This window comes from Budorcas taxicolor, chromosome 2, assembly GCF_023091745.1.
Source record: "Budorcas taxicolor isolate Tak-1 chromosome 2, Takin1.1, whole genome shotgun sequence".
Lineage (NCBI taxonomy): Eukaryota > Metazoa > Chordata > Mammalia > Artiodactyla > Bovidae > Budorcas > Budorcas taxicolor.
In genome coordinates, this window is record NC_068911.1 from 170,667,113 (window position 1) to 170,736,263 (window position 69,151).

Here is a 69,151-nt window from a genome sequence, read left to right on the forward strand (position 1 = left end):
CAGCTTTGTCCCGTTGTCACATGAGGATTAACTAAGGTAACTGCTGTGAAGGCATCCTGTAAACCAGACAGTGCTGCACAGATGGGAGAGTGCTGTCATGAACTTTTCCTCCCAAAAGCCTTCCAGATTCAAGCTCTTCAGCCCCACTGCTCAAGGTAGCTCTCCCACCCACCCCCTGCCACCTAAGCAGGCATCCTGGCTCCCCTCTTGGAGCTACTGGGAGTGGGGCTGTCTCTCTCTCCTCATCATAGGAGCTCCTGGGACCTCCCTGGTGGTCCAGTGGTTAAGACTCCATGCCTCCACTGTAGGGGGCCTGGGTTTGATCCTGCACAATTGCACTCATCTCACACGCTAGTAAAGTAATGCTCAAAATTCTCCAAGCCAGGTTTCAGCAATACTTGAACCGTGAACTTCCAGATGTTCAAGCTGGTTTTTGAAAAGGCAGAGGAACCAGAGATCAAATTGCCAACATCCGCTGGATCATGGAAAAAGCAAGAGAGTTCCAGAAAAACATCTATTTCTGTTTTATTGACTATGCCAAAGCCTTTGACTGTGTGGATCACAATAAACTGTGGAAAATTCTTCAAGAGATGGGAATACCAGACCACCTGACCTGCCTCTTGAGAAATCTGTATGCAGGTCAGGAAGCAACAGTTAGAACTGGACATGGAACAACAGACTGGTTCCAAATAGGAAAAGGAGTATGTCAAGGCTGTCTATTGTCACCCTGCTTATTTAACTTATATGCAGAGTACATCATGAGAAACGCTGGACTGGAAGAAGCACAAGCTGGAATCTAGATTGCCAGGAGAAATATCAATAACCTCAGATATGCAGATGACACCACCCTTATGGCAGAAAGTGAAGAACTAAAGAGCCTCTTGATGAAAGTGAAAGAGGAGAGTGAAAAAGTTGGCTTAAAGCTCAACATTCAGAAAACGAAGATCATGGCATCCGGTCCCATCACTTCATGGGAAATAGATGGGGAAACAGTGGAAACAGTGGCTGACTTCACTTTTCTGGGCTCCAAAATCACTGCACATGGTGATTGCAGCCATGAAATTAAAAGACATTCCTTGGAAGGAAAGTTATGACCAACCTAGTTTCAAAGTACTTCCCCAACAAATACTGATTCATTACAAAGAGGAAAAGAGTAACTGGTACATGGCAAAGTCTAGCAGAAATCCCCTTAATCAAGTAATCAAAGTGAACCCTGGGACAAATGGAAATGGGTCCTCCCTGATATATCAGGGTGTATCAAGAACACAGCATCACTTCCAGGGACAGTCCCAGTAGGATACTAACCTGAGTCTAATCACAAAAAAGCCACGGACAAAACCCAATAGAAAACCATGCTACAAAATAACAACTCTTCAAAAGTGTCAAGATTGTGAAAGGGGAGGACAGACTGAGGATAAGTTTTCCTGACCAATAGAGGCTGAAGTGGGGCTTCCTCGGTGGCTCAGCGGTAAAGAATCCACCTGCAATGCAGGAGATGCAGGTTCGATCCCTGGGTCAGGAAGATCCCCTGGAGAAGGGCACGGCAACCCACTCCAGTGTTCTTGCCTGGAAATCTAATGGACAGAGGAGCCTGGCAGGCTACAGTCCATGGAGTTGCAAAGAATCAGACACAACTAAGCAGCTAAACAAGAGGCTGAAGTGTCATGGTGAAGAATTGCAACGTGCGATTCTGGACTGAGTCCTTTTACTACATACAGTGATTTCCCTGGAGCATTTGATGAAACTTAAAAGGTAAAACTAGAGATTAGGTATTAATTTCCTGATGTTATTCAATGAAATTAGATGTTAATTTCCTGGCTTTATTCAATGTCTGTTTCCTTATGTTGATTGTTACGTAGTATATGAAAATGTTCTGTTTTTTTTTTTTTTTTTGAAAATGTTCTTGTTTGTAGGAATTGCACACTAAAGTATTTGGGGGTGCTGGGGCTCAGGTTGGCAACTTACTTCCAAATTATTCAAGGTAAGAAAAGTTCCCTGTACTATACTTGCAACCTTTCTGTGTCAGGCAGGATCTTAGTTCCTTGGCAGGGATCAAACTCACGCCCCCTGCAGCGGAAGCAGAGTCTTAACCACTGGACTACCAGGGAAGTCCCAACAACTTTTCTGTGTTTGCATTGGCTTCAAAATAAATATCACTAACATGTGAAGAGATGAGTAAAGAGTGCACGTAAAATATGTTGGCAATTATTGCCAGGCACTTTATCAGTAAAAGAACTTTGGTGTTCTTCTGGGTTTGTGATGTTTGTATTTTTGGTCAGCTTATTTTAGTTTATAAATTGTACTAACTTGTTTTTTCATTTATTAAATGTTCACTTTCACAACTGATTTTTCTACTCTTAAAGAAGGCCCTACAAAATCATATGAGTTTCAGTCCCCATAAAACCAATATTCACGAGTGGCTTTTCTTACTGCCCTTTTAAGGGTAAGGAAGCCGAGGCACAGAAGCATGAAGTGACGTGCCCAGGTCACTCAGCCAAGTGCTGAAGCAGGGTTTAGACCTAGCCCATCTAACTCTAGACTCTCCTTCCAGGGGATGCTGTGAAGACATAGGAAGATATAAGGGCATTAAATGAACTTTATAAGCGCAAGAATTAAGATTACTATGGGATTTCCGAAAAGGTCCACTTTCACAAATTTTATACTATTGTATGACCATGTGAACACATTGCTAGAGCTTCGCCCAGCATCTTAGAGTGGCTTTTTTAATATGTATGTGTGGCCATAAAATTGATGTCCTTAGTTTCACATTAAACCTAGGTGATCAACCTAATTATAATTTATCAAAATCTACTTGTGCTTTTTTTAAAAAAGATTATTATGCGATTTTAATTGCATGAAAGATGCGTGCCTGTCTGTGGGCCTGTTTGCCTTAGTTCCTTAGTCAGGGGAAGGGGGGAGCAAAGTCCTCCTCCAGTATGCCAGAAACTGCTTGGAATTTGACACCACTTTGTCCTCACAGCATAGCCCTGCAGGCAGGCACTATCCTGAGTGAAGCTCTGAGGCCCACAGAGATTTGGGGTTCGGCCCACAGTCACACAACTAGGAAGACAGAGAGCCAGGAGAGGATGTCAGGGGTGCGATAGTTGCCCAACAGTGTGTCAGCAGAAGGCTTGCCAGGCTGGGCTTGCCAAGGTCCACAGACCTGACACAGCCAAGGACCCTGCCACCAGCATTCACTGCCCAGGCCCCAGCATCCGAGACAGCTGCCTGGGAACAGAGGAGCCATGCAGCTGGTGGCCGAGCAACGTTTCTGTCCAGATCGTAAGTGGGCAACGTCTGCAACAGTGAGGTGGGGGCCCAGGTCGTCACCAGCTCTGGCTGCACAACTGGGCCAGTGGGTCCAGGGGTACAAGCAAGGATTTTGGAGTCAGACTGATCTAGGCTCTGTCTCTTTTTAGTGATATGAACTTGGACAAGTCACTTTACCTCTTTGAGTCTCAAAAAGTAAGCATCTTGCCTCAGAAGGAAGCTCTGAATATTAGAGTGGAAAGTGCCTGGCGCATAGTAGGTGCTCAATAAACAGTAGTATTTCATCATCATTCTGCCAGGGCTTCTCAGCAGACAAGGGCCCTTCAAGAGGTCCAGGAATCCAGGCTGGGGAGAAAGAGTTCTTAAGGACCTTATTTTTGCAGGCCTCTCCGCCACCCAGAACTTGGGGTCAGAGGAAGGGGGCCTTCTTCCAGACTGCACAGCCAGGCAAAGTCCTCCCAGCGCCCCCAGGATCCTGGCTCCCTTCCCTACAGCCTGTTCCTTACTGACAACAGGAGCAGGGCCTCAAGGTTAGGCAAACAAGCAAGTGATAAGGCGCTTCCAGGTTGGGCCTTGCGTTCAAGGCTCGTCGGGCTCTGGGGCTGGCTCCCCTGCTGAGCGCGAGTCCTGCAGGCACCAATAGGGACACCTGCCACGGCCACCTGCTGATTGTGCACCTGAGGCCTTGGTGCCCTGGTACAGCCTGGGTTAATGACCCTGTTTATCCACTTGAATCATCTGATAAAGGGCAGCGGGGCCAGCGGGCAGGCGGCCCTGTGCCCTGCACCCGCTGCTTCATTGACTGAAGTGATATTGGGGCCACGTGGAGCTCCCAAGTCTCCCTCCCCCACCACTTCTCCCTGGGTCCTGCCAGGGTCAGTGTGAGTTTCTTTTTTTTTTTTCAATGAACATGACTTTTGGAGTCAAGGTTGTTGGGCGGTTCCCCCCTCCCTCCCCCATTTGGGGATATAAATAGCACCCACGGCACCAAGCCGAGGGTGGGAGAGCCAGCAGGAAGGCAAAGCAGATCCTCGACCATGAGCTCCAGCCAGCCAGGGTCCTGCCCGTGCCAGGGTGCTGCAGGCCGCCCGACCATTCTGTATACACTTCTGAGCCCCAGCGTCAGGCACTGGCCCTCCGTGGCCCCAGCCCGCGGCCGCTGCCTGTGCAGGCAGCACCGGCCTGTCCAGCTGTGTACGCCCCATCGCACCTGCCAGGAGGCCTTGGATGTTCTGGCCAAGACGCTGGCCTTCCTCAGGAACCTGCCGTCTTTCTGCCAGCTGCCCTCCCAGGATCGGCGGCAGCTGCTGCGGGGCTGCTGGGGGCCCCTCTTCCTGCTGGGGTTGGCCCAAGACACTGTGACCTTCCAGGTGGCCGAGGTCCCGATGCCTAGCATACTCAAGAAGATCCTGCTGGAGAAGCCCAGCAGCGGGGCAGGCAGCAGCCAGCGGCCCGATCGGCCCCAGGCCTCGCTAGCTGAGGTGCAGTGGCTACAGTGCTGCCTGGAGTCCTTCTGGAGTCTGGAGCTGGGCCCCAAGGAGTATGCCTACCTGAAAGGGACTGTCCTCTTCAACCCTGGTGAGATCCCAGACACTCCTGGATGAGGGCCAAGGCTGGAGGGGGGCAGGGCTCAGCCAGGGAAAGACGCATTCTAAGGACTTAACAACTGAAATCCCTCTGGGTCCTGATTATCTCCAAATAGCCATCTTGCAAAACAAGCTCAGAGAGGCAAAGTGACTTGCGAAAAGTCACATAGCCAGGTGGGGGAAGAGAAAGAATGGGGACTCAGGTCTACTGATGTCAAAATCTAGTCCTTACTGCTCTGCTAAGAAATTTCCCTGACCCTTAGGGCAGAAGGGGAGGGGAGGGTGGGCAGACTATGCCTCGGTCACGCCTTCATGAGCAGACTGCGTGGAGAAGTTCTGAAGATGAAACTGCGGTTTCAGAAAGACCACGTAGAGAAGAGAAATGAAAATGGGGGTTGGGGGGGGAAGAGGGAGGAGTCTTCGTAAATTTCAGCCAGGACAACAAATAGAGGAAGCCTTCTTTGTGATCTGAAAGGCACTTAGATGAGAAATCATCAAAATGCCCCCAAGGAATGCATGATCAGAGTAATTCATTATAATAATAGCAAACACTCGCATTACATTTACTGTATGTTAGGTCGAGTTCTAAAGGTTTTATATACACTAGCTCATTTAAACCTCATAACAAGCCTAGGAAATAGGTACTATTATTTGTCCCAGTTTTATCAACAAGGAACCCAAGGCAAAGAGATTGAGTAAATTTCCCCAAGGGCACACAGCTAATAAGTGACAGTGTGGGATTCAAAGCCAGGCCCCCCAGGGTCTTACCCATGGCTCTATCCTGCCTCTCCATGAAGGATGGATAAATGAAGTGAAAAATAAATAAATGAAGGAGGTAGTGATGGGGACGCAAAGGTGCCAAGCTGGTGGCCTTGGGTCTTGGGCCAGTCTTGCCCTAAGGTTTATTGGAGTAGGCCACTCACCAGCCATCTTTGCCTTCTCTGCCCGCAGAAGTGCCAGGTCTCTACGCCTCCTCCCACATCGGGCACCTGCAGCAGGAGGCGCACCAGGCGCTGTGGGAGGTCCTGGAGCCCTGGTGCCCAGCAGGCCAAAGCCGCCTGGCGCGTGTCCTCCTCACGGCCTCCACCCTCAAGTCCATTCCACCCAGCCTGCTTGGAGATCTCTTCCTTCGCCCCATCATTGGAGACGTTGACATCGCGGACCTCCTTGAAGACATGCTTCTGCTGAGCTGACCTGCTCCAGCCCAAGCAGGGCCTGGGTGGAGGCTGGCAGCGCTGATTCGGCCTGGCTGTCCCCTGGGTGACCCAGTGCTCCCAGAGGCTTCCCCAGAGCAGCTGGCCCCAGCCCAATCAGGTGGGCCCTCACTCAGCCACACCCCACCTTGACCCTCCTCAGTTTGGACACAGTGCTCCAGCTGTCTGGCCAGCCCTTGGTGGTTCCAGAGCCTCTGGGCCAAGACTCCTCTCCCCTCCTGGGGCAGGGTAGAAGTGTCCGCTGTTGGACCAGGAGTTCTACTGACTTTGTACGGAACTGACTTAAGTTATTGGCTTTTGTAATAAAAGGTGTGACACCCTTGGAACCTGACAGTGTAGTTTGTACACGTGGAAGGGACTGGTTCATCTCCAGAGTCCCCCGGCCCGCCAGAGGAGCCCAAGAGGAAGGAGCTACAAGTGACACAGAAGCCAGAACTCAGGAAACTGGAGCTTTGATTTTTCAGGGTGGGATGGTGATTTCATTTCTGGCAGTGAGATTTATTTTACATGGATCTGATCCAGGAGTTAGTATCAGTTCAGGACCCCACACATCCTTGCCCTTATATCAAGGGGTAGGAGTATCCCTCCCTGTTCCTCAAATCCCCTGCTGATCCCTCCCTCTGCTTCTGCCCCAGCCTCCCTCTCACCTCACTGAGAGTCACCAATAACGAAAACGAAGCAGCCCATTTCCAAATTGAAAGTTTCCGGGAATCTCTGTCGTGTGGGATCATTCACTTCCCCTATGGCATCACCGACTCAATGGACATGAGTTTGAATAAACTCCAGGAGTTGGTGATGGACAGGAGGCCTGGCGTGCTGCAGGCCATGGGGTTACAAAGAGTCGGACACGACTGAGCGACTGAACTGAACTGAACTTTCCCTATTCTTTCAGCAGACAGAGGGGAGTGGTCCCCTGTTCTCCTAATGGGAGAGGGCAAGGGCAGTTAGGGCTGACCTGGGGGCTGCTTAGAAGCCAAGGCAGACCGAGGTTTAGCTGCCGCACCAGCTGTTTAAGTCTGAAACGCACTTCCAAGGCAGCTGGCTCACAGCCACTGCCTGGAGGCCCCCTGCATTCCCTCCCACTGCCCCTCAGTGCTCGCCCTTCTCCTGGTACCCATCCTCCTGTCCAGCACCTAGAGAGGCAACGCTTGGCACAGCTATGGCTTCCAGGGCTGCTCCATTCAGAGCATGGCTTGTGTCTATTCTGATTGGTCAATGTCTGTGCCTCACTGTTCATTAAATATTTTGAACATCACCCAGGTCAGGGTCAATGACCTGCAGGATGGGCAGGAGGGGATGATAGCAAAACACACGCCTATAGGACCCCCCTTTCTGACCTCCCTCTTTCTCCAGCAATGAGGCCTGACCTGACCAGTCGCCACCCCCTCACCACCACAGTCTGGATTCTTCTCACGGGGGGCCAAGTTAATGATTACTCCACAAGAGGTCATTCACTCAGGGACAACAGTCTAGGAGTCATCACTCAGACCTCTCCCTAAGGCCCCAGGGAAAGAGACCACAACCAAATAGGCCATGGACCCATTATGGGCACCCCGTGCTAGCAGCAAGGGTGCCCCGTCCCTTACCCAATCACCCATTCACCACTCAAGACACCGGAATGAGGCCGAAACTCACGGCTCAGACCCCACAGTGAAGACACATGCGAAACTCAGGCCTACATGCACACCAAGTTGAACAACTCAGACGTTGCCTACATTGACCCACAAAACAGACCTTCCATCAGCGCACACACATCACAGAAATGCACAGCCCAGATACACTCACCCAGTGACACACGGCAAACACGTTCAGGGAAAGGAGAGACGTGCCCAAGCCAGATGTTCGCACCTACGCCAATTCTGCAAATGAACGGGGCACACCAGGGCATGCTCACCACCTTCTGTGTCACGGTAAAAAGATCAGCGGCCCCCAGCGTAGGGAGACCGCTCACCTCCAAGGTCTACCCAGAAGCTACAAGTCCAGGTCAAATTGCTCTGAACAGCATTAGGGCCTCAGTCACTCCCTTTTCCCATGGTGACCCCCAACATCCACTGTCAGAAAGGCCATGTCCTGCTCAACAACCACCCCCAGCCAGGACTAATCATAATCCTTAAATAGAGACATCCTCTAGAGACCAGGAGCAAGCCCTACATCGCTCCACCCTCCTCCCCTCCACCAGAACCCCAGACCCAGACCTCAGCCCCAGGCACCCCTCCCAGCCCTGCCCCCCTCCCACCCCTTGGGCTCATCTCACCTGGAAGATGGATGAGGCAACCCTTTCAAGAGCATACACCTTGGGGACTTCCCTGGTTTCCCAGTGGTTAAGATTCTGTGCTTCACTGCAGGGGGCATGGGTTCGCTCCCAGGCTGGGGAACCAAGAGTTCACGTGCCCCAGCTAAGGCTCCTGCACGCCACAGCCAATGAAGAGAGAGGAGAGGCTCGTCTCCCCATGCGAGCCAGTTCCAGCAGGCTCAGGGGTCTGGGGCCATTCTGTCTTTTATGTCCCTTCACTAAGCATCCCCAGTAGTTTACTGTGGCACCTCTCTGAACTCTCAGGCTGAGTTCTTCCTGCCTCTCACCCACCACTGCGCCCACCCCCACCCCCGCCAACTCCAATGCTGAGCAGCCATTAGACAGTGCTCTTCTCTGCTATCCACCCCAGCCATTTCCCTCAATTTACCTAATGTTTCCATCATCCAAATAGCTTTCCTTACTAGCCTACCTTGTACCTTTGCAAATTTCTTTCCTACCCCTCCACATGATTGGGGAGCCACACTTCTGTCTATTTTTTGTCTGTGTCTCTTGAGTCACACTCCCTGTACCTTAACCAAGCCTTCTAGATGAACATAAAGAGAGAGAAAAACTAAAGAAGTAAATTATGATACAGTTTGATAAAGGCAGTAATTCTCTCTCCATGAGACTGCAGGGTTTCCGAAGGTGGGGCACTGTGCCTTCACTATCAATTTCTTAAGAGCAGGAATAATGTCGCATCACTCAGAGAGAGTAGAGGAAGTAACAGGCTTAGACAGGGTCTTCAACTTACTCAGGGTCTGCAGTGATCACCCTCTGTGCTGGGATTTGAACTGTGTGACTGTGGAGGCCAGGCTCCGGCCACCAGCACGGGCTAGAGTGAGTCATGGCCAAGATCAGACTGTCTAGAGCCAGCTCAGCCACTGTTTACTGTCTCTCAGTCTGATTCCTATCCTCGGGCCCAGCCAGGGATGACTCACTAGGAAGCAGGAGAATGGGTATGGCTCTGGGTCAGCCTCAGGTGATTTGATTATCATCATTATTTCTACCTTCATTAGCCAAATCATTATTGCTTATTAAGCAGTCAGGCTGCTGACATGTCCTGTGCCCTGTGCCGACACTCCCTGGCCTTGAAACAGTCACATAGCCTAGAACCTATGATGCCAGCAAAAGCCAGTGCCCACTATCCATCCATCCATTCCTGCCATTTTCAACATCTTTCTCTATGTCCACTTGTACCAGACCCAGTGCTAGATGCTGAGGAGCACAGAATAAATAAGATACAGTCCCTGCCTTCACTGAATATCCTATCTACCGCAGAGAAAGACACACGAGTAATTGCAGCACAGAGTGATCTGAACTGTGATAGAGGGACATCCAACAGGCAGCAGGGGCTTAGAAATGTGCGTGTCAGTGCTCACTGTCATGTCCAACTCTTTACGACTCCATGGACCTCCAGGATTCTCTGTCCATGGAACATTCCAGGCAAGAACACTGGATCAGGTTGTCATTTCCTACTCCAGGGGATCTTCCTGACCCAAGGATCGAACCCGAGTCTCTTGCATCTTCTGCTCTGGAAGGTGGATTCACTGCGCCAATCCGTATGGATTTGGGAAAAATTCTTCAGCCAGGTGGTGACCACTATGACCTAAAGAGATTGAATAGGGCATTGCCAGGCAAGCCAAGGGGGTGGGCATTCTAGACAGATGGAACAACAGGTGCAAAGGCACAGAGGGGTCAGAGCCCAAGAGTGTTCCACTCACTCACTGCCAGTGGTCTGGGGCAACTGGCTCCCAGGAGACCCAAGAGCACCAGAGGATCCTGGAGAGGTGAAAAGCAAGCATGTCACAGAACAAGGCAGCAGAGAAAAGCCATCCAGTGAAACTGGTGGAGGCAACAATGTTAAGGTGTCAGGGAATCAGAGTTAACAAAGGGAGCCCCTCACTCCTGGCAAGTCATTCTGGGAAGCTATTAAACAGTTATGGAGAGCGATGCTCTACACACGTTACATCGATTATGTTATTTAATTCTTACAACTCAATGCTGGAAGTACTATCATTATCTCCATTACACAGATGGAGAAATCGAAGCACCGAGAAGTTAGATAACTTACTGAAGGTTACAGAGTTAATAGCAGTAGGGTCAGGATTTGAACTCAGATGGTTATGATTTAGGTGCTGTGCTCCTTTTTTTAAATTGATTAATTATTTTTGGCTGCGCTGGGTCTTCGTTGCTGCGCGTGGGCTTTCTCGAGTTGTGGAGTTGGCTGCGCTGGGTCTTTGTTGCTGCGCATGGGCTTTCTCGAGTTGTGGAGAGTGGGGGCTACCCTCTAGCTGCGATGCCTGGGCTTCCCATTGCAGTGGCTTCTCTTGTGGAGCCTGGGCTGTAGGTGCTTGGGCTTCAGTGGCTGCAGCACAGGGGCTCATTAGTTGTGGCTCGTGGGCCCTACAGCGTGCACGCTTCAGTAGTTGTGATGCACGGGCTTAGCTGCTCTGAGGCATGAGGGATCTTCCTGGGCCAGGGATCAAACCCATGTTCCCTGCACTGGCATGCGGCTTCTTATCCACTACACCACCAGGGAAATCCACAGGTCCTGTGCCCTTAAACACTATGCTATCATGAGTCTTTAAAAGTCAGAGATGATCAAGTGGAGAATAAATAACAGCACTTTCCTCTCCTCACTTCACTGTAAGGCAGGATGAGAGTGAAAGTACTGTCTTGGTTACTTCTGGGTTTAAGTTTTTGATGAGAAATCTGGCCTGCTTGTTCCCCCAGGGAAGTGGCCAATTTCTCCTGGAAAGAGTCCTCAGCCACACTCAACAGCACATCCCCATGTTAGTGCCAGGAATATTCATTCCATCAATGATGATTTACTGAGAATCTACTACATATTGAGCACCATTCGAGGTCTTGGGAATTTCATCCCACAAATAACAAATGTGTGTAATCATAAGTGCATAACTTCTTGGGTCATCTAACAACTTTTCCAGAGCATACCATCTTTATTTTGGCACACACTGTTTACCGTATAACACTTACTTTTCAATTTTTGGATATTTAAAAAAGATAGTTTTAACTAAACATTTTCTGTGTAATATAAAGTATGCAAATCAGACCTGTATAATTTGGTGAATTATCATGAAATGAATGCAGCCTTGTAATCACCACCCACAGCAGGAAATAAAACACTGGCAATGCCCCAGAAACCCTTCCCGTCACTATCTCTCCCTCCTGCCCAAAGGGTGTCACTAACCCCTGATTTCCAACATGATAAACGAGATTGCTCACCTTAAACTTTAAAAACTTTTTTTTCAATTTACTTATTTCTATTTTTGGCTGCACTGGGTCTTCATTGCTATGCACGGGCTTTCTCTAGTTGAGGCAAGTGGGGGCTGCTCTCTAGCTGTGGTGCTCAGGCTTCTTATTGCAGTGGCTTCTCTTGTTGCAGAGCACAGCCTCTAGGGCGTGCAGGCTTCAGTAGTTGTGGCACTCAGGCTCAGTGGTTGTCGTACATGGGCTTAGTGGCCCCAAGGCACGTGGGATCTTCCCGGACCAGGGATCAAACTGGTGTTCCCTGCACTGCAAGGTGGATTCCTAACCACTGGGCCACCAGGGAAACCCAAATTTTATATAAATGGAATTGTACAGCATGTACTCTTTTGTGTTTGTCTTCTTTTACTTGATATTGTATCTGAGAGCCATTCTATGCTCTATGTAGCAGTAACCTATTCATTTTCATTGTTGTAAAGTATTCCATTACACTACAATTTATTTATCCATTATACTACTGAAGAACATTTGGTCCATCAAATAATACTGCTAGCATTATTCTTGCACACGTTTTGGTACACAGATGTTTGCAGAACTGGTGCTATATAATAGGAATTGGAATTATGGAGTTACAGAATGAGTGCTCAACTTGAGTAGATCATGCTAGTTTTCTAAGAAAGTGAAAGTTGTTCAGTCGTGTCTGACTCTTTGCAACCCCATGGACTATACAGTCCAAGGAATTCTCCAGGTCAGAATACTGGAGTGGGTAGCCCATTCCCTCCTCCAGGGGATCTTTCCAACCCAGGGATCTCCCGCATTGCAGGTGGATTCTTTACCAGCTGAGCCACCAGGGAAGCCCAAGAATACTGGGGTGGGTAGCCTATCCCTTCTCCAGTGGATTTTCCCAACCCAGGAATCAAACTGGGGTATCCTGCATTCCAGGCAGATTCTTTACCAGCTGAGCTGCCAGAAAATCCCAACAATACTGGAGTGGGTTGCCACACCCTCCTTCAGGGGATCTTCCCAACCCAAGGATCAAACCCAGCTATCCCACATTGCAGGATCCCTGGGAGGGATCATTTCTTGATCCCTTCCAAAGGCAGCAAGTCCTCCAACAACCAACCAGCTTTCCCTAAGCATCTACTGTGTGAAAGGCGTACAAAGATGAATACTGAAAATAAGAACAGAAAGCCCTCTCATATCTGCAGCTCCCCATTATCATGAAAATAACAGGTAACTTTTAAGGAGGGCTAAATGTATCCGATATTCTTGTCTGGGAACTCCCATGGCTAGAGGAGCCTGGTGGGCTACAGTCCATGCTGTTGCCAGAGTAGGACACAATTTAGCAACTAACCACCACCACCACTGTATGCTAGGCATTTATGCTAGGCTTGCATGATGACATTACATTCTCACCACAATCCTCCAAGGGGAGGTAGTAATTTTCCTATCCAGGAGATGAGGAAATTTAGGTTCAGAGAAGTTAAGTAACTTGCCCAAAGCCACATAGCTAGCTAAGGATTGAATTTTTGGCCCTACCATGTGGCTTGCAGCATCTCAGATGGAACTCAGGCCCTGGCAGTGAAAGCCCAGAATCCTAACCTACCAGGCCACCAGGAAACTTTCTTTTCTTCATGATCTTAAAGCATACTTATATGTGTACCCTTAAAAAATGTTTTTGACTTGTACTTTTTGAACTTTATATAAGTGGAATATTCTGTGCTTTCTGACTTGCTTATTTTCATTCAATATCATACACCTGAAATTATTAGCACTAAAGGCCAGTTTTTGCTCTTACAAACACTGCAGCTATGAATTCATATATACTGTCAAATAAAAAGAAACCTGGACTAAGGAAGGAGAGATTTTATTTGTAACAGTTATTGCAAGGAAGGAAAAGAACTACTGTAATAGACACAGGGAAGCTATTGCAAAGAGAAGCTCTAACCATAAGATCCACACGTGCCTCAAGGGTCAGGCAAAGAGTTTGTCTCTCATCAGTTCAGTTCAGTCGCTCAGTCGTGTCCGACCCTCTGCGACCCCATGAATCACAGCACGCCAGGCCTCCCTGTCCATCACCATCTCCCGGAGTTCACTCAGATTCACGTCCATCGAGTCAGTGATGCCATCCAGCCATCTCATCCTCTGTCGTCCCCTTCTCCTCCTGCCCCCAATCCCTCCCAGCATCAAAATCTTTTCCAATGAGTCAACTCTTCGCATGAGGTGGCCAAACTACTGGAGTTTCAGCTTTAGCATCATTCCTTCCAAAGAAATCCCACAGCTGATCTCCTTCAGAATGGACTGGTTGGATCTCCTTGCAGTCCAAGGGACTCTCAAGAGTCTTCTCCAACACCACAGTTCAAAAGCATCAATTCTTCAGCGCTCAGCCTTCTTCACAGTCCAACTCTCACATCCATACATGACTACTGGAAAAACCATAGCCTTGACTAGACGGACCTTAGTCGGCAAAGTAATGTCCCTGCTTTTGAATATGCTATCAGGTTGGTCATAACTTTTCTTCCAAGGAGTAAGTGTCTTTTAATTTCATGGCTACAGTCACCATCTGCAGTGATTTTGGAGCCCAGAAAAATAAAGTCTGACTCTGTTTCCACTGTTTCCCCATCTATTTCCCATGAATTGATGGGACCGGATGCCATGATCTTCGTTTTCTGAATGTTGAGCTTTAAGTCAACTTTTTCACTCTCCACTTTCACTTTCATCAGGAGGCTTTTTAGTTCCTCTTCACTTTCTGCCATAAGGGTGGTGTCATCTGCATATCTGCTGCCGCTGCTGCTGCTGCTAAGTTGCTTCAGTCGTGTCCGACTCTGTGCGACCCCATAGACGGAAGCCCACCAGGCTCCCCCATCCCTGGGATTCTCCAGGCAAGAACACTGGAGTAGGTTGCTATTTCCTGGGGTTATTGATATTTCTCCGGGCAATCTTGATTCCAGCTTCTGTTTCTTCCAGCCCAGCATTTCTCATGATGTACTTTGCATATAAGTTAAATAAGCAGGGTGACAATATACAGCCTTGACACACTCCTTTCCCAATTTGGAACCAGTCTGTTGTTCCATGTCCAGTTCTAACTGTTGCTTCCTGACCTGCATACAGATTTCTCAAGAGGCAGGTCAGGTGGTCTGGTATTCTCATCTCTCTCAAGGGAGGAGTAAATAAGGCTAGAAGGAACTTAGTAATGACGAAGCGGGATGACTGGGAATGACATATGGGACAGTAGATCAGAAAATGCTTTACTCTGAACCCAGACTATTCTTCGGGGGCAAGGGGGCTGTTAAGGAGGAATTGCACGCAGCTCAAGCTGGGGGAGAGGAACACAGTGTGAAGTTCATGGACCTGGAGGAAGGAGAGAAGCTAAACTAAACTTTAGTTAACAAGCATTTTGTTTTTATTGATCTGTGGGGAAATGCAGTTCATCTAAGCATTTATGAGGCAAAGAATTGAAATTTGTTAGTCTGTATCCAGCCTTGCCATAGGTAAACAAGAAGGCACTCGAGAGTTTTATTTAAGTCGTAAAAGGAAGGTTGTCTCTTTGCAGTAAGTTGGTTCCAGAACACAAAAGGGTGGAGGGGGTTTCTTAACTTTCACTGTTTTCCAGGATCACAGGGCTTGAGCAAGGTTCAACATTGTCACTACATCTCCTGATAAACACACGCAAGAATTTCTTTAAAATGTATAACTAGAGGACTTCCCTGGTGGTACAGGGCATATGAATCTGCCTGCCAAAGCAGGGGACAGAGGTTTAATTCCTGGCCTGGGAAGATTCCACATGCTTCAGAGCAGCTGGGCCCAGGCAACTCAACTACTGAAGCCCACGCACCTAGAGCCTGTGCTCCACAAACAAAGCCACTGTGATGAGAAGCCCGCACACCACAACCAGAGAAAGACTGCACATGGCAGTGATGACCCAGGGCAACCAAATGAATGAATAATTTTTAAAAAACAAAACATATAACTAGCAGTGGAATTTCTGAGTCAAAAGATATGTGGAATTCCACTTTTACAGAGTAATGGCAAACTGTTTTCCAAAGCAGTGGTACCAGTTTACACTTCTAACAGCGTAAGGAAGCTCCAGTTGCTCTACATCTTCAGGATTTAAGAGAGGATTTGAGGATTTTAAAATGTTTGCCAATCTGCTGGCTATGAAGTGGGTCTCATTACATTTCCTTGATGAAATGAAATTGAGTGTCTTTCATTATTAATTAGATGTTTCTCTTCTGTGAAAGGTCTCCCGCCCACTTTTCAACTGGATTGCCTTTAGTTGCTTCAGTCGTGTCTGACTCTGTGCGACCCGATGGACTGCAGCCCGCCAGGCTTCTCTGGCGATGGGATGGATTCTCCAGGCAAGAGTACTGCAGTGGGTTGCCATGACCTCCTCCAGGTGATCTTCCCGACCCAGGGATAGAACCTAGGTCTCCTGCATTGCAGGCAGATTCTTTACCATCTGAATCACCAGGGGAGCCCAATACTGAAGTGGGTAGCCATTCCCTTCTCCCAGGGATCTTCCCAACCCAGGGATCAAACCCAGGTCTCCCTGGGAAGGATTATTTCTTAATCCTTTCCAATAGCAGCGAGGCCTCCAACAACCAACCAGCTTTCCCTAAGCATCTACTATGTGAAAGATGTACAAAGATGAATAATGAAAATAAGAACAGAAAGGCCTCTCATATTCGCAGCTCCCCATTATCATGAAAATGACAGGGAACTGAGCCACCAGGGAAGCCCCAGATTCTCTTTTTCTAAGTGCTTTTTCCAAATCATTTTCTAAATGTGGGAGTTCACCAATACATTTTGGAAGAATGAATGGATTAACGAGGGAAAACACTCTAAACTGATAATTACAATTAGGTTGGGGAAATCTTAAACACTGTCCCTCCCTCAGACTTCTGATTTGATCCTCACTAATACGTGAACCATGAACTTCCTGATGTTCAAGCTGGTTTTAGAAAAGGCAGAGGAACCAGAGATCAAATTGCCAACATCTGCTGGATCATGGAAAAAGCAAGAGAGTTCCAGAAAAACATCTATTTCTGCTTTATTGACTATGCCAAAGCCTTTGACTGTGTGGATCACAATAAACTGTGGAAAATTCTTCAAGAGATGGGAATACCAGACCACCTGACCTGCCTCTTGAAAAACCTGTATGCAGGTCAGGGGGCAACAGTTAGAACTGGACATGGAACAACAGACTGGTTCCAAATAGGAAAAGGAGTACGTCAAGGCTGTATACTGTCACCCTGCTTATTTAACTTATATGCAGAGTACATCATGAGAAACGCTGGGCTGGAAGAAACACAAGCTGGAATCAAGACTGCCGGGAGAAATATCAATAACCTCAGATATGCAGATGACACCACCCTTATGGCAGAAAGTGAAGAGGAACTAAAAAGCCTCTTGATGAAGGTGAAAGTAGAGAGTGAAAAACTTAGCTTAAGGCTCAACATTCAGAAAACGAAGATCATGGCATCCGGTCCCATCACTTCATGGGAAATGGATGGGGAAACAGTGGAAACAGAGTCAGACTTTATTTTTCTGGGCTCCAAAATCACTGCAGATGGTGACTGCAGCCATGAAATTAAAAGACGCTTACTCCTTGGAAGAAAAGTTATGACCAACCTGATAGCATATTCAAAAACAGAGACATTACTTTGCCGACTAAGGTCCGTCTAGTCAAGGCTATGGTTTTTCCAGTAGTCATGTATGGATGTGACAGTTGGGCTGTGAAGAAGGCTGCGCGCCGAAGAACTGATGCTTTTGAATTGTGGTGTTGGAGAAGACCCAAGAGTCCCTTGGATTGCAAGGAGATCCAACCAGTCCATTCTGAAGATCAGCCCTGGGATTTCTTTGGAAGGAATGATGCTAAAGCTGAAACTCCAGTAGTTTGGCCACCTCATGCGAAGAGTTGACTCATTGGAAAAGATTTTGATGCTGGGAGGGATTGGGGGCGTGAATCTGAGTGAACTCCGGGAGCTGGTGATGGACAGGGAGGCCTGGCGTGCTGCGATTCATGGGGTCGCAAAGAGTCGGACACGACTGAGCGACTGAACTGAACTGACTGACATGCACTGGAGAAGGAAATGGCAACCCACTCCAGTGTTCTTGCCTGGAGAATCCCAGGGACGGGGGAGCCTGGTGGGCTGCCACCCATGGGGTCGCACAGAGTCGGACACGACTGAAGTGCCTTAGCAGCGGCAAAAGGAACGCTGTAACACCACTTCTCGGGAGACTTTTTTCATCACCACTTGCCTGTCTGTGGGAAAAGCACAGAACGACTTCGTTCGAACGATCCCAGCTCTGGGTTCCATAGCCACAACCCCGGCTGACTCATCACCGGATACGCAATATAGCTACGTCTCAGCGCCAGCTCGCGACGTTCTCGCGAGAGTTGGTTCCAGCCGATCATGTGACAGCCAAGATGGCGGTGTCCAGTGAGGCAGAAGAGGAGGCGGTAGTTTATTTAGTCGTGAGCGGTATACCCTCGGAGTTGCGGTCAGCCCAGCTTCGGAGCTACTTTAGCCAGTTCCGGGAACAGCGCGACTGTGGCTTCCTCTGTTTCCATTACCGGCATCGGCCTGAGCGGGCCCCTCCCCAGGCTGCTCCCGACTCTACCCCAACTCCTATCCGCCACGGTCTTGCCCAGACTTCACTCAACGATGCCGGTGCTCTCTCAACTCAGGACTCTAACCCCACCCGGACCCGCACCTGCTGCTGTGTTGTCTCTGTACGGGGGGCCGCTCAAGCCCAGAGGTTTCTCCGCATGTACTCGGGCCGCCGGTGGCTGGATTCTCAGGGGACTTGGTTACCTGGTCGTTGTTTCATCCGCAGACTTCGGTTACCTACTGAGGCATCAGGTACCCGTGGGAAAGAGACTAGACTTGGCGTACAGGCACTGGAACAGAGGCACCTTTCCTGAGGAGTGATGAGGATAAGTTAGGTCCCTCGTTAGGGCTCTTCAAGAGTTTAGACAATTTGTGGACAAAGTTTCAGGCTTAGTTTGCACGGTAGAAAAACTTGGGGAGAGGGGGGAAACAGAGGCCTATTCAGATGATCTTTCCAATTTGTTAAGTCTATTCCTAGATCCTTTCGATTTTGCACTGACATAGAGGGGTGAAAAGGAAGTCAAGTATTGTTTTTCTTGCCCCTTCTCTTTTGTCCCCCGCCCAGTCCTCTCTTGGCAAGACGTAGTTGTTGCTCAGTCTCCAACTCTTTGCAGTCCGATGGATTGCAGCATGCCAGGCTCCTCTGGCAAGATGCAAATGAAGAGACAAGGTTTTTTATTTGGACTGTTCCCATTTTCTTGGGAAATCACTTTGATATGGAAACAGGAACCACAATGCAGGGCCCTCAAATGTATTCATTCAACAAATCTAGCCTGTAGTGATAGACTGAGTGTGACTCTAGCTGGTATGTAGAAAACAGTCGGACACAGTCTGTGCTTCAAATTCAAAAAGGAACACAGATTTATAATTGTACAGAGATGCCATTCTAATTGTTAACATTTACTGATCGCTTCCTTATTAGGCACTGTTCTAAGCCTTTCATTTTCTTATTGACACCTGACAACTATCCTATAAGGCAGGAGCTGTTGTCACCTGTTTTGTAAGTGAGGAAACTGAAGGATGCAAAAGTTATGTTACAAGATGACAGTCACAATATTAATCAGACATTTTGCTCCAGAGCCTATGCTCTTTATCTCCCTCTGCTGTGAGATGACAGAGGAGAAACCGATTTCCTAGAAGGATTAGGAAATGTGGCTTTTCATCTGGATCTTGAAATGTAAACAGGAGTCTGTGGGAAAGAATGGTATTCAAAGTAAATGGTATTTACAAAGATACAGAGATGTGAAAGTCCAAAAACTTTCAGGGCATGTTAAATTGTTTGATGTGATTGGAACACATGATATGAGGGTGTGCATGGGGTGAGGGTTAGTGGCAATTGAGAATCAAAAGGTCATCAGGAACCAGATCTGAAAGAAACCTGTGAGCTTACCGAGGTCATGAGAAATGGCATAAAATTACTAGGTGGTTCTGGTCAGGAAACAGGAAGGGACTCTGGAAAAGTTTGAAAGGGAGAAACAGTATTAGCGAAAGGATTTAAACCTTGTCCAATTTCTGACTCACGTGTGGCTGGAGACTTTCAGGTTTCAAGTGCCATTCTTCTCCCTGCTTTCCAAGGTTTGGGCTCCTTTCCCTTCAAGACCCGGAAGGAACTGCAGAGTCACAAAGCTAAGAGTGAAGCCTTCACACTGGCTGACCTGAGGCAGCTGCCAGAGCTGAATCCACCGGTGCTGATGCCCAATGGGAATGTTGGCACTCCCCTGCGGGTCTTTTTAGAATTAATCCGGGCCTGCCGCCTACCCCCTCGGATCATCACCCAGCTTCAGCTCCAGTTCCCCAAGACAGGTTCCTCTCGGCGCTATGGCAATGTGCCCTTCACTTATGAGAACTCAGAGACTGTGGAGCAAGAAGAGTTTGTGTACACAGCCGAGGGTGAGGAAATACCCCAGGGAAGCTGCTTGGCAGACATACCATCCAACTCCCGTGAAGAGCCAGAGGAAGAGGAAGAAGAGACACACTCAGATGACGTGAGTACGGAGAGCCACCTTGTCCTTGCTGGCAGCTTAGAGAGGCAAACGCGTGGCTAGTGCCAGTCTTCAATTGTGTATTCCGAGAGTTCTAAACCTGGGTCCTCAGGAGGCTTCTAAAGACTTTGAACTCCCTGACATTGAATATAAAACTGCATTTGCTTGTGCAGGTATATGTTTCTTTGGGAAAAGGGACCAGAGCTTTTATCCAAAGATTCTCAAAGGTGTCTTCTTTTCATTGCTTCAGAAGAAATGTGAGGAGGGTCTCTTTCATTGATGAAATCTACTAAGAGATACGATCATCTAGGGAAGTAGAGGCAGAGCTCAGATGTGAACCCAGTCCCCTTCCCTCCTTGGCTAACCTCTGTGTGCTTTCATCACGTTGTTGAGAGGTCACCTCTGTTTTCTGACCTTGAATCTGGATTGAACGCTAGCCTCCAATCTAACCTCATCAGTGAAAGAGATATTTCTTCTACCTCTTTCTCCAAACTTCGTCGTTCACCCCTTGAATCAGGAGATTTTGTTATTTATTGAAGTGAAGTGAAGTCACTCAGTCGTGTCCGACTCTTTGCAACCCCGTGGACTGTAGCCCACCAGGCTCCTCTGTCCATGGGATTCTCCAGGCAAGAATACTGGAGTGGGTTGCCATTTATTGGGAAACTTGTGTTTTAATGCGTACCTTGTGTAAAAAGCAATTGATCTATGTCTTCAAAGCTCCCCACTCGGAGTTACTAACACATCTGGACCACATCCTTAGTGTGGTACTATTATGCCTTTTCTCTAGCACCTTCTCTGCAGCAGTGATTCCTGAGACCTGGAATTTAAGTGGGGCAGGAGGCCCCCAGGATTTTAAGCCAGGAGTCATTCTATCATTCCACAAGTCCAGTCAAGCAGCTGTAAACACGGGCTAGCACAGGATTCTAGAGACCCTCTAAGGCTCATTTCCTTCCCTCAAAGAGCCTTCAGTCTCCCTGAAGAGGAAGAACAAGTATCTGCAAAGGGTACATGGTATAGAATGGGTTTGCAGGCTGGTGCTGCCCCTCTCTTGGTGTACCATCTTGGGCAAATTACTTTGCTTCACTAAATCGAAGTTTCCTTATCTGTAGAATGGGAATAATGGTACTTATTCAGAGTTGTTGGGGTGATTAAAGGAGCTAAGGTATGTGAAGGGCCTGACACAGTAGACAGTAGGTATTAGTTCTTGTCCCTTCTTCCTTTGTGACATAATGTAGAAAGGCATAAACAGTGTATATTGATTAACACTGAGAAGTTCACAGACCAGTGAGAGTGCTGTGGGCCTCAGTGTGCAGGACTTCATGTGAGCTCTAGCACTTGAGGAATGAGGAGGATTTAACCAAGTGTAGAAGAGGCGGTGGTGGGAGAGCAGGGCAGAGAGGCCGGGAGAGCGACGTGACCAAAAGTGCAACGATAAGAGTCAGGCTTGGGACTTCCTGGAGGTCCAATGGTTACGATTGGACGCCCGGGAAGTGCTTCCAGTGCAGGGGACACAGGTTCAGTCCCTGGTCAGGGAACTAAGATCCCCACCTGCTGTGTGGTGCAACTTTAAAAGAAAAAAAAGACTAGTAGGGGAAGTGGCCAAGTATGTTGAGAAACACTCAGGGCGTGGAGAGATGGCAGGTCAGGCCTCAGGGGCCAAAAACCTGCTGCTTCTCTGAGAAATTGGGAGGAATAGAGCTGAGGTCCCATCTCTAGGACCTCCTGTGCAGCGAGCTGCCTACTTGTGGGCCTCAGGTCAGGAAGCTGGACAGGCAGGTCTCCTCTCTCCACCTTCTCCCAGGATGATGACCGGGGTGAGGAGTGGGAGCGGCACGAGGCACTGCATGAGGACGTGACGGGGCAGGAGCGGACCTCTGAGCGGCTCTTTGAGGAGGAGATCGAGCTCAAGTGGGAGAAGGGCGGCTCCGGCCTGGTGTTTTATACCGACGCCCAGTTCTGGCAGGAGGAGGAAGGAGGTAATGCTAGCACCAGGCAAGGGCAGGGGTGGTCCCTGCTGCATTCGCTCAGGGTGCTCTGCTCCACGCGGTGGGTTCCCTGGCGGTGAGCCCGACTAGTGGGCTAGGAAAGAGGCTTACATTGTTGTATTTGAGAGACCAGCCATCCTTTCTAGGGGTGGTGGGTCAGGGGAGTGGAGAGAAAATGCCCTCTTCCCAATTCTGAGTGACCCTCCCAGAGGAGAGATTTGAATATACACTCCAAGTTCTAGAATGTATGTCTGAGTCTAGATTTAACTCTTGATAGAACTGAGAGTCCTTGGTTCACTCTGCTTGATGTTTTTCTCTCTGCAGACTTTGATGAACAGACAGCTGATGACTGGGATGTGGACATGAGCGTGTACTACGACGCAGGTACTGGGCCTGGGCTTGCAGTACTCGGAGATGGAATGGTGCCCTGGCCATGCAGTGACACTTTACCAGACCTGCTTAGCAGAGTCTGAGACAGGGCACGAGTCTCTTAAAAGATCATTAGTTGAGTGCATTAAGTGCTGGTTGTGGGCAGTGTCTTTTTTCCTTTCTGTGTGGAGGAAGGACATGTGGGCACAGCCCTCAGGGAGGTCTGATTCTGATGGACAGGCCCGAGTAGAGTGGGAGGATCAGGAGTTCAGGCTCTGGTTAAGAATTTAGATTCTGGAGTCAAGAATCACCTAGGGTTGAGACCTCCCAGGTGTCAAGTGGTTAAAACTCCCAAGTTTCCAGTGCAGAGGGCTTGGGTTCCATACCTGGTTGAAGAACTAAGATCCCACATGCTGTGCGATGTGGCCAAAAAAAAAAAAAAAAAGACCTAGGGTGATTTACAGAGTGGGAGGTGAAGACCTGGGTCCTAATTCCATCTCTCATTTTTTGGCTCTGTGACTTTTATGCACCACAGTTTTTCCTCATCTGTAAAATGGCACAGCCATGGTTCTTACTCTTGGCGAGCTCCCAGTCTAATGAGAGAAATACAGTAATGACACGCTATAAAGATGAATATGTAAATCTTGTGAGGAGGGCCTAGAAACCTGATTTTCCCTACTTCTGCTGAGAGAGACCCTTCCACAAACTGGGCTCTGCTTCCTCAGATAGTGGAGACAAAGACGCCCGAGACTCTGTCCAAATGCGTCTGGAACGGAGGCTCCGTGATGGCCAGGAGGCCGGCTCTGTGATCAGACACCAGGTGGGCACCTTTGAGCGCCATACCAAGGTGAGCATTGTGCCCAGCCCACTGACCCCTTTCTTTCCTTTCTTTACCCCCATTCCCTCCCCTGCCCCGACAGGAGCCCCATGTCTTGAGTCTTCTCTCTTTCCTCTGCAGGGCATTGGGCGGAAGGTGCTGGAACGGCAGGGCTGGGCTGAGGGCCAGGGCCTGGGCAGCCGGTGCTCAGGTGTTCCTGACGCCCTGGATAATGATGGCCAGCACCCCAGATGCAAGCGTGGACTGGGGTGAGCATGGCTGAGGGACTTCCCTGGGAGGCTAAGTGAGCCTTTCAGCTGTACCCTGGTTCCCCCTTCCCTCTGGTTCTGGGTTGAGTGCTAGAGACCCCCCAGGGATTGAACTTTAAAGCAGAATTAGAAGGAAAAAGTAGATCTGGCACTAGTCTTTTCAAGACTGGGTCCTCAAGCTTGATTAAGGATGATTAATCTCCTGAGGGAGTCATTCCCTCAAGTCTGAGGAATTTGCACTTGATGATTACTCTTAGGGAGTGACTGTAAGTCACAAAGTGGTAACAGTTGTTCTGAATTTTGTGTACTATTTAAAATGAAAGCAGTATGTGAGGCCCCTGGTTGCTGGCACCATCAACAGATAAGATGAGGGGGCAGGAGATTTCAATGCTCTGTCTTTGGGACAAACCAGATATTTTTGGTGATGGACAGTGAAGCCTGGCATGCTGCAGCCCATGGGGCACAGAGTAGGACACAACTGAGCAACTGAGCTGAAAATACATAGTAGCTATTACCCTGTTCTTTCCCAGCCCCTTTACTGGGGTAAGAGAGCAGCCCTCTCACTGAAAGCCCTTTTCTTTGTTTCAGGTACCATGGAGAGAAGCTCCAGCCATTTGGGCAACCGAAGAGGCCCCGTGGAACTGGCTTGGGGCTCATCTCCACCATCTATGATGAGCCCCTACCCCAGGACCAAGGAGAGTCGCTGCTCCGCCGCCAGCCACCCACCAGCATGAAGTTTCGCACGGACATGGCTTTTGTGAGGAGTTCCAGCTGTGCCTTGAACAGCCTCTCAGAGCCTGAGTGGCAGGTTCAAGGACTCCGCCTTAATCAGGATCACTCATAACTGCACAGTGGCAGCCTGTGCCCAGCCTTATCTTCCACTGAAGGCAGAGAGAACTCTGGGAGCAGCAGTCTGCACGGTTGTTCAGAATGCTTTGTTCAGAACTTGCCTTCTGGTTGTCTACCTCAGGGACATTTTTACAAAAAGCCCCCGTTATATACTTCCCTTTAATGAAAGGAATTAATGACTCCTCCTCCTTGGTCTTCTAACTCTAGTCCCTATTTTTTGGGCTTGCTTCTGTTGCCTCCCCCAGCCCCTTGAAAAGCTGGACTGAGTGAGGTTATCAGCAAAACCTTCCTGGGAGGAGGTTACCATGAAGCCCAGAAAGAGGTGGGTTAAGGACACGGAAGAGGAGAGGGCTCGTGCTCCTAAGAGACAGTCTTGGGGCGGGCTCCAGTGTCTACCCTTCACTGGCTGGGACGGGGCAGCGGACAACCTGCCGCAGATGTGCCGGGTCTGTGACCTAACGGGAGAATTAAAAAGTTAACTACCGAATTTCTCTTTCTCTTCGGATTTGGGCCAGGAGTAAGGTGGGGAAACCCCCGGAAAGGTCCCTGCAGGGCCACCAAGTCGGCCCCACGCCCTAGCGTCACCGCTTGGGGCGCCACAGCTCGCGGCGCCAAGCTGTGTCGTCATCGTGAGGGCGGGACTTCCTCTCCGGGCCGGGCTTTCCCGACGCCATCCGGAAGTCGGATGCAGGTCCCGTCGGTACCTGGCCTTCTGATCTCACAGCGCGCGGGTTCCGTCCTCTTCCTCAGGCGAGCCCCGGGCATCGCGGCCAGCCCGGGGCGAAGCGCACGTTGAGGGATCCCGTCGTTGCCCTCAGAGCTCGTCTCCAGTGTGGCTCCCGCCTCCCTCCCCTGCCGCGCTCAGCTGCTCCGCACGGAGCCGTGTGCCGGCCGCCCATGGCGGGAGCCGCTCCGACCACAGCGTTTGGGCAGGCGGTGATCGGCCCGCCGGGCTCGGGGAAGACCACATACTGCCTGGGCATGAGCGAGTTCCTGCGTGCGCTGGGCCGGCGCGTGGCGGTGGTGAACCTGGACCCAGCCAACGAGGGGCTGCCGTACGAGTGCGCCGTGGACGTGGGCGAGCTGGTGGGGCTGGGCGACGTGATGGACGCGCTGCAGCTGGGCCCCAACGGCGGCCTGCTCTACTGCATGGAGTACCTGGAGGCCAACCTGGACTGGCTGCGTGCCAAGCTCGACCCTCTGCGTGGCCACTACTTCCTTTTCGACTGCCCTGGCCAAGTGGAACTCTGCACGCACCACGGAGCCTTGCGCAGCATCTTCTCCCAGATGACGCAGTGGGACCTTAGGGTGCGTCTGGGGTCTGGCGGGCCTATTTTGCAGATGGAAGAACTGAGACAGGGAGGAGGACAGATGCCACGCCTCCATGTCCCTCAGTGAGGTAGGGGGCCCAGACGCTTTGAAGTAAAACAGGTGTGAGTTCGAATTCTGGCTTTGCCACCGACTCCACTTTGCCACTGGACCACAATGTCGTCCTGGGCAAGTCAGTTTAATCTTTCTGAACCTGTTCTCTCATCTGTAAAATGGATGTGTCACTACCCAATTTGGGATTATTGGGAGTTTGAAGGGGTTAAGTGAAAAGTGGCGTGATGATTGTTGTTGTGACTTGGTAGGCAAAAGAAAGTGAAACAGTGGAGTCAGATGCAGTGCCCACTGGGAGGCTCAGTGCAAGGCATCTTGTAGGAAAAAGTGTTTCACCTCTCCTGGAATAAGGGTTAGCAGTGGCTGTTAGAATGAAACAGAAGGAGGAAGAGACTAATGGGAAGACTTGCCCTTTGCCCTCAGAAGTCCCCAATCTGATGGGAGGGACAGAGCCCCTAATGTTCCCTGCCTCCCCCGGCCACTCTCACGCCTTTCCCTTCCTCCCTTCCCAGCTGACTGCTGTTCACCTGGTGGATTCTCACTATTGCACAGACCCTGCCAAGTTCATTTCGGTGCTGTGTACTTCCCTGGCCACCATGCTGCATGTGGAGCTGCCCCACGTCAACCTCCTCTCCAAGATGGACCTCATCGAGCACTATGGGAAGCTGGGTAAGCGATCCCGTTCTGGCAGCCCAGGGCAACAGCTAGGCTGGAGTGATGCAGAGATCTCTGCTGAAGGAAGCCGCTTCCAGGGACCCCGTATGGCCTGGTGATAGTAGCCACAGGCAGATCTGACCCCTGCCCATTTATTTTGTGCCCCTCCGTGCCAGATACTATTCTGGGTTTGGGGGACAAGAGAGCTACAGATGGTGATATGTATTATGAAGGAATTAGAAGAAAATGATGGATAATGAGTGAATGAGAAGGAGGGTGTAAACTGCCATTTGAGCTGAGTAGTAAAAAAAAAAAGCCAGTCAAGGCAGAAGTGTCCTAAACAGGGGATCCAGTAACGGTAAAGGCCCTTAGGGAAAGAGCTTTTTGTGTTCAAGGGAAAAGGGGTGGGGAGTGGGGGAGCCCAGTTGTAGCTCAGAGAGTGATAGGACGAAGCAAGGTCAGAGGGGTGGCCAGGGGCTAAAAAGGAAAGCCATTGATGAATAGGAAGCAGGAGAAACCATGAACTGAAAAGGCCCTTTTGGCTGCTTTGTGAATTGAAAGAGGCAAGAATGAAAACAGATCCTATAGGAGGTTTTTGCAGCAACCCAGGCGGTGGTTAGTGGGAATGAAGAGAAGGAGATAGATACAAAACTTAACTCAGGAAATAGGATTTGCTGGTGGATTGGACATAGAAGAATTAAGAATGGCTCTCACATTTCTGACTGAACCAGTGGACGGATAAAGGTGGGAACAACAAAAGGAGAAGCAGGCTGGCACGAGGCAGGGGTGTTGCCTACGGTTCTAACAGCCAGCGTTTTTCTCCTGCAAAATTAGTGCTCTGCTGACTGCAGCATCAGTCTCTAAATACCATTTTCAGCCACAAAGGAATGGAGAGAAGAACAGCTGAAAGGAGGTTGTGGGGAGAGTGAAGTTTTGGGGCCTTGTCCAGGGAGGGTGACTGGCTGCCAGTTGGGACACGGAAGGATGTCAGCACCTTGGAGGGGCCACCTCAGCCCAGAGTCTTGGTCCATCTCTTGGCAAGCCCAGACACCCCATTTTATCTGTGTACAGATTTATGTCCTTCCAAGCCTCTCTCCCCACTTCACAGCCTTCATTCCAGATGGCCACACGTTTGTCCTCTGCATTTCTAGCTTTGAGTCTTGCCAGTCTTCCTCACAAGAGGTTGAGGTACACACCAGATCAGGCAGTTGAGACCCAGAGAAGTTACATGAATAGCCCAAGGTCAGTCACTCAGCTAGCATGTTAGCTGAGAGGAAACCTAAGTGCCAGTGTACCTGGCTGCAGTTTCTCCATTCTCAGTGAGAAACATACCTGTCAGGCAATCCAAGAAGTTTGTTGGAATGCCCACATGTTCTTCCTTACAGGCACAGGGGTGTCAGTTTCTAATCAGGGCTGGTAAGAATACAGAAAGCAGAGCTCAGGGTGTGAGTCAGTTGGTCCCGACAGCCAGATTCCCTCAACTGACTTTAGGACAGATCTGCTGAGTTCCCAGCTGCCTGAGTCTTCCAGGCAGAAATGGATAATACGGGAAGGCCCACTTTCCTTCTCTTAAGAGGAAGTTTGTATTCATAGAACTGAGTTCAGGGACCTCTGAGTCATCTATTCTGATCTTCTCATTTTATGCTAAGAAGGAAGTGGCCCAGAAAGGGAAAGTCATTTTCCCAAGAGGCCAGCTTGCTAGATAGATGACTTAGAGTGTGTGTGCCTGGTCCTGGGGGCACTGCCTGGCTGTGAGCCTTGTGAGGCAGGGACCAGGCAGTGTTATTGGTACATGTTCAGTCTTATTACCGTTGATCAGGCACTTCTCTGAACCAGGCACTGAGGTTTACGGCAGTTAATCCTCACAGTAGCCTCATGAGGTGGGTAACTGCCCACGGAGCTAGTAAATGGCAGTGCCAACAAGTGAAATCAGTTGTTTTCTTCTTAGTAAGTTCATTTCACTGCCTCAACAAATATTTGTTGAATGAATGAATGAACGAGTGAGTGAATGAAGGTAAAGAAGAAAGAAAAAAAGACATTCCCTGTTCTCAGGTCTTTGGCCTGATGCCAGCTGCTCCTAATACCAGTTTCTCTTCTCTTTCTTCTTTTTTAATTGAAATACGATGGACTTACAATGTTTTGTTAACAAAGTGATTCAGTTATACATATATATATATTCTTTTTTGTATTCTTTTCCATTGTGGTTTATCTTTATCACAGGATATTGAATAGAGTTCCCTGTGCTAACCAATTTCTCTTCTTAGCCTTCAACCTGGACTACTACACAGAGGTCCTGGACCTCTCCTACCTGCTGGACCATCTTGCTTCGGATCCTTTCTTCCGCCACTACCGGCAGCTCAACGAGAAACTGGTGCAGCTCATTGAAGACTACAGCCTAGTCTCCTTCATCCCTCTCAATATCCAGGTACAAGCATACTTTTTTCTTTTTTCTTCTTTCTCTCTCTCTTTTTTTTTTTGGACATGCTGCGCAGCTTGTGGAATCCCCAACCAGGGACTGAACCTGGGCCTTGGACAGTGAAAGCTCAGAGTGCTAACTGCTGGACAGACAGAGAAGTCCCTAAGGACATCTCAGTTTTTTTGCACTTCGCTTTACTGTACTTCACAGCTACTGCTTTTTTCTTTTTTTAACGAATTGCAGGTGGCAACCTTGCATTCAAATTGCAGGTGGCAACCCTGCATTCAACAAGTGTATGTTCCAACAGCATTTGCTCACTTTATGTCTCTATGTCACACTTTGATGATTCTCACAATATTTTAAGTTTTTTCATTATTATTATTATATTTGTTATGATGATCTGTCATCAGTGATCTTTAATGTTACTCTCTACAGTCCTTTGGGGCACCATCAACTACACCCATATAAGACAGTGAACTTAATCCACAGATGGCGTGTGGATTTTGACACGTATTTTGACAGCTTCGCTAACTGGCTGTTCACTCATCTCGCTCCCTCTCCTTGGCCCGCCTTATTCCCTGAAACACAGCAATGTGGAAATTAGGCCAGTTAATAACCCTACACTGGCTTCTGTGTTCAAGTGAAAGGAAGAGCTTCATGTCTCTCACTTTAAAAGCTAGAAATACTTAAAATCAGTGAGGAAGCCATGTCAAAAAGCTAAGAAAGGCCGAAAGCTAGGCCTCTGGTGCCAAACGGTTTGCTACGTTGTAAATGCAAAGGAAAAATTCATGAAGGAAATCAGAAGTGCTGCTTCAGTGAGCACAGGAGTGGTAAGAAAGCACAGCGGAAATCTTTCAGCATATCAGAAAGCTGATATGAAGAAGCATATCAGAAAGCTGATATGGAGAAAGTTTTAGAGGTCTGAATAGATCAAACCAGCCATAGCATTTCCTTAAGCCAAAGCCCAATCCAGAGCAAGGCCCTACCTAACTCCTCCTAGTTCTTTGAAGGCTGAGAGGTGAGGAAGCTACAGAAGAAAAGTTTGAAACTTGCAGAGGTTGGTTCCTGAGGTTTAAGGAAGGAAGCCATCCCAGTAACATGAAAGTGTAAGTAAAGCAGCAAGTGCTAAGGAGAAGCTGCAGCAAATTATCCAGAAGATCTCGCTAAGATAATTAATGAAGGTGACGTCACTCAACAGATTCTCAGTGTAGACAAAACAGCCTTATACTGGAAGATGTTATCTAGGACTTTGTAGCCAGAGAGGAGTCAGTGCCTGGCTTCAAGGGACAGGCTCACTCTTGTTAGGGACTAATGCGTCTCATGACTTTAAGTTGAAGCCAGAGCTCATTTACCATTCTGAAAATCCTAGGGCCCTTAAGAATTCTGTTAAATCTACTTTGTCTATGCTTTATAAATGGAACAACAAAGCCTGGATACACAGCACATCTGTATATATGTTTTACTAAATATTTTAAGCCCGCTATTGAGACGAAAAAAAGATACTTTTCATAATATTGCTGCTCATTGACAAGACACCTATTCACCCAGGGGCTGTGATGGAGAAGTTTTCATGCCTGCCAACACAGTATCCATTCTGCAGCCTGTGGATCAAGGAGTCACTTTGACTTTCAAGTCTTAGTACTTAAGAAATACATTTCTGAAGGGTATAGCTGCCATAGATGGTGATTACGCTCATGGTTCTGGGCAAAGTAAATTGAAAATCTTCTGGAAAGGATCCCCATTCTAGATGTCATTAAGAACATCTGTGATTCATGGGAACAGGTCAAAATATCAACATAAACAGGAGTTTGGAAGACGTTGATTCCAGCCCTTGTGGGTGACTCTGAGGGGTTCAAAACTTCTGTGGAGGAAGTAATTGCAGATTGGTAGAAATGGCAAGAGAACTAGAATTCGAAGAGCCTGAAGCTGTGACTGAATTGCTGCAATCTCATGAAAAAACTCGAATGGATGAGCTCCTTCTCAGAGATGAGCAAAGCAAGTGGTTTCTCGAGATGGAAACTACTGGTGAAGATACTGTGAAGGATGAAATGGCAACAAAGGATTTAGAATATCACATGAACTCAGTTGATACAGTAGCAGCAGTGTTTCAGAGGACTGCCTCCAAGTTTGAAAGAAGTTCTCCTTTTATGCTATTAAATGCTGTCAAACAGCACTGCATGCTCCAGGGAAATGGTTCATAAAAAGAAGAGTCCATTGATACTGCACACTTCACCGTTGTCTTATTTTAAGAAACTGCCACAACCATCTCAGCCTTCAGCCACCACCACCCTGATCAGTCAGCAGCCTTCAACATGGAGGCAAGACCCTCAACCGGCCAAAAGATTATGACTCACTGAAGGCTCAGATGGTAGTTAGCATTTTTTAGCAATAAAGCACTTTTTGATTAAGGTATTTTTTTTAGACATAACTGTACATTCAGTAGACTACAGTGTAGCATAAACACGGCTTTGATATGCACTGGGAAACCGAAATATTCGTGTGACTCACTTGATCGTGGGATTTGCTTTATTGGAATACTCTAGAACCCAACCCACAGTATCTCCGAGGTGTGCTTGCACTAGGCACTAGAACGACTCCTCCCTTGGCTATTGGCTCTGAAGTGCCTGGGGCTGCACTTCCAGACCAAGGCTATAGGAAGCTTTGAGGCCTCAAACAGTCGTCTTTGTCCTGGGTTCAGCTATCATTCAGTCTCATTGGTTTTGAGACCAGTGGGAGGCAGGATTCCAGTCAAGAGGGTGGACCAGACTTTGGCCCTATCTGTTCTGTTTTGCTGGGTTCTCTCCATTTATGTTACCTCCTCTGTGTGAAAATGGATGAGTTCAGAAAGTCCCCAGCAAGGGGCTTGACCAAGGCCTGAGACAAGTCTTTCAGGCTTTTTCCAGATGGGCAACTGTCTGTTGACTTTGCAAAATAGTACCCAACCCTTGTGCCTCTCACCTTGTACCCTGCAAAGGGAACCTGGGAGGGAAAGGTGCGTGTTAGATTCCTTTCTGCTGTGGGTGGACTTAAAAGAACTTGTCTCTTCTGTTGAATGCCACACTTTTCTCCTCTACAATGAGGAGGTGAACCCTACAATATTAATCGTACAATTTACAACTTGTTGAAGGCTTTCTGTGTTAGACATTGTGTGTGTGTGTGTGTGCCGAGGGCTGTGTTTTGATCTCTTTCCCATCATGTGATGTAGGGACCATCCTTACCACTTTTATATGGAGGAACAAATAAGTTACATGCATATTTACTGGGTGCCTGCTGTGAGCTAAGTGCTATGCCAGGCATTGGGGATACCTGGGCAAACAACTTCCTGACCTCAAGGGGTGCACAGTCCAGTGGGGGAGTTACTAACTTGTTAATAGTAAGATGGTAGGCTCATAGCTACAGTGGGGATAACCCAGGGGATGGTGAGTGTGCATGGAGGAGCTTATCTGTTCTAATTTGGGTGAGTTGGTAGTCAGGAAAGAAGGGGTGTAGTCGGGCCTCTGGCGACACTGTAGATATATTCCAGGCCAAGGAAGCTGCATGGACTAGAGGCTTCACGAGGCAAGATGGAGGGAGCGTATTTGGAGAATGCAGTTGGTTTGGTACAACCCCAGTTCCACATACCTCTGTTTCTCTCCTCCCTGCTCAGGACAAGGAGAGTATCCAACGGGTGCTGCAGGCTGTGGATAAAGCCAACGGCTACTGCTTTGGGGTCCAGGAGCAGCGGAGCCTGGAGGCCATGATGTCTGCCGCCATGGGAGCTGACTTCCACTTCTCCTCGTATCCTTCCTCACTAGCCTCCACCATGGCCAAGAGCAGGAGGCCGGGGCTGAGGAGTGGCCACGTCTGCCCTTACAGATGACTGGATTCCTTTTGACCAGTGGGCTTCCTGGTGGCTGGTCCCTCGGAAGGCTTCAGGGTTGTTTGTACCTGAGGATAAAGTAGGACACTGATCAGAAGGAGCAACAAATACAGAGGCCCAGCCATGAAAGGCACTGGTCACATGGAAGAGACACAAGGGCTTCAGTTTGCCTGGTGTCTTGAACGTGAAGGAGAAGGGGAGATGCAGTGGTCAAGGGAGGTGGGCAGTGGAGGAGTGTGGACTTCAGGCTGTGGGTGGCCAGTGGGAACCAGCATCCTACCGATGAGCTGAGCGTGATGTGATCAGATGTCCATTTTTGAAAAGCACTGATGGCTCAGAGGTTAAAGCATCTGCCTGCAATGAGGGAGACCTGGGTTCAATCCCTGGGTTGGGAAGATCCCCTGGAGAAGGAAATGGCAACCCACTCCAGTATTCTTGCCTGGAAAATCCCATGGACAGAGGAGCCTGGTAGGCTACAGTCCATGGGGTCGCAAGGAGTTGGACACGACTGAGCAACTTCACTTTCTAAGTACAGAAAGTGCATTTAAGGAATGTGATTGGGAGCAGGAGCGTTTTTAGTCTCCAGGTGAGAACGGAGTGAGAGTAGACAAGTAGTGAGTAGAAAATGGAGTAGAGAGTAGTGAGAATAGAGAAAAGGGTGTGGCCTGGGAAAAATACGAAGGCGCTAGACGACCAGAGCTGGTGACCAGGTGGCTCTAGGATGGAGGGAGGTGGAGCAGAAGTTAGGCTCCCAGGTGTAGGGGTGGTTGTAGGGCTTCCCTGGTGGCTTGCATGGCAAAGGATGTGCCTGCAGTGCAGGTTTGATCCCTAGATGGGGAAAACCTCCCACTCCTGGAGGGGCATGGCTACCCACTGCAGTATCCTTGCCTGGAGAATTCCATGGACACAGAAGCCTGATGGTCTGTGGTCCATGGGGTCACAGTCAGACACGACAAGCGATTAACGCTTTGACTTTTCAGGGGTGGTTGTGCTCACTGGGGCAAGAAAAGGAAGAGGAGCGAGCAGGTTTTTCAGGTGGGTAGCAGGGATGGGAGCTGAGGGCTGTGCCATGTTTGAGGGGCATGGCTCCAGAGCATGTGCCACAACACAGAGCCAGAAGGTTGGCGCACTCCAGTTCTCTGCTGCTCAGCAGTGTGGGGAGAAGGCACAAAGAGGAGCATGTGGGTCTAGATGCTTCAGGGGACTTCTCAGAGCAGTTGGTCCCCTTGCCTGAAGCTATAATTATGAGGAAGGGAACAGGATGGGAGAAACCTGCCAGACACAGTTGGGAGGCAGGCATCACAGAGATCAGATCCTGCCCAGACCAGTTCCCCATCCTTGCCTGTGCTGTCAGCCTTGACAAGCCCCCCCATCAGCACCCTGGGCCTCCAGGAGAAGTACCTGGTGCCCTCAGAGCAGTCAGTGGAGCAGGAGGCCATGCAGCTGTAGCAGCAAGCTGGGCTCCAGAGGACGAGACACACGACCCAGCGCTGGGGGGAGTGGCGGCTCCCAGTGACCAGCTGGATGGCTCAGCAGCTGCAGATCCAAGAGCAGCCCTCCAGGCCAGAGCTGGAAGACAGGCACGGGGATACTCAGGCCTGCGGAGGACTTCTGGCCTGAAGCCACACGTGCCGCCAAGCAGAGCACCAGTCACACCCTTGTGAGCTCTGGGTGCTGCCGCCGGGCATTCAGCACTGACGCACTCGGGCTGTGATGGAATGTGCTGCAATACAAGAGCTGATTTTCTACTTCTTGTGGCTTCCAAACTTTCCTTCCGCCACCCTGGCCAAGGGAGGTGGGAACGTGGGAAGGCTGCCTTTCCTCAGAAGAGGAACTCCAGAACAGGGTCACCCCCAAGCCCAGGATCATGCTGGAGGGGTGACTCAGCCTCCAGTTGTGCTCCTTTGTTCATCTTCAGCGCTAACAGTGAACTCAAGCCTGAGCTTTCACAAGCACCACTTCCTAGCAGATCTTGCATTGTTTTATTTTATTGTTTATTTCAGTTTTATTCTTTTGAGGGGCAAGTGTTAGTTTTCCGTTTATAGTAATGATTAAAGTTGAATGAAGTTATTTATACAAAATGAGTTGTTGAAAGAAAAATATTAGTATATAATATGGTATCATGAAGGCTGTGACAAAAATTACAATGACTCAGGTTGGAAATACTGGTACTTGCTTCTGGTTGGGTGTTGCAGCTAGTTGGGTTCAATTCCTATTTTCAACCATAGGTGGCGCCCCAGGCTTTCTTTTCTTTCTTTTTTAATTTTCATTTTCTTTCAGTTGTAGCCTGGAGGCAGAAGGGGACAGATGGCAGTTGTGCCAGTAGTCTTATTTGCAGACACTCGGGCCTGTTAACACATGGGATGGGCTTCGCATTTCACAAAGAGCTTCCACACAGACAGTCCTCATATGACTCTCACAGGAACGCCTAGGGATACAGATGAGATGGGGAATAGTGCTAAGCCCCACTTTACATGAGGAAACAGAAAACAGAGGAGTTTGAACCTCGGTCAGCCTGGCTCTCTCACACCTGCTCTGCTGACTTCTTAAATGGTGAATCCTTAGTGGTGAAAAGTCACGGCCCCTTCTCCCACAGGATTTGTAGCCAATCAGGAGAAAGAATTTAGACACCTGTAGAGTATCCCTGAGTCGTAAATCAGGGGGAACTGTTCTGAAGTGGCCTTGAGATGGGGGTGACTGAGCTTTGCTTTCTTAGTTTTGCCATCAGAGCAGAAGGCAGAGGGGAAGGGGCCATAGGAGGCTTTTCGGACTGGAACAGTATGAAAGCAGTCAACCTCGACTCCCACGCCTGGCAGGGTACAGGATAATAAGTGGGTACTGCTTCCCCCGCCTCTTTCATCTGAGGAGTTCAAAGCACCTCACCCCTATTAACACTGTACACAGTAGGTGGGGAGTATCAACAGGGCAAGCCAGGGAAACTGAGGCCAGGAGGCACTACCTGGGGCTGTCTGTGAGTCACCTGTGAGGCTTGGAGCCTGGGAATCATGACGCCCAGGCTCTTGGACAAATCCCTCATCAGTTAAGGCGTGAGGGTGGGTGCTGTGTGTTTGAAGCTGGTACCAATAGTTGTGGTCAGGGGTTTTGATGCTTACCCCGAACTAGAGGCCCCAGACACCACCAAAGCACACCAGATGGAAGAAAGGCGTCGTAGAATTTTATGGCCTCATATGCAAGCACCCTCAGCATCAGTGAGTGGAGAAGGATGGAAACACTCCAAGCTTTATTTTCAGGCCTTGGTGTGACAACAAGGGTGTGTCTTCTCCAGTGGATGGAGCTCTGACCACTTCCCACTGATAGCAACATGATTTTCTGTTCCCCTGTTAGGACGAGGTGGACAGCACAGTGCAGAAAAGCAGAGGCATCTGAGTTCCAGGTGAGGTCTGCTCAGCGTGATAGAGGCAGGGTCAGAGAAAGACTGGGCTTTCCTGTGGTAAATCCTGCAACGCGGGAGACCTGGGTTCGATCCCTGGGTTGGGAAGATTCCCCTGGAGAAGAGAGAGGCTACCCACTCCAGTATTCTGGCCTAGAGAATTCATGGACTGTATAGTCCATGGGGTCGCAAAGAGTCGGACACAGCTGAGTGACTTTTTAGGGCTTCTCTTGTAGCTCAGTTGGTAAAGAATCTGCCTGTAATACAGGAGACCTGGGTTTGATTCCTGAGTTGGGAAGATATTCCCTGGAGAAGGAAATGGCAACCCGCTCCAGTATTCTTGCCTGGAGAATCCCATGGACAGAGGAGCCTGGCAGGCTACAGTCCATGGGGTTACAAAAGTCAGGTGCAACTTAAGAGACTAAACCACCAGAGAAAGAATACCCTCAATTTGGCAGCAAGTGACAGCTGTCCTTAAGATTTTTTTTTTCCCCTAATAGAAAAAGAAAATACTTGGAAAATGAAAGTAATAAATTTTCTATTCAAATGTATAAATATATTTTGTGTTTTTTCTTTCAGTCTATTTTTCTATACATTCAGAGGGATAGCTATAGCATTTATATATGTGGGATATATTGTATTGCTTTATAACCTTTTTTCAGTTAATATTTTTTCGTGTAATTAGAACTAGAAAAATCTTAAAATCTTTTTTAACTTTTATATTAGAATATGACTGATTAACAATGTTGTGATAGTTTCAGGTGGACAGCAAAGGGATTCAGCCATACACATACATGTATCCATTTCCCCCCAAACTCCCCTCCTATCCAGGCCTGCCACATGATATTGAGCAGAGCTCCCTGTATGTACAGAAGGTCCTTGTTGAAAACTAGAAAAACTTTTTAAGGTCATGATAATATTCTATAGTATGGTTAAAACATTGCTTATCCAGACTCCCATGGTTAGCCTTTAAGTTGTTGCCAGTTTTTCGCTATTATAAATAATGTTGGGATTAACATCTTTGTCTGAGTCTCTGACTTTTAAATTACGATACATAAGTCCTAGAAATAAAATTACCAACATTTTCTAGGTTCTGGGTTCATATTCCCAAAATGCCTCCCAGAAAAGTGCCACCTTACATCTCACAGGCCCTGTCTGGAAGTGCTCTTCTCAGTCCCAACCTCACCTGGCAATCATGACTTCTGAAGGGAGGAAACCATCCCTGAATGTCTTCCAAGGGACCTTCTTGGTCATCTCTGCTAACCACTGACATTATGGCTAAGCTGTGCATTTCCTGGCTCTGAACTGGGAACCTCCAACAATCAGAAGATAGCATTTGGAACCTATCAGACCACAGCTCACTGGAAAGCCTTCCAGCCCTGACAAAGAGGCTGAGGAGTGAGGATGACACCCTGAAGCCCACAGAGCTGAAGCACAGCCAGTCTGCCCTCTGCTGTTGCTGAAGTAGCAAAACGCTCATCCACAAGTGGCTGAGAATAGGAAGCCTGACCCCATTAGGGTCTGTGGGAAGATGAGGCTCCCATCAGGGTCTGAGAGATTCTCAAGGCTTCTGACAGAGATGGGAGTGACTGCCCAGCACCACTCAGGCCCACCCTGTTTTTGAAGAAGCGGGGAGGCATACCCACCTCAGAATCCTGGCGGGAAATTCCCTATCAAGATAAGTAGCTCTCCTCTCCTTTTTCTTCTCTTGCCCCTGGTTGTTGAACCTTTTACTCAGCCAGGTCTGGGCTGCTCACCTCTTCTTCCAGTCCCCTTTGAGTCCCAGATGACACAGACGTCAATGGCATCAGGCTTGATGAGGGTAGGAGGGAGCCATGTACTTCACTTCCAACCCACTGTGTCCTTCACGTCCGGCCAGCTGCACACAGTCCCAGAAGCCCGAGTTCCAAGTGACCTAAGACTGAGGGACTGTGAAGGGATAGGTTGGAGGTTTGGAGCCCAATTGAGGTGCAAAATACGAGTACTGGTAAAATGCTCTGGACTAGAACACAGCAAAGGTGAATTTTTTTTCTCCCCATACCAAACCCTGAAGCAGTTACAGAGAAGGGAGGTGAGAGGGCCCTTCAAAGTCATCCCGAATAAGCAAATCTAAAGTGGTGTGCTCACTGTCCAAATACAGCTTCAAGAAACGTTCCCTAGCGCTCCCTTCACTCTGGATTGTCACCTCTGCCTGTACATTAATCCTGGAGCCTCCACGTTGCTCTGTGGGGTCACAGAAACAGCAAAGGAGATGTATTGGGACAACTCGTAAGTCACACCAGTGGTCACATCATTGATTCTGAGCTAAAAACCAGTCCCCTTTACAGTCAGACAAGGAAATTTCAGGTTAACTTTATTCTGGAGGAAGAAAAGGGGGAAATGTATCTTCCTCTTGCCTTCTCTTTTAGCAAATATTTATTGAATACCATAATCTGATGTATTTTTAAACACTGTACCTAGCCACAGATTGAAGACTCTGTGTTTTCAGAGTCTGGGGTTTCTTCTTTTATCCCTAGACAAAATCTCTATATTTCTTGGGAATTCCTGGGCAGTCCAGTGGTTAGGACTCAGAGCTTTCACTGCCAGCAGACCCAGGTTCAATCCCTGGCAGAAGAAAACTAAGATCTTGCAAGCTGCGGCCAAAAAAAGGAGTTAAAATTTTTTAGAGAGCAGTAAGGGAAAGATTGGGTGGAGATGAGAGATGAATCAGCCTCTGACAACCCCAGGGCGATATACCTGTCTGCTGCCCCCAGAGACATTCCTGGCTCCTGACTCAGTGGGTAGGTGGGGCTAGGGGGTTTGTGAGAGGAGGGGCACTTACCCCTGCAGAATCCTGCCTTCCTCAACCCCTCTCCTCCTACACACAGCAGGGCTGGGTGTGAAGACCCTAAGGACAGGGTGAAGAATTGAAAAGGAACAGAAGATGTAACCAGGTTAAGGAAATCTTAACTTGATGAACAAGCCAGAAAATTGGTCCACTACACATTTTTTTCTCATTTAAAACAACTCCTTTCTGTTGGGCCCTGGGGTGGCTTTAGATTAAGTAGAGAAAGAAGCCTCTCTTGATTCTTAGAAAGTCCAAGATAGGAGCAGGACAGCATAGCATAAGGTGTTTCTTTTCAAATTTATTTTTAACTCATGAAACTCCCAATATATAAAAAAGGCATATGTGTGGCTATTTTAGCCAAAGTGTGGGGAAACTGGGGAACTCCTGACCACTGAGCCCGTGCCCTGTGGCAGCTGCTAGGGAAACCTCTGAGCAAAGTTTGAAAATAGCCATTGTGGTTTAAAAACCATGAGCCTTGGAGTTGGACCTGTTCTACTCCCCGAGCACGTAAGTCATGTGTAACCTGGATTATTAGGTTATTTAGCTGCTCTGAGCTTCAGTCTCTTCATAAGCAAAACCAAGGAGATAATATGTAAGGATTAAGGTATGAAACCGCCTGGCATATAGCAGTCACACTGTGTGCTCTTAACAACTGTTTTCTGTTCTCTAGGAAGAAGCAAGAATAGGGACTTTTGGTCAGAAGAGCAATCTTGGTGCAAGCATCTGAAATTAAGTTCTTCCAAAAAGGCGCTGGACACTTGGGCAGTATGTAAGTTTGTGTGTGAGTTTCTTGCCTTTCTGCCTTTTTGGAAGGAGCCACAGTAGCCTGCCTGACCCCAGTGCCTTGGCCTTCCTAGGTGCCTATTTAGCCCTGATAAAGTACCTTAACCCCTACACCTTGCTTCCCATCACCTACCCCTGTGGATTGACAGAGCCAGTTTGAACTTGGCTCTCTGAAGTAACTACGTGTAAGAGAGAGAAGAGTAGATACCTTCTCGAGGAATCTTAGGTTGCAAATTTTCCCCATACAAGGAAAATTCTTGGCAGAGGAAGATCTTTGTAAGCCCTGGGTCTCTGTTTCCTGGGGGATTATCCAGCAATACAGAAAGGATAGGACTCTGTTTACTTAATTCTTGGTGAGCCCAATCTCTGTCTCGACAGCCTTGCTTTATCCCCAAACTAGTTCTATTTCCATTTCCACAGTAGAGGACCTGGTACTAACCTATGTTAATTTCCAGGCATTTGGAAGGATGATTTTAAAACTAAGTTTTGAGCTCCTTCCGGTACACGAAACCTTGCTGGAGACCCTGTGGGAAGGAATAATGGGACAACGTTACCATTTTAAGGGAGCTCTCTGGGGAGTTAAAAAAATAAACCCAGGACATAATTGCAAAGCTAGAGGTAGAACCAAATAGATATGAAACCATCGCTGAATAAATATACCTAAGAAGTGAAAAGAGTTGATAGGCCAGGTAGCATATCCAAAGCTCGGTATGTGTTAAAGGGAAAGGCGTGGTGGCTAGTCTTTTTTTGACCTGAAGATGGCTTTGAAATTTGGAAAAGTTTAGAAGAAAGTGATCAAGTGGAGAGGACGATGAGAAAAGAAGAGTGGCCATCATGAAATTTCCATCGGAACTTTGCATTCTTACCGACTTTGCCCTCTGGGGCTGATTTTTTTTTAATGGAGCATAATTCACAGATCATAAAATTCACTATAAAGTTCACAGTTCAGTGTCTTTTTTTTCCCCCATATATTCACAAAATTGTGTGACCATCATGCTGCATGCTCAGTCGCTCAGTTTTTTCTGACTCCTTGCCACCCCATGGACTGCAGCCTGCCAGACTCCTCTGTCCATAGAATTTCCCAGGCAAGAACAGTGGAATGTGTTGCCATTTCCTACTCCATCATCACTATTTAAATCCAAGAAGATTTTATCACCCTAAGAGCAATTTCATACCCAAGAGCAGCAGGACTGAAAAAAATAAATTTTTTAAAAATTTTATTGGAGTACAGTTGATATACAGTGTTGGGGTGTATAGAACTGAAAAAATTTTAATGTCAAATTTAGGCCAGGAAAAGAGGACCAGAAATGCTCACTGAGGCCCCACCCTGGGTAACCTTAAGAAAGCTTTAGATAGAAAGGTCTGGGACCCAGTTCAGAAGCTGGTGCCTAAGGCAGCTCACAGCTAGCCTGTCTGGTGATATTCCAAACCCATAGCATCTGCTTTTAAAATCTGTCAACACCTACAGGCTACCTTAGAGTAGCTCGTTTCTTTCCCCATAGAGGGCAACCATGGGTGGCGTAAAGGGAGTAGGCAAAAGTCAAATGCAGAGAGAAAAGAGAAGAATTTGCTTTCCCAGGACCTACCTCATTAAGAGAAAGTCACCAGACCTGTCTGGTAAGAGAAACCAGGTCACTTCCAAAGCTAAGGGGAAGTCACCTGCTCTTTCCCAGAGTCTTTGACCGGTTTGAAACCTTAACACCTAATACCCTTCTGAAAAGAGAAGACCCAGAGAGCATCTGAGTGGTCCTGCCAGCATCCCCTGAAGAATTAGAAATTCTGATAAGAGCCTTTTAGTGCATGAGTGTGACCAAACTTGGACTCCACCTGATGAGGCTGGATGCAGTTCCCCCAGTATTATCAGGTGAAGGACTGCCCACTTGTGTCAGGCCAGTATTCTCGGGTGACCCAGTGATCAGGCGGGTTGGATTTGGCAGTAAAGCTGTTCCTCAGGACTGGGCCTGATTATTCTGCTTTTGGCACAGAAATGCTAGATAAATCCTGGACTACCGATGCTGGAAGGATTAATAATAGGTAACATGTATAAATATGTATTATGGGCTACTTTACATACATTTATTTTTCTCAAACTTCACAGCAACTTTTAAGAGGAAGGTACTATTTTTTAATCCTCACTTCACAAATAAGGACAAAAGGTAAGCATGGTTAAGAACCCTGGACAGAGCAGGCTTGGAGTCAAACTAAAAAGCCATTAGTTCAAGCCCCGTATGATACAGAAGGTAGAAACCGAGGCCCAGGGTGGGGGTTAATGACTTTTCCAAAGTTGATGGCTCAGTCGGTAAAGAATCCGCTTGCAAATGCGGGAGACCTGGGTTACATCCCCGGTTTGGGAAAATCCTCTGGAGGAGGGCATGGCCAGAGAGGAGCCTGGCAGGCTGCAGTCCATGGGGTCGCAAAAAGTCGGGCACCACTGAGCGACTAAGCACATAGCACAGGGTTGCAAAGCCAGTGAGGGTCACATCCAAGCCTCCTGGCCACCAGGTCAGGGCTGCTTGGGCTCTAGAGTGCGATGTAGACACCTTGGTGGCCTTTTTCCAGCCCATACTGCCAGCCAGGCCAGGCCCAGGCACCGCCGGTAGAGCGGATGACTCAGAGGGCGGGGACTGCTTTTACCGCACTACCCCGCCCCGTCCCGCTGCTCTCAGGATGTAGAGCTCTCGGGTCTGGCGGGTGGCAACTCGTCCGAGTGAAACCAGGAAAGCTCCGCCCCTGGCACTCCGCGGGTGGCGGGGAGCTCTTCTCCCGGCTGCGTGTCCCGGCGCCTGCAGGGCCCGGCGGGCGATGGGGAGACGCTCCCAGCTCGTTCCGCCGCTCCTTCTCCTATTGGTCAGTCTGGCCCCGGGGGCGGTACCCTGAGCAGCTCCTTCCCGTGATTGGATGACATCAGCCTCGGGCCCGCCTCCGGCCTCAGGCTGTGAAGGTAGGGCTTCTCTAGGCGGCCGAAGGCTGAGGAGCGTCGCTGCTGGGAGCTGAGATGCGGAGGCGGTGGGCTTGGCCCGCCGCGGCCGAACCCGCTCTCGGCGTCCCTTCGCACTCAAGTTGCGCCTCTTCGTCAACGGCCCGTTTTATTTTGTCCCCATTTCCGAACGTTGGAAGGCGGTCTTCTCCTCAGACCTGAGCTTTTAATGGCGGCGTCATACCCGCCCCCTGGTGATACTTCCCTCCGCTCAGATCTGATGGGACTGTTCCCCGCTTTCAGGTCTGAGGTGCTCAGTGCCGCTCACTGCGGCGTACCCCTCCGACCTCACCCCGGAGACTGTCCCCTCACACCTGAGCGCTTCAGCCTCCCACCCCACGTTCCTGGCAGAGGAGTCTCCAAGCCGCCTTGGCGCCGCTCACCCGACCCTCCCGGGATAGGACCAGTTTGAGGGGACTAGACCAGACCCTGATGGAGAGGGCTGGATCCCCAGCCTCTCTCCTGGTTCCAGAGTCTTGCCTGCGGGTCACTGAGCCAGCCCCAAGGCGGTCAGGGTCTCTGTAACTCACACACCAATCCCTGTCCCGCCCTTCCGCAATAACTGAAAAAGACAGGCGGAGTGTCACAGGGCAACTTTATTGAGAGGAAACATGGTCACACCCAGCAGACATGCTCTCCCTCTCATCCTGGGTCCTGGTTGCTGCACAACACACACACACACAGGCGCACACACACATTTTCATCCCCAACCTCTGCCACACAGTTCGGTTTTCAGCTCTAAGGATGGGACACTGCTCAATTCCTAAGATCCATAGGTAGCAGGGGCGGGAGGGGGTTGGAGTGGGGAGGAAGTGGTCAGGGTGGGGGGCTGTCTGGGACGGGGGGCGGCGGTGGAGACAGAGCAGGGCTGGATGATGACCAGTGGCCAGGAGCCCCTGACAGCTGCAGGAAGTATGGAATCCTGGCTCCAGGGGGGACTGGGCTCTGCTTGCTCCTCTCTATGGAGCCTTTCTGAGCTGGGCCAGAGCGTTTGGGGAGAAGGGTCGGGCCTCCCACCCCATACAAGTCCTCTCTGCCGGGAGTGGGGGACTGGAGCGGGCAGGGTAGGGCAGGGCGTGCAGCGGGTGCGGCTCAGCTCTGGGGCTCCTCGGGAGCCTCGCCCCCTTCTTCCCCGGCGTTGTCGGCCGTCCACAGCGTCAGGTTGTCTCGCAACAGCTGCATGATGAGGGTGCTGTCTTTGTAGGAGTCCTCGCTGAGGGTGTGCAGGTCGGCCATGGCCTCGTCGAAGGTGGTCTTGGCCAGAGAGATGGCCTCCTCGGGGCTGTTGGCGATCTCATAGTGGAAGACGGAAAAGTTCAGGGCCAGGCCCAGGCGGATGGGGTTGGTGGGCGGCATCTCCTTCTTGCTGATGTCCATGGCCTCCTGGTAGGCCGACCGGGCTGAGTCGATGATGCGCTTCTTGTCGTCGCCAGTGGCCACTTCGGCCAGGTAGCGGTAGTAGTCGCCCTTCATTTTCAGGTAGAAGACCCGACTTTCGGCGTCACCGGCCTCCTTGATGAGGTGGGTGTCCAGCAAGCCCAGCACTGTGTCGCACACGCCCCGGAGCTCCGTCTCCACCTTCTCTCGGTACTCTTGCACCTCCGGGCCCTTCTCTTCCGAGCTTTCTTCATTGCTCTTTTGCTCGATACTGGACAGGACCCTCCACGCCGCCCGCTGGCCACCCACCACGTTCTTGTAGGCCACTGAAAGCAGGTTGCGCTCTTCGCAGGATAGCTCCTCGCCCTTTTCCACAGCGCTCTTCATGAAAGCTGCCATGTCTTCATAGCGTTCGGCCTGCTCGGCTAACTTGGCCTTCTGGATCAGACTGGCTCTCTCCATGGCTCTGGGGACAGGCAGACAGGCAGGCGGCGGGCTAACTGGCTGCCTCGGAACCAAGGCCGGGTTCTGTGCTTCTCCTGCTCTCTGCCCGCCTTTTGGCTGGAAGGCCAGGCCCAGAGAAGGCTGGGAGGGGCAGAGGGCGGGGCTAGGGCCCTGGACCTGCCTCCCTCTCCTCTTCGCCCCCACACCCTTTCCGCTCTTCCTTAAAGGTAAAAGGGCTGGGATGGCGGGTAGGGAGGCGGGGGCCGCGGGTGAGTCATCCGGACTGTCAGCGGGAGAGATTTGGGCGTTGGCCTCACCTGCACCGACACCTTTCCAGGCCCCAGGCTGCCCGCTCTGGTTCAGGGCTTCTATTACATGCCTACCGTAGGTAGCTGTCCCAGTTGCTCAAATCAGATCCTCCTTCACCGTGTTCTTACACGGGTTGAGGATGGCTTCAGCTACCTGGCCGCTATGGGCCTAGGCAGAGCCCATAAAGCCAGGTGCAGGAGGATGGGGTTCCCAGTCCTGCCAGGTATGTTTCTCGTATTGGTTCAGGAGAGAGAACTCTTTGTTTAGGTAGGGCGGTAGCTAGCTTTCCAAGCGCCTTCATACCCATGATCTAACTTAATCTAACCTGCTCTGTCTGTGTGAAATGGGCAAGTCTGTGACACTACTCCCACTGTAGAGATGGGAACGCTAAGGCTCAGAGAAAGATGAGAGTTGCTCACAGTCACACAGCTACTAAATTTGGCTTTGCTCCCATCAAGTCTTTTGACTTGTGAGCTCCAGACTATTTAAAAGTGACAGCAGGCTTCTTCCGGAGTCTACCTGAAATGGTTCTACCCACCAACCCTCACTCCTCCTCAGGATCCTGTCCCCTCTGAGCTCCCAGAATGCAGAAGTGGCAGCTTTCAGAGTGCCACTTAATGAGGTGTTTAACGAGCGGCCTCTGACGCTCTGGCCCAGCCTTTGTAATTAGTCACCCAGTAGGTTTTTTGGATACCTTCCCCATCACAGCACAATTTTCCCTTTCAAGTTGGTGGCCTGTTGCCACTTGTCTGAGGACTTGCCCTCTGGCTGTCCACACCAGGTCACCTGCCCCCCCTGGCTGCCATTATGTGTCAGTGGGGCACACAGAGGGTGGGGACCCAGCTCACTGGCTGTTCCACTTCCCTGCCTAACTCAGCCCCACCCTCTGTCAGAGGCAGGGATGCCGGCCACCTGGGTACCCTGCCCAGCTGGGTACCAGTAGGGGGGGAAACGCTAGCAACTGGGGAGAAAAGACAGGACCGAGGCGATGGAGGCAGCTGTGACGCATGTCGTTTCGTTTTATGGGGCAGCAGTCCCAGCTGAGCGCTGCTTTCCTCTTCCCTCCAGCTGAATGAGCCTGCCTCTCAGAAGTTTCCCTGCCCTTCCCTCTGACCACGGCCCCACTTCTGATTCCTGGCAGAAGCCTCAGAGATGGAGACTTCTCTGTTGCCAATCTTTTGTCCCTGTTCACTGAGACCCTGTCTCTGTGTCAGTTGAAATTTTCACCCAAAGGTGCTGGCATTGCACCTAGGAGGGTGGGTTCCTGCTTGTCTGCTCTACCTCTAGCCAAAGCTCAGATGGGGCTCGGGGTGGGGCTCCTCTCTCTGGGATCCAGCCAGTTTAATGCTTGAACCAGAACTATTTCACAAGCCTGTCCCTCCTCAGTTCCTCTTGGTGTCTGAACACCCACCCTCTCCTCCTGGAGGGAGGCTTAGGCCAGAACTCTGAGGCCCAGAGATGAGATCTGCCTCTTTGAAGGGAAAGTAGGGACGTGTCTGAGCTGATGCCATGTTTTCCAAGGAAGCAAGCAGAAGGGATTTTAGGCTTGCCATCCTGAAGGCTCTGCCTAAATCACATCACTGACAGAAAACAATGAAAAAGAAACATACTGGAATACCAATTTACAGTGTATGTCTAGGTAGTAGGATTCTAAGTGGGTTTTTTGTTTTCCTTTGACTTTCCTAGTATCTTCAGGTTATCAATGGTGAATGTGTATTATTTTTCTATGACAGAACAGCCTACAGTCTTGGAATCAGACTGCCTGGTTTCAGTTCTTATAAGCTACTGTGGCTTTGGGTAAGTGACTTGGCCTCTATGAGCCTCAGTTTTCCTGAATAAAAATGGGGCTTGTTGTGAGAATTGAATGAGTTGATGGAAAGCACTTAGCAGAGTGGATGGTAACTATTAACATCATGTGAAAAGAAAACCGAGCCTTATTATTATAAATATACACACTTGAAGCACTAATAATGGAGCTGATTTCTATGAAATAAGGAATGGCCGGCCCCAAACCAAGTCTCAACCAAAGGCTAGACCCTGCTCAACCAGAGAGACGATGAATGAATGGTCAGAGGCACTCACTCAGCACTACCTCCGCCCTCTCCAGCTCACACATTCCTCTGGCCTCCACAGGCCTTGGGCCCTTCCTTGGTACTAGTCATCCAGCCCGGGCTTTCCCAGGTCCTGGGGGAACGCTGGAGATTCCAAAACATTAGAAACCTGGAGGGCAGGGCCTGGTAGACCCAGGGATTTTGCAGCTGTTTCTGTCTCAAGGCAGGAAGACTTACTTCTCTTCCTACCACTCTCACCAGAGACCTGGTGGCGGCTTACACCACGAGCTCCAGGCCCTCAGCACAGCACTGGGCATGGGAAAGGGAGCCTCGTCCCTCCTTCCCCTCCCCTGCTGAAGCTCAGGGGTGAATTTGGGAGCCAGGCTACCTAACACCTCCTGCCCGCTCTGGCCTGTCAGTCCTGACTCAGTTCCTGTCTCAGGCACCTCCCTTTGCCTCCAGGCCTCCCTTTCCCAAGTCCAGGAGCCCAGGCAGGCAGGAGGCAGCAGGCCCTGACAGGGCATGGGGTTCTACTGTCAGCCGCCTGAGTCAGCAGGGCAGGAGTGGGGTCTGCAGCGCAAAGGGGCTTTCCTCATCCTGCCTGCTACCTCCCCACCCTCCCATAGAGCATCCTTCCTACCCGCAGGATCAAAGCCTCTTGTCCCACAGACAACCACTCCTTCCTAACTGGTAATAACAGGCTTTGAAGGGTTGTGGCATAGAGAAGGCACCAACCAGTTGCTATCTACCTCCATTGAGAACAAGGACAGGGCTCTGATTGCAGCAGGAGGGACACTGGTTAGACTTCAGAGTGAAGTTCCTCGGAAACTTTTTTCAGTTTTGGAATGATCAATCAGGTAACTAGAGGAAACTAAAGTGAAAGAAAGTGAAAGTGCAGTTGCTCAGTCGTGTGTGACTCTTTGAGACCCCATGGACTGCAGCCTACCAGGCTCCTCTGTCCATGGGATTTGCCAGGCAAGAATACTGGAGTGGGGTGCCATTTTCTTCTCCAGGGGATCTTCCCGACCCAGGGATTGAACCCGGGTCTCCTGCATTGTAGGCAGACGCTTTAGAAGAAACTAAGGGCTTCCTCAATCCCTGGGTCGGGAAGATCCCCTGGAGAAGAAAATGGCACCCCACTCCAGTATTCTTGCCTGGAGAATTCCATGGACAGAGTAGCCTGACAGGCTACAGTACATTGGGTCTCAAGTCGGACATAACTCAGTGACTTGAGAGAGAGAGGGGAAACTATGGTACCTTCTCCCATGGTTAGTTGTGAACAAGAGTTCAGTTATTCAGCTAAGAGCTCACTCCACTAGTTGGCTGTCTTTGGGAGAGATATTAGATCACTTTTAAATGACTCAGCTATCTGAGTCTTTTTTCCTCAAGGCACTGCTGTTTAGAGTACCCTATGTCTCCTTGGCCATTCTAGGACACAGTGTGGAATTACTGGAAAGAGAATGGAATGAGGTCTGGGTGTGGAACTGCATCCCAGCTCCATTATAAGGCCTTGAGCAGGTCCATTCCTGTCTTTTGGCCTCAGTTTCCCCATCAGTTCAAGGAGGCCAACACAGATCATCACTCAGCCCCTACTAGCTCTGAATGACATTCTCTGATATTAAGGTTTCTTTTCTGAGATCCCCTCCTTCCACCGCAGCCATCTTCATTCCTTGGGTGGTGCAGAAAAGTCAGAGATTGGGAGAGACATGGGGCAGGTGCAGATCTTGGATTTATCAGCTGCGAGACCCTGGGCAATTCCTTAAAAGGCTGTCATCACCTTCTTCATAGGTTTAGGCGAGAGAATGGGCCTCCGCGTGTATTCTGATGTGGGGTGTCAGCTGGGGAAAGGCAAGATTCCATTATCACCCTGGGCTGGACTCAGTTCAGGGTGGGACAGCCCCAGACTGGAGTTAAACCCGCTGCCCCAGCCTGGACTGGGACCTCTCCAAGTTCAGAGGTCAGCTAAGACTTGAAGGTCTCTGGAACTGAGACCAGGAGTTCTGGAGGGGCAGAGTGAAGACAACCCTAGCCGCTCTGCCTGTGTTCCCTCTGGTTTCATTGTGCCTCTTTTTAAAAATCTCTAGAATGTCTCTGACCAGTTGACTAGGCTGGCATTGAGGATAAGCCAGATGTTCTCCTGCAGATTCATCATAGGCCCCAGCCCTGGACCCCAAATAAAGGTGGTACCAGACACTCAAAGGTATGGCAAGAAGATGGAGATCTTTATTTCGGTTAAAAAAAGGTACAGGACAATAGACAAGCAGCCCCCCACCCCCACCCCGCCATGGGCTCAGCAGATTCCCTAGGCCCGCCTGGTTGCCTTCAGTTCCTCTGAAGAGCTCAGGACTGTCAGCGCTAGCCCGGCCCCTCGGTGCCTGAAGCAAAGGGGGACAGCGTCCTCCTTGCGTCCTACCCGCTGGGTGGGGGGCGGGGGGGGGGGGCGTGGGAACAGTGTCAAACCAGCTGTGCTCAGAACAGTCACCAAACTTGTTCAGCAGCGTCATCAACACTCCAGAAGGCTCCTGAAGAAACCTGCTCGGCTAGACTAGAGCTCTGCCTGATCCTGGGGTGGGCAGGCTGTAAGGCAAGATTCCTAGAGTCTTGACTCCTGACAGATCTGGGGAAGGGGAAGGAAGGTGGAGGAGGGGAGGGCGAGTTTCAGCAGAGTCTGACATCATTGTGCTGACAGCTGCTTTCTGGCCTTCTACACTCTGGCCGTGTGAGCGGAGTGAGAGCGGGGGCAGAGAGGCCAACTCCTGTCTCCTCTGGGGGGTGCTCTAGAGAGAATACGTGTGGGGCAGGCTTGGGGGCAGACCCTGTAGGCACAGACGGTGGCAGACGGGCCACAGGTTAGGCAGGTGGAGGTGCCGGGGGCCTGGTGCCCCCCAGGCCGCTCCTGGAGAGGCAGAGAGCAGCGGTCCTCAGGAGGTCCTTAAGCCCCCGCACACACTGGAGATCCCGGGCAGGACAGCAAAGGAGGAGAAGAGAGAGGGTTAGCACGATGGGGAGGAGTGAGGAGGCTGGCGGGGAGCAGGGGGTGGCCACAGCACCTGCGTCTTCCCCACAGAAGGGCTGAGGCTCGGGCAGCAGGCAACCAGGCAGAGAGAAAACGGGCAGGTGAGAGAAAAAGCTCAGCAGGACAGAAAGCCAGGACACAAGTTAGTGACCGAGGGCCCCCTTGCGCACCAGGACCGGTGAGAGCAGGCCCCAGCGCCTCAGGGCAGGTACGCCATCCTCTCCCGACCTCGCCCTTCACCTCCTGCTCCAGCTGGAGAGCTGCTCTGTGTGAAGCCACTTCCTCCGTGCAGGGTGGGGCGGCTCCTAGCCCTGCGCCCACGCCCCGGCCCTTCCTCTGATGGGGGGTAGTCCTGAGGGCCCTACCACCGCCAGCACACACACTGCACCACACACCAGACAGATGAATGGGCCCCATGGGGGCGGCGAGGCATGCGATGAGGATGGTATGGTGTGTGAGGGGAGCGGGCAGTGCTGCTGGCCGACAGGGGAGATACAGTCTTACCAGCTAACCCTCTGCAAAGAGGCCTGTTAGCTCCCCTCAGGCTGTGCAGGAGATGGCAAAATCCTGACAGGTGTCCTCCTGGGGGAGATACCAGAGAGGTGGGCCAGGGTTACGAGCTGTCTGGTGGGGCCCTGCTGCCCAGGCGGGGGTGGGGGCCAGGGAGGCTCTGGCTCTCAAACTGGAATCTACTTCTTTACAAACATTTTCTTAGCTAAGCAGCCACTGGAGGTCAGAGTGGAAAGACAGAAAAGAAAGAAGAACCTAGGGGTCGCAAGCCCCCAGGGCTGGAGAAAGTAGAGGGCATGGAGAGAGGACAGGATGGCCTTTTCTGCCCTGCTGCGGGGGCCTAGCTACAGCCCTCTGTGCTCAGCCTCCAGCAAACAGACTCCAGCCAGGAGAGAGCTTCAGCTGGAGCACTGGGCTGCCTGCCCTCTTTCTGTCTACCCAGGCATCACCAACTCGACGGGCATGAGTTTGAGCAGGCTCCGGGAGTTGGTGATGGACAGGGAAGCCTGGCGTGCTGCAGTCCCTGGGGTCGCAAAGAGTCAGACACGATTGAGTGACTGAATTGAACTGAAGAGGAAAGACCAAGTTTGGCTAAAAGAACAGAGAGCTGCCAGTTGGGGTCTCAGCAAAGAAAGAGCAAACAAAAACCAAACCAAAGCAAATCAATTCTTAAAAACAAAAATTTTATTACAAGCAGGAACAAAGAATACTGGCTTAAATAAAAGGCAGGTCGGAGTCCCCTCCTCTAGCCAGCTTCCTCCCCACCCCTCACTCCCACTGCAGCAGAGCCCAGGGCCCTGAGGCTGGGGCGAAGTGGTTTCTCCCAGAGGGGACTCTTGGTGGCTGTGACTTCTCAGCTGCCTGTGACCCACCAGGCTCTGGAGCAAGGAAGGACAAGGTGCGGGGACTTCCTATGTCCTTTTCCAAGGGCTTTGGCCCTCTTAGAGGGCCAAGGAGGGGGATGGAGAGACAATTTCCTATCTATTTTGACAAGAAACTGTCGCTCCCAGGAGAGGAGGGCCATCCTCTAAGTTTCTGGCCCAGATTTAGGCCAACCTTCACTCATTTCAGCCCACCCTGGTCCTTCCTGGAGGGAGGCCCTCAGTTGGCCATGCTCTAGCCCCTGGCGCTGGGTCCCATGCTCAGATTCTGGAGGAGGGGGTGTGGTGAGGCAGCCACTCCCACAGCCATTAGCCCATCCAGCTGACCAGGCCCCAGCCTGTCTGGGCAGGCCCAGCTGGAAGCCTGACCTGGGGGCTGGGTGGCCAAGTCCCAGCCACTGTTTGAGGTCCTTGGAGGGGGGCAAGGAGGATGGGCCGGACTGCAGCAGGAGCCCAGCTGTCTCCTGTGACCAATGCACACACTCCCCGTCCCCACGGCTCAGGTCGCTCCTGCTGCTGCCACCACTGGCTGGCACCCAAGGGCGATGGCAGAGAGTGAGGCAACCCAGGGGGTGTGGGAGCCAGCCACATTCGTACAAGAGCACACACACGCGCGCACACACACACTCGCTCACTCACAGCCAGAAGGTCTCTTGTAATAAACTTATTAAAACTAGGGTGCCTTCAGATAATCCTTCACCTGGCACTACAAAGATAGCAATGTGGCTGACTTTTTCTTTTTGTCTTCCATTAAAAAAAATGCTATGTAGAAAAGAGGTCTATAAAATTGTGCAAAATACCCAGCATTAATAAACCCGTTTCAAGTATTGCCAGCATGAGTAAAACCTGCCCATCCCCAGACCTGACCTGGGAGGGAGGTGGTGGTGGGGGCAGGTTGCGCCCTTGGAGAACCCTCCATGGGCAGAGGGGGGCGAGGCTCCCCCTTCCTAGTGTGCTGCCCAGGAATCATGCAGGAGCTGAGGTCTCGGGTGTCTGGCTGGCTGATTTGGCTTCCTCTGATGCAGGCTGCTCCCCCCCACCCACCCCCAACTCTGCCCTCTCTACCTGGAGCCCCAGCTCTAGTCTACTGGCTGACTCCATACAAAAACAAAAACGGAAGAAAGAACAACAGCTCTCCCAGAAGGAAGGAAGGGGCCCAGACGCCCAAGCAGCCCCCAGAGGCATCCTCTCCGACAGCCTGCTGTCCGGAGCCGACTTCTCCTCAGTCTGGCTTCACCCACCTCGGACCCCGGCTTAGCAGGGCCCAGCAGCTCCCCCACCGGGGAGGCGTCACACTCAGTCCACAGCCTCACTCACACAGGGCACGGCTGGGCAGAGGCTTGGCGTGGTCCGCTGGGCCTCAGGGGCCCTGGCCTCTCTCTCCTGTTAATCCTGCCACTGATCAGCTGGGGGAACTTGGGGCCCCCGGCCGTGTGAGCCTGGTCTGGGGAGCAGAGGGCACAGCCATGGCACAGTGCGGGGAAAGCCACGCAGGGTGGGAAATAAATACGAAAAGACTCAAGCAGTCTTGGGCGGCTCTGCTTCCCTTCGGGTGGAATGGGGAGGAGGTCCTGGCAGGTGTGAAGGGTGGCAGGTGAGTGCGGAGGGGCAGACAGGCCAGCAGGTGGCAAGTACTGAGCCCGGTTCATGGGTGGCTTCCTACCATGCTGGCATCAGGCTTGGCTCCGCAGGCTGGCTCGTCGCTTCTGACGGGCGAGGGCAACACGGTGTCAGACTGCACAAATCCCCTCCGGTCAATCAGGCTTCCAAAAGACAAGGTGGGGGGACACATGAGGGCCCTGCCTGACACCACAGCTCCAGGCCGGGGCCTGGACAGCTGGGTCCATCTCCCAGACGAGGCAAGACCCGGCCCTAGAAAGGCTGCTCCAGTTGGTGGCTCAAGACCCTTCCTTTCTGGAAGGGCCTTCTCTGTACTCTGGACACCTGGCTTTGGGCCACAGAATTTATCCACTATTAATTCAAACTGCCTGGCTTTCTGTCGGGCTCCCAAGCTGCAGGTGAGAAGAGCAAGGACGAAAGGGCATTGGGAGATGCTACAGTTCCTACTGTCCTTTCCCCAGGGGCGGGATGGGCGACAGGCAGACGGGATATTGGGCGGGAGGAGGTGGGGAAGATGTGAGGAAATCTTACCCCACCCCCAACCCGCCCCCAGGGCTTCCAATTGAACTCCCGATCTGGACATCTGGCGCCCCCTAGTGTCCGGACAGATGGGGCGTTTCCCCGCAGAGCTGAGCCACCAGGAGGGAGAGGAGGCTCCACCCAGTCCAGCCATCAGCACCGGACAGCAGAGTCCCTCAAGGTAGACACAACATTCATTGTGGTTATCCCTGGGGAGTAAGATTACATGTGATAGCTACTACTCTTTCTGATATTTTGTACTTAATTTTTTTCTACAATGAGCACACAGGATTACAAATTACAACTCTACTGAATTCCTTTCTGTGACAAGTGCCCTGAAAGCACACAGCAGGGGATGATGGACAGAGGGATCTTTGGTGTGGAGAGATCAGTGATTCCAGAACCTCTTTGAGAGGAGTAGACTCACAGAGCCACCCCACCCCACTCCACACACACACACTGGCCAGGCCAGGCCCTGTGACCCACACACCACAGCTCCCCCCGCCCCCCCCCCCGCCCCCCGGCTTACCTGGGAGGTAGGGGGCCACACAGCACAGCACAGCAGTTGGTGATGACACTTTTATGGCTGTAGGGGTTGACAGAGGCCTCGCCGCCCCTCTTGTTGGACCACGAGCCTTTGATCTGCAAGCAGGAAGGAGCTCTGAGTCAGGTACCTCCCTTCATTCCCCCTGTTCTAGAGGCTGGAGAAGACCAGCAAATTCTGAAACCAATTCTAGCCTATTGCAGGGAATGTGCCTTTACCCGTTAGTCGTTCTGTGAGAATGTGGAGGACCGCTGGGTGTTGGGGAGGCACCCAGAAGAGGAGGCAGAAGTCAGAGCAGAGCCGGAGAGACGCCTCCAGAGGGAGCTTTCACGGAGCATCCTTCCTTCTCTTGCCAGCCACGCAGGAAGGAGGCTAGTGCAAGCGCCCAGGGCTCAGGCTGACCTGGCTGTGAGCTCTGGTTCTCCCAGACTTGCTCGTGACCCCGGACAGAGCACCGTTTCTGAGTCTCAGTTCTCATTTGAAAACCAGGGAACTCTAGCAACGCTGGCGGAGCATGAGATGAAACCCTGCCCCTCTCTAGCTCCACGGAGACCAGCAGTGAAGGAGACCGGCTTGACTGCACCGTGGAGTCTTCCAAATGTATCTGGCCATGACGCCCTTTTTGGCTTAACCCCTAGTGATATCCTGCAGAAACAGCCCCCAGGAAATCACCTCGGGGGAGGCTGGCTGATGCCATCTCTGCTCTGTACCAATCACCCGGCATGTGATACCCTGTCATGCCTGTTAAGTTCCTCTCTCCAAATGACAGGCTGAGGTCAAGGAACGTATTTTCTGTTGGTCCATGGGCCTCTGAGCAATATTAGATGCTGGCCCTGGGACAGATGCTCTCATTTGCTTTTTTGTTGTTTGGAAGGATGGGAGGGGAGGGGTCAGATCTGGCCCAGGGATCAGCACATAGTGGGCGCTCCAACAGACAAGGTTTGTTGGTAGAGATCTACAAGGCAGCAGGTGGAGTGGGGAGGCTGATGGAGCTTCAGGCTTCTCTCTTGACCGCCCCCTCACTAAGGATGCCTCAGAGAGCCCCAGGACTCCCTGAGAACAGTGGAATTGCTGCTGTCTCCAAGGACAGCGTGGTGGGCCTGAGCTTCCGAGTGCAACCCTGGCTCTGTCCCTTTACAGCTGGTGACCTGGGGCAAGTCACTCAGCCATCAAATGAAGAAAAAGCGTCTCTGTTCCTCTGCCTCAGAGGCGAAAGGACCCAAAGAGATGATGGAAACTGCAAGAACTCTGGAAATGGTAATGAGCCGGCCAAATATAAGGACAGCAATGGGGTCAGTGCTGGTCTGGTGGGGTTAGGGAGAAAGCAACCTTGGGGACCTGCCCAGGGTCTCCCAGAGCCCACAGCCCTGAGCCCTGGAAGGAGATGCTGGGCTACCTTGTCTGTCTGCCTGCATCTGCCCAGAAGTTTGGGGGTCAGGGCTGCACTGTGGCTGCCCAAGCTCCTTCAGCCCTGCCCCCATCCCAGGATCTGGCCCAGGGGTAAGCTGCTGCTCCAGCCTTTACTCACGTCTTCATTAGTTGTCAGGTTTGAGGCGACGAGGTAAGTGTGAAACCCTGAGAGGCCCAGGATGGACCAGATGGAGAAGAAGCAGATCACCAACTCCAGCACGGTGAGCAGCGCAGTCAAGGACCCACACGGGGACCAGGGCTGGGAGCCTCCCTCACTAGCCTTCTCACCCATCCCTCTGTGCAGCTACTCCCCCAGAAGGGAGGTAAGTTTGTAACCATCTATAATCTCAGCAGATCCCCTCCTGGGCCACGAAGAGGGTTCAGGAGCACCCAGAGGACAGGACAAGCCCAGGGTCATGGACAGAAGAGGGAACTGAGGGTTTCAAACACCAGAGCTATGGACAGGGCACAGTCCAGACAGCTGGGTGTCTAAGGGGGCTCCTGGGAGTTCTTGGCAATTCTGGCCCCACAACAGCCCATTCAGAATGGGCTCTAGCCTGGGGGTGAACAGGAGCAGCTGGCACGCTGGATTCCAGAGGACAAACAGCAGCTCTATCTCACTGCCCTGTTTACAGGATGTGGTGTGGGGGCCTGCCTCAGGGAAGGGGCCTCGGGTCCCACCAGGGCTCCCCCTTGCTGACAAAGGATATCTCGCTGGTGTCTCCTTCAGAGTGGAGAGGAAGTTGCTTCCCTGAGAGCCTGGGGAGGAAGAGACAGGAGAGGGCGCGGCTCAGGGACGGTGGCCAGGGCCCCTTGAGCTGGCTGTGCTTGCCCCCGGGCCTCCCGCTCAGCCCCGGCCCACCCGCACCATCACCCCCAACTCACGCAGCGTCAGGTGGGTGACCACGCAGGCGAAGATGAAGGCCGTCAGGAAGGAGAGGGAGAGGATGAATGCGTAGAAGAAGCGGTAGTTCCGTTTCCCCACGCAGTTGCCCACCCAGGGGCAGTGATGGTCGAACCGCTCTGGAAGGGCCAGGGAGGCAGGTCAGTGCTGGGGCTTTAGCGGCCTCCCGACACAGTGGGGTTGACCCCACCCCCTGGCTCTGTTCACATGCGACTCTCAGTTCCTCGACACTCCTGGCCTCTGGTCCTTCACCCGCCAGTTCCTGTGTCTTGGCTGCGAGGCCACATCCTTGAGAAAGTTCTCCTTCAACCTCAGAGGAGAGTGAGGCCCCTGTTATTTGCCCCACTGCCCTGGAAACTTGTCCTTTGCAGCACTTTGCCTACATGGGCTTATATGTTTATTTACAATTAGCAGGTTGGCTTGTAAGCCCTTCCCAAGTGGCGTAGTGGTAAAGAATTGCCTGCCAACGCAAGAGATGCGGGTTCGATCTCTGGGTCGAAGATCCCCTGGAGTAGGAACTGGCAACCAACAGTATACTTGTCTGGAAAATTCCATGGACAGAGGAGCCTGGCGGGCTACAGTGTGTGGGGTTGCAAGGAGTCGGACGCGACTGAACATGATAAATGCAAACTGTAACCCCTGCTCCCTGGATGAAACCCAGGGCCTGGCAGAGTCTGGTATGAAGAAGACCCACAGAAAGGACTTGCTGCCTACAATCCTGGCCCCTTGGCAACAACCAATGAGCCCTGCTCCCTAGCTCTAGAATAGAGGACCGAAGAGGGGCGGGCCCGCTAGGTAACTTGTGGAGAAGCGGCACTGGAGGCCTAGTCAGAGGGCTGAGCTCACGCCAGCACTGTGTCCCAGGGGTGGGGTCAGGCCCAGGCAGGTGAAGAAAGTCCCCTGTGGGAATGTGGGTCACAAGCCTGATGCAGGCCTACACCGGGCCAGCGCCCTTCACAGAGGGTGGGTGGGGCAGACTCTCAGGGAGGAACAACACCCACCGAGTCACCCACTTCGAGGCCTGCCGTCCGGGTGCTTCCCCCGCTCCCCAGCTCAGGGAGTGCTGAGCTAGCGTCATGAGCTCACCGCCCTGGGGACCGTGCATAGTCACCAAGGCTCAGCTCACCTGGGTCCTCTTGCAGAGCCGCTCCCTTACAACACCCTCCCAGAGGCGGCGCACCCTGGGTCCCTGTCTGAGCTGCTGGGCCTCCAGAGAGCAGTGAGAGGGGAGGAGACAGTCTCTGGCTTCCCAGCAACCACGGCAGTCGTGGGTCAGGAGCTTAGCTTCCAATCCCAGCTCTGCCCTCTCCACCTCACTGGCATGAACTCCTTGGTTCCCAGATTCTTGTCAGTCCAAACCCCAGGACTTTCAGCAGAGCTGGTCCTGGGCCACGTGTCTAGAATGTCATGCTCCAGACTCGACCCTGGACCTGCTGAGGACCAAACCAAGGGCTGGGAGGAGGGTCAGGGCGTCTCTATGTCCACTTTAGAGCTGGGGGAGGAATCCACCCGTCCCGGGCCGAAGCCGCGATACCACTGGTCACATTCAGGGCCCCTCCCTGGAGCCCCTCCTCAGTCAGAGCAAATCTGAGGGAACCAGACTTCCTGCCCAGACGCCCCCGCCCCCCACAAGCGACTCTCAGTCTCCAGGGCTCCATCCCTCTCAGGACTGCCCGCGCCCCCCTCTGCTGCCTCCCACTTACCCACACAGTTGTCACAGACACTGCAGTGCGAGGTCCGGGGCGGCCGGAACATCTTACAGGTGAAGCAGTACTTCAGCTTCACCACCTGCCCGTTGATCGTCACCTCCCGCGTCCGAGGGGGCGGCCGGTACGTGGAACTGCCTGTGTTGTCTGAGAAGGGAGGAAAGCCAGATGGGGCATGGCCAAGCCCCGTCCGGGGGAGGGGGGAGCCAGTGCCGCCCGGCCAGGACGAGAGAAGCTTCAGGGAAGCTGCTTTGGGGGGACAAACATTAGGGCAAGATGGCTGCCGAGGGCATTGAAAGCTGTGACCACCCAGCGAGACTTGCTGTCAAGCACTGTGGAGAAGCTTCACAGGCCACTTCAGGAAGGGCTTTCAGGGAGGGAGACCTGGGAAGGCTTAGTGAGCTTTATCTGCATCTAAACATCTTAGTGAGCTTTATTTGCATCCTTATAGTCTGACCCACCAGGGACTGTAAAGACTCCACCTGCAATGCAGGAGACTGGGGTTCGATCCCTGGGTCAGGAAGATGCCCTGGAGAAGGGAATGGCAACCCGCTCCAGTACTCTTGCCTGGAGAATCCCACAGACAGAGGAGCCTGGCGGGCTACAGTCCATGGGGTTGCAAAGAGTCGGACACGGCTGAGCAGCTAACACTTTCACTTTCTTTCACACAAGCCCAGATCTAAGTTCTGGTTTCCAGGAGGGACAGAGGACACAGTGAGAGCAGCGCTGAGGAAGCAATCAGATGCAGAATGTGTGGCGTCTGCAAGCCACTGCCCTGTGGCGCGAGCGTCAGTGCCACACTGTGTTTCAACTCTGCTTCAGTTAAAAGAGAATTTTTTAAAAGTCAGTGTCGCTTACAAAAGGAGAAGGGAGATGCTTCTAAATTTAAAAAGGTTTAAGAGGTAGAAACCAGTGCAATGCTTGATCCTAGAATGGAGCCTGTTTTCAAAAACAAAACAAAACAGGGGCGTCCCTCGGTGGCTCAGCGGTAAAGAATCCACCTGCCAGTGCAGGAGACACAAGCCCCGACCCCGGGAGATCCCACATGCCTCGCAGCAACAAAGCCCGTGAGCCACGACTACTGAGCCTGTGCTCTAGAGCCTGGGAGCCGCACCACTGAAGCCTGTGGGCCCGAGAGCCTGTGCTCAGCAGCAGGAGGAGCCACGGCAATGAGACGCAGCCCAGCCAGGGTAGCCCCTGCTCCCTGAGGCTCGAGAAAAGCCTGCGCAGTGATGCAGACCCAGCGCAGCCAAAAAATACACCCATGAAAGTATTAAAAACAAGCCAGCACAGCAACGAAAGACAGGTGGGGGCAAGGGGGTGCGAATGACTATAGATTAAAAGTCTGGAAGCCGTTAGTTTTCCTAGATGGGATAATGGAATTGTCATTATGGACTAGGGTATCCTGAAACCTTGGAGATACATGTTGAAGCATTTATGGGGTAAGTGTATATTTCACTATGTGTATAATTTACCGTGAAATGGTTTAACATGACATATATGTTTGTGTGACACATATGACACACTAGTATTTAATCTAGATGGTGAATTTATACAAATTTGTTATACTAATTCTTCCCACTTTTCGGAAAGTTTGAAATTTTTCATAATAAAAATTTTAAGAGAAAAAGAAATGTGGAGATATATGATATTCATGGACTGGCAGATTCAGTATTAGAAAACAATTTATTCTCTCCAAATTAATTTTTAGATTCAACATAATCCCAGTTGGGGTTTTTGTGTGTATGTGTGGAAATCAACAAACTCACTCTAAAATTCATACAGAAATCAAAGGGCCAGGAATAGCCAAGGCACTCTTGAAGAACAAACCCAGGTCTTATACAGCAAGACATTAACACTTATGATAAAGCTTTAGTACTTAAGACAGCTGGGTTTGGGTAAAAGGGTAGAAATGCTGACCAGTGAAACAGAACAGACTGCAGAAACAGGCCTAACATGTATATGATCATGTGATTCAGGACAAAGGCAACATCACAGGGCCAAAGAGGAAGATGGTCTCTTCCTGATGAAACCATGCTGGATCCACTGGATACACAAATGGGGGGAAAATGTGACTGTTAGAAGGGCTTCCCAGGAGGTGTAGTAGTAAAGAATCTGCCTGCAATGTGGGAGACGCAGGTTGGATCCCTGGATCAGGAAGATCCCCTGAAGAAGGGAATGGCTACCCACTCCGGTATTCTTGCCTGGAAGATTCCACAGGCAGAGGAGCCTAGCAGGCTACAGTCCACGGGGTCACAAAGAGCTGGACGTGACTGAGCACGCACATTACTGTAACCCTGCCTCCCACTTAATACAAACTCAATTCCAGATGGACTACGGTGCTCAATACAAAACGTTTTGGATTAAAAAAAAGAAAAAGAAAAACAGAACAGCTTCATGACTCTGGAGTAGACAAAGACTTCTTAAATAAGACACAAAGGAACCGATCATAAAAGAACAATTCGATAAACAGCATTTTACCACAATTAAGAACTTCTGTCCATCTAAAGAGATTATTGAGAATGAAAATGTGACCTTCAGAGTAGTAGAAGATATGTGCGGTATGTTTATCTGACAAAGGACAAAGGATGTGTATCCAGAGTCTATAAAGAAGCCCTATGAGTCAGTAAGAAAAAAATCAGACAGCTGAATCTGAATGCGGACGAAAGATTCAAACAGGCATTTCATAAAAGAAGCTGTTCAAATGGCTAATAGACACATGAAAAAGTGCTCATATTCATTAGTCATCAGAGAAATGCAAATTAAAACCACAATATGCTACCAGTACATATGCACCAGAACGGCGAACATGAAAAAAAAAAATTATCTCAAGTGTTGGCAAAAACGTACAGCAACTCAAAATCTCATCTGACCACTTTAGACAACAGTTCTGCACTAACGACTAAAGCTCAGCATGTGCAGCCCAGCAGTCCCACTCAGAGGTGTTTTCCCAGCAGAAATGCACATGAGTTGACGTGCACCAAAGCCAAGTGCAAGACTGTTCTTAGCAACAATTCTCAAAATAGCCAAAATCTGGAACGACCCATCAATAGTGGAATAGAGAAAAAAACTGTAGTATATTCATACAATGGCATTCTATACAGCAGTGAGAATGAATGATCCTTAATTATACACAACAGTATGAATGAATCTCACAAATGCGTAAGTGCACAAAATGTTCACAAACAGGTAAAAGTAATCTATGGTGTTAAAAGCCAGGATCATGGCGGGGGGAAGGGTGACAGAGATTGGAAAGGGGAACAAGGGGGGCTCCACCACTGTTTCTTGGTCTGGGGGTGCTAATTACATGTGTGTGTTCCAATTGTGAACCCTCAACAAACAGAACACTTATGAGTTGTACACTTTTGGCAAGCCCGTTATACTTCAGTAAAAGCCTAAGAAAAAGGAAAAAGAAAACAGAAAGTAAATTGTCCAAAGTCACATGGTGGGTCTGCTGGCAGAACAGGGTGCTGAACCTAGATCAAAACCCACAGAGCTACCCAGGGAGCCTCCTGGTGCCCCAGGCCAGGAGGACCAGTGTTCCCCAGAGCAGCGGCTCCTCCCCAGCTGGAATTCTGCATCCCAGGGGTGCCTGGGAACCCAGCCCTTGGCTATGCTTCCAGCCATCACTTCCACAGGATTGACTCCCTGATAATATCTCTACTTTGGCCACTTGCTCCCAGTGACTACTTACTGAGTGCCTACCATGTGCCAGGCACTATTCTAGGCGCTTGGCATGTATCAATGAACCAGATTCGTGTCTCACATTCTTAGCTACCAAAGAGACTTTTGCTAGGCTGTCTCTCCACCACCTCAACTGTGGTGTGTTTAAAGTGGAACTAAGCATCTCTTCCTTAGTAATGGCAGTATGGCCAAGGCAGGGGGTTTGAGGCAAACAGACATACTCTGAAACTCAGTTTTGCCACAGGCTGTGTGTGAGGCTGCAGTCAAATGAATTTTTCTCAGTTTTCTCATCTGTAAAATGGGAATAACAGGGAGGATGAGACATGAATTCTAGCTGCACCTCTTACTAGCCGGGTTTCTTCTGATGATGCCATTTGCAAGATGTGTGACAAGGCGGATCATTTAACCTCTCTGCCTCTGTTTCCTTGATCACTGAAAGGGAGTAAGGGTACTTACCCCATAGGGCTATTGTGAGGATTAAATGAGTTAATGCACGTGAAGAAGCACAAAGCAAATGCTTAAGAAGTGTACACTGGGGGACATCCTTGGTGGTCCAGTGGTTAGGAATCCACCCTACAATGCAAGGGACACAGGTGCATCCCTGGTCGGGGAACTAGATCCCAAATGGCGCAGAGCAACGGAGCCTGCGCGCCACAACTGCTGAGCCTGCACGCCACCGACTAGAGAGTCCGTGCACCACAGTGAAAGATCTCACACGATAGAACAAAGGTCCCACATACTGCAACTAAGACCCCATCCAGCCAAATAAAAATGAATTAAAAAAAAAAAATGTGTGCACTGTTATTATCAGCTCATAGAACTACGGAGAGAAAGAAGGGAATGAGAACAGGTCACTGAGTGCTATTGTGTGCTAAGCGCTTTGCATATATTCTCCTCTTCAACATCTCAGGAGGGGAAGTTATCATCTTAATCTCCAGGCTACCATTTAGGAGCCTTTCCCTGGTGAGGCTAGTGAATTGCCTAAGGCCACACGGTGACAGAATCACGATGTGAATCCAAGTTCCCGAAGCTTGGGCTTGAGGTCTTTTTGTAAATTTGCAATTGCCACAATGAGTGTTATTCTTCCCTGCCCGGTTCCTTATGTCTCCTGATGGCGCAATCCAAGGGCCGAAAGGCACCTCGAAGAGCATGTAACATGGCCCCCAGCAGACACCCGATGCTGCTGCTCCTACTCCTTCAGCTTACAGATGAGAAAAGAGGCCCAGAGAGGTTACGGGATTCGTCCGAGGTCCCACAGCCAGTGAGTGACTGAGCCAGGGGAACCCAGTCTGGAGTTCCCCGGGCAGACCCTTCCTTCTCCTTCATCCGGGCCTGGCCAGTCACTAGGTCTGGTCAAGTTCTTTCTTGATCACCCATCCCTCTCCACTCCCACCCCCCATCCCAGCCCAGGCCCGTATTGCCAAACAGCACCCCTGAAAGACTCCTGCTTCCAATCCCGTTGCCTTTTAACCTGCCCTGCACACACCATCACATTCCCCTAAATAACCCCTTTCAAGTCACGTCCCAGCTCAGAAACCGTTCACTGGCTTCCCCTAAAAAAAACAGGATAAAGGTAAACTTCTCATCCTGATATCAGGGCCCTCCACAGTTGGGTTCAATCTCCGATTCTAGCTTTGCTCCCGCCACTCTGCCCTGGCTTCCTGCCCTCCATGCCCCAGCTGGGCCGCCCTTCTCTCTGCTCGCCAGGACTCACCGGGCCTCAGCAGCAGCCTCTCTGACCACAGGAGCCTCACACATAGCACAGAACATGCTCTTGACTCCATGCTGAGTTGTGACAGGACTGACTGCTATGTGTGTACGCTGTCTCCAGACACCACGTCGCTTGAGAGCAGAGACAGTGGGACCAACAGGCACCTGGAGCCTAGGACCTGTGAGGCAGCAGGCAAGGCAGAGAGACACAGGCGGGCCTGGAGCTTACGCCCTGACCCTCCCACGTAGGAGCTGGTGCCCTCTGCGAAGCTGCTTAATCTCTGTGAACCCGCACCTGTCAAAGCAGACAAATGACGACGACCACCTTGAAGAGTGGAAAGGATCAGAAAGAGTACAGGTCAAGGAACTGGCGCTCAGTGAGTCCGTATGTGTGTGCTCAGACCCTTTGCGACTCCATGGACTGTAGCCCGCCAGGCTCCTCTGTCCATGGGATTTCCCAGGCAAGAATATTGGAGTGGGTTGCCATTTCCTACTCCAGGGGATCTTTCTGATCCAGGGATCGAACCTGCGTCTGCTGCATTGGCAAGCAGATTCTTTACCACTGCACCACCTGGGAAGCCCTGGTGAGTACTTACAACTAGCTGTTTTCATGAGGGGCAGCAAGAACGTTCCACCTACCACACAACTGCACTCATTTCACATGCTAGCAAGGTCATGAACAAAATCCTCCAAGCTAGGCTTCAACAGTATGTGAACTGAGAACTTCCAGATGTACAAGCCGGATTTAGAAAAGGCAGAGGAACCAGAGATCAAATTGCCAACATCCGTTGGATCACAGAAGAAGCAAGAGAATTTCAGAAAAATACCTACTTCTGCTTCATTGACTACACTAAAGCTTTTGACTGTGTGGATGACAGTCAAACAAACTGGAAAATTCTTAAAGAGATGGGAATACCAGACCACCTTACCTACCTCCTGAGAAATCTGTGTGCAGGTCGAGAAGTAACAGTTAGACATGGAACAACAGACTGGTTCAAAATTGGGAATGGATTGTGTCAAGGCTGTATATTATCACCCTGTTTATTTAACTTATATGCAGAGTACATCATGTGAAATGCTGGGTTGGATGAAGCACAAGCTGGAATCAAGATTGCCAGCAGAAATATCAATTATCTCATATATGCAGATGACACTACCCTCATGGCAGAAAGCAAGGAGGAACTGAAGAGCCTCTTGATGAAAGTGAAAGAGAATGAAAAAGCTGGTTTAAAACTCAACATTTAAAAAACGAAGATCATGGCATTCGGTCCCATCACTTCGTGGCAAATAGATGGGGAAACAATGGAAACAGTGACAGACTACTTTCTTGGACTCCAAAATCACTGCGGACAGTGACTGTGGCCATGAAATTAAAAGACACTTGGTCCTTGGAAGAAAAGCTACGACAAACCTAGACAGGGTATTAAAAAGCAGAGATATTACTTTGCCAACAAAGGTCCATTCAGTCAGTCAAAGCTATGGTTCTTCCAGTGGTCATCTATGGATGTGACAGCTGGACCATAAGGAAAGCTGAGTGCTGAAGAACTGATGCTTTTAAACTGTGGTGTTGGAGAAGACTCCTGAGAGTCCGTGGACTGCAAGGAGATCCAACCAGTCAATCCTAAAGGAAATCAACTCTTGAATATTGGAAGGACTGATGCTGAAGCTGAAGCTCCAAAACTTTGGCCACCTGATGCGAAGAGCTGACTTATTTGGAAAAGACCCTGATGCTGGGAAAGACTGAAGGCAAAAGAAGAAGAGGGCAGGCAGAGGTTGGATGGCATCACTGACTCAATGGACACGAGTTTGAGCAAACTCCGGGAGATGATGAAGGACAGGGAAGCCCGGCGTGCTGCAGTCCATGGGATCACAAAGAGTCAGACACGACTGAGCAACTGAATAGTAATAACAAGCAAGGCACAGGACCTGGAGTCTGAAACGCTGGGTTTGAACCTTGGTTTTGCTAGTCACTTGCTACTTTAGGAAGTGCCTTCACCTCTCTGAGCCTCAGTTTCCTCATCCATAAAATGGAGACAAGACTGTCTCACTCTCACAGAGCCATGGTGAGGGCTGAGTGAGAGGCTGGGAGGGCAGCCCTGAGCACAGCACTGGGTTCACAGGAGCCTCAGTCCTGACAAACAGCTCAGGCTGTGACACGTAGGGTATAGAACTCCCCAGCTCCTCCCAAAGCTGTTGGTGCTGCTGCAAACTCAACCATAATCCTGTTCCTCAGGCCCTAGGTCCCAGTACCTGCCCCTCCCCACTGGTGTCTCCCAGACTTGGATACAGGCTTTGGAGCCAGACAGGCATGTGGATACAAATCTTGGCCCAGACGCTTACTAGCTGTGTGATGTGTGTCAAGTTGCTTAACCTCTCTGCGCCCTCATCTGCTGCAAAAGAAAATGGGCCATAATCAAATCCACCTCCTAGCGCTATTAGGAGATCAGGCAAGAATTCATCAAGTGGGTTTAGCAAAGTGTCAAGCAGCTGGCAAGAGCCTAATAAATACTAGCCATTACTATTACTGGTGTTGTTTCTATGGAACAGTATATTCCAAACAACTGATTTATGAAGACACTTGACAACACAACCCAGCTGTGAGGGAAGAACAGCCACAGATCCTCTTCAGGGACCAAGAGAAAAGTTACTGGACCCCTCACTGGATTCCCAGAGGCCCTCCCAGGGCAGATGGGTGCCCACACCTCTCCCCAGGGCAGGAAGAGAACTCCTGCCTGTATGCTCTGGCCTCCAGCACCCAGGCCTCCTCCTCCCTAGAACTCTGAGAAAGAGGAAGTAAGGCTCTGTGTACCCAGCGTCTTCAGGCTGCTGGGAGCTGAAGGTGGAGAAGAGGAAAAAGGGCCACACTGGTACAAGGGTGCCACCCAGATGCTGAGTAAGGTCACCAACTGCAGGGTCCTAGACGGGGCAAAGGAGGCCTTGTGGGCATGCTGCTACACAGCTGAGTCCCATGTGGGGTAGGGGAAGACGAGCAACTGTTTGCTTTTTCTCAGGCCAGACAGTGCTGACCAATAACTGCCCCGGAGTTGGCCTCAGGATCTTCCTCAACCCCATTCCTCCTGGCACCCATCACCAGTGGTAACTTGTCAGTGCTCCGAGCCAAGGCCTCTAACTATGCCAACCACGAGGCTCAAGCCTCTTCACTTTCAGCAGAGGAAAACTACTTTCAAAGCGAGTGGACATTCCCTGTTTCACTTGTACCCAAACACCCTGGGCTGGGACGTGTGCCCGAGTTTTATCCACTTCATTCCAACAGTACAAGGTGGGGCTGAAATTAGAACCCTTGTCCTCCAGGGCATTCATTTGTCCCACAGAGCCTTACTTCCTCTTTCTCAGAGTTCTAGGGAGGAGGAGGCCTGGGTGCTGGAGGCCAGAGCATACAGGCAGGAGTTCTCTTCCTGCCCTGGGGAGAGGTGTGGGCACCCATCTGCCCTGGGAGGGCCTCTGGGAATCCAGTGAGGGGTCCAGTAACTTTTCTCTTGGTCCCTGAAGAGGATCTGTGGCTGTTCTTCCCTCACAGCTGGGTTGTGTTGTCAAGTGTCTTCATAAATCAGTTGTTTGGAATATACTGTTCCATAGAAACAACACCAGTAATAGACACAAGCATCTGTGATGTCAAGTTACTGTACAAGGCTAAGGAAATAGGGCTAAGTACACAGAGGTGAGTCAAATGTGGTTGCTTTGTTACTCAGTGCAGAAAACAGTCGTTGCAGAAATGAATGAAGAAGCAGTAATGATGGAGGCTGTCTCTGCCCTGCGGGAATCTAAGATCTTCTCCAGGGCTCTGTCTGGTGCAGGCTCTGCCCCAAGAAGAAAAAAGGCACCCCCGGGTGGGAAACTAAAGCCCCCCCCCCCCCCGGACGTGGTAATGAGTGGGAGGCTCCTTCTTGCTAAATGACTGGGAGAAGGAAATGGATCTTCTATACCTTTTTCTTGACCAGGGGGCCTGCTCTAGGTCTCTTCACCCCAACCTCAGCCCCACAGACACGCAGCCCCAGTTCTGCAGAGTGAGCCTGAATGGCTGGGGATGAACCAAAACCCCGTGGCTGGCAGGGAGGCTCCTGGGGCTGGCCATGAGCTACTGAGGAGGTGTTAGGAGGGGAGACCTAGCACCTCTACTCGCCCTGCTGGGCCCCGATACTGCCTTCCCATTGCCCCAGCTGCGGTGGAAACAGCTGTGGGTGCCCAGCTCCCAGGCTTGACGTCAGCCAGGGCAGCCAGGCTGTGGGCACCGAGGTTGTTGCAATCTCCGCCTGAACATCTCTGTTCCTGCTAGAGGTTTATGGAGCTCCTGCCACAGGCAGGCTTCCTGGCAGGCCTGGGGATACAGGAAGAGCTTGGCCTGGGGGGCAGAGTGAGCAGCAGCTGCGGATAATTACAGAGTCAGCGCAGGAGGCACTGAGTCAAGTACGGTGACTCTGGGACCAGTGTGACCTTATTGTGAAACCTGGCCTGGCCCCTCGTTAGCCTGTGATTTGGAGGAAGTTGCTCAACCTCCCTGAGCCTCAGCCTCCTCGCTGGGTGATGGTAATATTGACCTTGTCACATGATGATGCCAGTGAGAGATGGAAAGATGAGACCCAGGGATGGCCAATCAACGCTGTTACCAGTGTCTGCACTCAACACCAGGAGAAGACAGACTGGAATACATGGGGCGGGGGGCAAGAGGCAGCATTCAAGAAAGCAATGAGAGGGACTTCCTTGGTGGTCCAGTGGCTGAGAATCCACCAGGCAATGCAGGGGATGCAGGTTCGATCCCTGGGTGGGGAACTAAGATCCCCCATGTTGCAAATATGAGCTCGTAAGCCTCAGTGAAAAGATCCCAATAGAGGCAACAGAGATTCTGCGTGCCGCAACCTAGACCTGGCGCAAATCCACAAATAAATTTAAAAATAAACACTGAAAAGAAAAGAGAGCCAGAAGGGATGAGGAAGTTGCACTGGATGGGAAACTGGGAAAGAGTGAGACCTCAGGCTCATGCAGTTGGGGGCAGAACACGGCAGCAGAGGGGACCCCGAGAGCCAAGGCAGGAGAGTGCAGTGTGGCTGGGGAGCGGGGAGTGGAAGCAGGTGAGGAGGGAAGGGTGGCCCCGAGCCCACCTTGATTCTGAAGGCCAGTGTGCCTCAGGGGCGAACTTTCAGAAAGGTGGGAGACGGGTGTCTCCAGGTCATGACAGTAAGCCGCACTGAATTGCATGATGAGAAAAGGCACTCCCAGTTTCAATTCTCTTTCACGCCTTGACTCCACCAGGGCAAGCTCACAGCCTCTCAGCTCACAGGCCTCAAAGTAATTGCTTTCCACAGGCAACTGTAACCACCAAGGATTCTGAAACACTGTTACGCTTTTGTCCTTATGATAATCCTCTACTTGGAGCAAGTGGCTTCTACTAACAGGGGTGATACACATTTTCCCATGGAAAAATACATTTAAAACAAGCTATTTACAGGAAAAATCTAAAGAAAGGAGGGTACCAAGGTGAGATGCTGAAAGGACAAAAACCACTCAGGTTGTACGTCAATGGCCGATCTTCAGGAAATGGGGCTGAGCACTGGGGGCGGCCCACGTTCTGAGCTGGGGGCGGGGGGCCGGGTCTAACGTGGGTCTTGGAGAGAAGACTGTGACCAAAGGAAGAGCGGCCGGTGGAGCACTGACCAGCTGGGTGGACAATGAGCTGTCTTCCCCAGG

At 50.7% G+C, this 69,151-nt stretch overlaps 5 protein-coding genes across 5 annotated transcripts in view; 3 read left to right on the top strand and 2 right to left on the bottom strand.

The window, feature by feature from the left end:
* Window positions 1-4,307: 4,307 nt before the first annotated feature.
* Window positions 4,308-6,182, top strand: NR0B2 (nuclear receptor subfamily 0 group B member 2). The gene is made up of 2 exons (XM_052636186.1): window positions 4,308-4,848; window positions 5,808-6,182. Exons 1-2 carry the CDS (start codon window positions 4,308-4,310, stop codon window positions 6,047-6,049), a joined length of 783 nt encoding a protein of 260 aa, XP_052492146.1. The 3' UTR covers window positions 6,050-6,182.
* An 11,839-nt stretch (window positions 6,183-18,021) lies between these two features.
* GPATCH3 (G-patch domain containing 3) lies at window positions 18,022-24,953 on the top strand. Its single transcript, XM_052664211.1, has 7 exons — window positions 18,022-18,457; window positions 19,781-20,190; window positions 21,989-22,163; window positions 22,497-22,556; window positions 23,267-23,388; window positions 23,500-23,627; window positions 24,216-24,953. Exons 1-7 carry the CDS (start codon window positions 18,022-18,024, stop codon window positions 24,469-24,471), a joined length of 1,587 nt encoding a protein of 528 aa, XP_052520171.1. The 3' UTR covers window positions 24,472-24,953.
* A 246-nt stretch (window positions 24,954-25,199) lies between these two features.
* On the top strand, window positions 25,200-34,853 carry GPN2 (GPN-loop GTPase 2). The gene is made up of 5 exons (XM_052661973.1): window positions 25,200-25,784; window positions 26,369-26,525; window positions 28,775-28,935; window positions 32,573-32,703; window positions 34,162-34,853. Exons 1-5 carry the CDS (start codon window positions 25,374-25,376, stop codon window positions 34,232-34,234), a joined length of 933 nt encoding a protein of 310 aa, XP_052517933.1. The 5' UTR covers window positions 25,200-25,373; the 3' UTR covers window positions 34,235-34,853.
* Window positions 34,854-43,855: 9,002 nt separating this feature from the next.
* On the bottom strand, window positions 43,856-44,602 carry SFN (stratifin). The gene has a single exon (XM_052635777.1). It carries the CDS (start codon window positions 44,600-44,602, stop codon window positions 43,856-43,858), a length of 747 nt encoding a protein of 248 aa, XP_052491737.1.
* A 4,563-nt stretch (window positions 44,603-49,165) lies between these two features.
* ZDHHC18 (zinc finger DHHC-type palmitoyltransferase 18) overlaps window positions 49,166-69,151 on the bottom strand; it is a 28,277-nt gene continuing 8,291 nt past the window's right edge. The window contains exons 3-9 of the mRNA XM_052662278.1: window positions 58,052-58,201; window positions 56,330-56,467; window positions 56,155-56,203; window positions 55,563-55,665; window positions 54,020-54,132; window positions 53,015-53,114; window positions 49,166-49,893 (exon numbers count right to left, since the gene is read on the bottom strand). Of these exons, the coding sequence (XP_052518238.1) occupies window positions 49,795-49,893; window positions 53,015-53,114; window positions 54,020-54,132; window positions 55,563-55,665; window positions 56,155-56,203; window positions 56,330-56,467; window positions 58,052-58,201 (752 nt within the window). The 3' untranslated portion in view covers window positions 49,166-49,794. The remainder of the gene's footprint in view (window positions 49,894-53,014; window positions 53,115-54,019; window positions 54,133-55,562; window positions 55,666-56,154; window positions 56,204-56,329; window positions 56,468-58,051; window positions 58,202-69,151) is intronic.

Excerpts from the sequence above, each read along its gene's own strand:
- NR0B2 (XM_052636186.1), top strand. The coding sequence starts at position 4,308 with ATGAGCTCCAGCCAGCCAGGGTCCTGCCCGTGCCAGGGTGCTGCAGGC. Across the intron at positions 4,849-5,807 it reads GACTGTCCTCTTCAACCCTG|AAGTGCCAGGTCTCTACGCC; the intron begins GTGAGATCCCAG and ends CTCTGCCCGCAG.
- GPATCH3 (XM_052664211.1), top strand. The coding sequence starts at position 18,022 with ATGGCGGTGTCCAGTGAGGCAGAAGAGGAGGCGGTAGTTTATTTAGTC. Across the intron at positions 22,164-22,496 it reads CTGGCAGGAGGAGGAAGGAG|ACTTTGATGAACAGACAGCT; the intron begins GTAATGCTAGCA and ends TTCTCTCTGCAG. Across the intron at positions 23,628-24,215 it reads AGATGCAAGCGTGGACTGGG|GTACCATGGAGAGAAGCTCC; the intron begins GTGAGCATGGCT and ends TCTTTGTTTCAG.
- GPN2 (XM_052661973.1), top strand. The coding sequence starts at position 25,374 with ATGGCGGGAGCCGCTCCGACCACAGCGTTTGGGCAGGCGGTGATCGGC. Across the intron at positions 25,785-26,368 it reads TGACGCAGTGGGACCTTAGG|CTGACTGCTGTTCACCTGGT; the intron begins GTGCGTCTGGGG and ends CTCCCTTCCCAG. Across the intron at positions 26,526-28,774 it reads CGAGCACTATGGGAAGCTGG|CCTTCAACCTGGACTACTAC; the intron begins GTAAGCGATCCC and ends TTCTCTTCTTAG.
- SFN (XM_052635777.1), bottom strand. The coding sequence starts at position 44,602 with ATGGAGAGAGCCAGTCTGATCCAGAAGGCCAAGTTAGCCGAGCAGGCC.